The following is a 69458-nucleotide window of genomic DNA, read 5'->3' as shown; positions in this document are numbered from 1 at the left end:
GGGGGTGTGTTTCAGGACATGGATTAGATCAAATTTAACAGGGAGGGAGGATAATACATTTCCATGCACACAAACACATGCGCTTTGTTGGCAATATCCGTGCGATCACTTATCTATCGATGTTGAAAAGTGATGTAAAATGAAAATTTTTGTAATTAAAAAAATATTCCCGGAAAAAAATTCCCGATCGTAGATATAAATAAGTATAAATGTTTACATATCTACTGATGGCCAGTCCTCCACTACACCTTGGTCCCACATTCATTTCAAAGGAGCAAACCCTGTACCAAAATGGCGGCTCTAATGACTCATTCCTTCAAATAGACAACAGCGTAGGCAACATCTTATGTAAAAATCTATGGCAATTAGTGAGTTGCTCAGTTCACAGAAATGTTAAAGACCATTTTGAGGAATGTAAACAACAATGGTCGTAATGTATTTCCTGTTTTACATTTTTAATCGCCATAGCTTCTGAGCAGGGGCGTAGCAGACATTTTAAAAGTGGGGGGGACAGCTATATGAGATCATACGTTCATATAATTATTAATCACCTGTTTCTAAATGGTCTGTCTCTAAAAGTGAGGGGGACGGATCAGTTAAGGTGAGTGTTCATGACCACACTATAAGAAAGAGACTGGGCAAAAATGGTTTGCATGGCAGAGTTCCAAGACAAAAACATTTGCCTGGCAAAAAGAACATTTTGTTTCAGTTTTGCCAGAAAACATCTTAATGATACCCAAGGCTTTTGGGAAAATACTATGTGGACTTAACTTTTTTTAATGATCTAAAACATTAAGTGAAACAAACATTAAGTATATATATATATATATATATATATATATATATATATATATATATATATATATTATATATATATATATATATATACATATGATTATACACAGTTGAAGTCAGAATTATTAGCCCCCCCTTTGATTTTTATTTATTTTTTTTTTATATTTCCCAAATTATGTTTAACAGAGCAAGGAAATCACAGTATGTATGATAATATTTTTTCTTTTGGAGAAAGTCTTATTTGTTTTATTTCGGCTAGAACAAAAGCAGTTTTTTTTTTTTTGTTTTTTTTTTTTTTAAAGAGAGGTTTAATTTTAAACTAATTTTGAGAGGAGCATGTGCTCATGATTGACCCAGCTGGTCCACATTAGCTAATCATGATCCTCCAATCAAAGGATCCCAAGTCACTATATATATATCCTCATTTCCTCTCTACAACTATCTTTGTCTGAAAGAAAGCTTCTGGCTGCTAAAAAGCTTCAGCTCTATAAAGCTTTTACAGCATTGCACTTTTCAGCATATCAATATGGAAATAGCCAACAAACATCTACAACTGTAGCCTGAGCCCTGCTCTCCCTGAGACATCAGCCACTGCAATGAAGCCAAACTCTCACCGCTCTCTTAGCGGTCCACCTGTGGTAATGTGCATAGCATGCTTTAAGAGGAAGTCTTGCAAAACAACTACTCTCCAACAAAACTAAACATTTCGTATATCTTTAGAAAGCAAGACTCGCATAACTAAAATAATTGAAATCATTTTAAAGACACAAACACTATGGACTTAGCGTCCTCCGTTGACCTGTAAACAACCAGAGATTATAACAAACCAAATAAACCCACCTCTCAAGCTTCCTGCCCGTCCACAGGTCCCTAACATTTTAACAACCAGGATAATTTGACTGCAAAGATTAACGCAATCCAATCCGTAAAACATTAGTCCACGACATATTTATATGTTGACAAACATCTATGGATACACTGCTGTCATCCAAACTAGTCGTCGGACTGCGTTCAGTAAATAGCATCTTTCAGACATAAACACTTGTAATTTGTTCAACAAAATGGACGCCGACCTTTGCACTTTTGATGGACACTTCATTGAGCCAATAGCTGGAAGAAGTGTCACCATCCAAGAGCTCTCAAAACATAAGATGGTCCCGCCCTCTCTCCCGATGTTTATGAACAGACAGTTGCAAAGACTTTGTGAATGAATTGGGCCAGTTATGCTTCTGATTTTAATAATGTTAAGATTCCAAACTTAATGTTATTTAATCATGGATAAAAGTAAAGCCTGTAGCAAACATTCCATTGACAAAGTTTCTAATAAGTACGGTTCAAGTATAAATTAAATGTCAACATCGTTTTTGAAGTAAAAAATAATAATTAAATAAACAAATAAATAAACCCAGCCACTTTCGATAGCAATTTAACTTCTGAAAATTACCCAGCTAATGTAATTAATACACATCAAACATAGAAGTCCGATCGTAATATGCCACAGGGATTTAAACTTCTCACTTCACCTACTCCGTCTTAGAGGTATTTCCAGGACCACCAGCCAAGCCATGCTCCATATCTTTAGCTCTCCATCCCTCCACCATCCCATGGAGGGATTCTGTTCATACATGTAAATATTCCTCACCTCGCTAGAGAAATGCGTTCCCACCCTGACACTAGTTTTTCTGACTTTCTCATTTCAGGTTTAACCCACGGATTCCACCATTCAAGATTTCATGCATTTGTCCCATAAGCAGTGCAACTCGTAAATTCTCTGACAAATGAATTCTATTTAATAATTTCAGAATCCCCCATCTCATCCAACTTTTAGATGATATTCTAATCATCTCTCCCCTCACATCGCCTCCAGCCTAACACCTAGAGATCACCCAAAATGTTTTCGCCAATCTAGGTGTTCCTTTTGTAGATGGCTGGACCCAGTACATTTACCGAATTTCTAGGCATCAAACTCGAATTCGCATAAATTCCAAGCTTCACTTCTTAAAGAGAAAGTTGACTGAATTTCTCTTTCCTTTAAAATTCAAGAAAACAGACTTGAATAAAATGCATACTGTTATCTATTCTTGACCACCTAAATTTCACAATGCCAATTTACCTCAAACTTGCCTCCTTCAGCTCCCTACCACAGTCCACGATTTAGAAGACACAATTTCTCTCTCCAAACCCACCCGCAATGAACTCAGCTTATGGATTACTTTCGTTAAGCAATGGAATGGCTGTTCCTTCTTTTGCAGTGATTGTTTGCACCCCCATTAGATATTAGCCTATATACTGGTGCTGACCCATCAGTTGGGGTTAAAGGTTACTCAGAGGCCACTGGTTCGCCACCACATGGCCCCCTCAATCGATTTCCACTCCAGAAAACAATTGTTCATCAGCTTTCTTCAAACTGTACCCAAAAGTTGCTGCCGCCATACTATGGGGAGCCGAATGGTCCACCTCCAGCATTCTCATTCAATGTGATGAGGAAGACGCAGTATAATGCATAGACAAAGGTGTTACTACTCCCTAACCCTTAATGCTACTTTAAAGATGTCTTATTTGGACATCAGCCAAAAAACAATGTATCATATCTGCTGAACACTTACCAGGTTGTAAAAACCAAATCACTGACTCTCTTTCTCATTTTATTTTCAGAAATTCTGGTCATTGGCTTCAGAAGTGGATCCCAACCCAACGCCTGTCCCTCCCTTTCCAGAAGTGACATTACCTTAAGCCACCCCCTTTATAACCTCCACCAAACCCCATACCGCTTATCCTCCAAGTAGTAGCCCTCAGAACCCTTCCGTCACATATCACAGCATGGAACATATTCAAACTCAACCCCTCTCACTCCAACCCACTATAGCATATCTAATTTTGTTTGATGAGGAAAGAAAGGGTTTCCTCATCCTGCAAAGTAAGATAGATCAATTCGACAGAACATTTCATTTACATCTTCAACATCCCTGCCCTCACCCATGCCCTCCAAACCCTCCTACAAGCATACCTACACTTAAGGGGATCTCAAGAAACAACCCCCCTAGTCCCCCCCTTTTTTTACTGACGACGCTAATTGTCCAGTATCATGTCTCTGGTTCCAGAAACACAGTCCTCCGCCTCTCAGGATTCCTTCCTGAACCATTTTCCAGCCATTCATTCAGAATTGGCATGCCACCACAGCAGCCGTTAACAGGCTTTCCCAGCAACAGATCCAGACCCTCGGTCGTTGGTCCTCTAAAGCTTTTTAAATCCTACATTTGCCTCAGTCTTTTCATCTAAACAACCCCACTCGGTTCTATTAAACCTCTCAACCAATCTCGGCCACCCTTTTATACTCTTGCCAAAGCCATCTATCTGTCCATTTCTAGCAACCCCCCTCCACGGCTCAGACTCCCGCATGAGTAAATATGAGCTTCAGCTCTTGCAGAGCCTCACCTATCAACCTCACCTTTCTGTTCCCCCTGCCAGCATTGAGTGCTTCCACTGTTCCCTCCTAGCTCTTTACCCTTTGCCTTTGACTCTCATGTAACCTCCTTGCTCCATCAGCATCATCCTAAGCCCAGACTCCCACAGGGGTCAACACGAGCTTTGGCTCTCGCAAGAGCCTCACCTATCACCCTCACCTTTCCGTTCCCCCTGCCAACATTGAGTACTTCCACTGTTTTACTCCCAGCTCTTTACCCCTTGCCTTTTGACTCATCTAACCTCCTTGCTCCATCTTAGCATCACCCTAAGCTCAGACTTCTACAGGAGTCAACACGAGATTTGGCTCTGGGAAGAGTCTCACCTTTCACCCTCTCCTTTCTGTTCCCATTGTCAGCGTTAAGTGCTTCTGTTGTTCCTTCCAAGCTCTTTACCCCTTGCCTTTGACTCTCATTCAACCTCCTTGCTCCATCTAAGCATCACCCTAAGCTCAGACTCCCACAGGAGTCAACACGAGCTTCGGCTCTCGCAGGAGCCTCACCTATCACCCTCACCGTCCTGTTTCCACTGCCAGAATTGAGTGCTTCCGCTGAATCAGTTTAATTATTCTGTATAGTCATTCACCAGCTTTAGTCATTCATCTGCTGCTTTAATTCATTTATTCTGCATAGTAGTTTACTATTTTCTTGCATGTCTTGTATTGTATAATTTGCATAATTGTATAGTATATCTGTGTTCCAGCTACCTTCCTCTTTCTTTTCCCATTCCAGTGTGGAGTGCTTCCGCTGTACCAGTTTATTTGTTTTCCATATAGTCATTAAATATCTACATTGTGTTTATTCTGCATAGTAGTCCATTTAGTATTTTGTGTATAATATTGTGTATTTCTGCATAATCATGTTATTTCCAGCACCTTTTCCTTCGCCAGCATTGAGTGCTTTTGCTGTTTTCTCCCAGCCTTTTCTCCTTGCCTTTGACTCTCATCCAACGCCCTTCCTCCACCTTAGCATCACCCTAAGCTCTGACTCCTGCAGGAGTCAAAATGAGCTTTGTCTCTTGCAAGAGCCTCACCTATCGCCCTCACCTTCCTGCTTCCCCTGCCAGTGTCGAGAGCTTCCGCTGTACCAGTTTTATTTGTTTTCCATATAGTCATTAAACAAATGTCTACATTATGCGTTTATTCTGCATAGTAGTCCATTAGTATTTTGTGTATAATATTGTGCATTTCTGCATAATAATCACGTTACTTCCAGCACCTCTCACCTTTTCCCTTGCCAGAATTGAGTGCTTTGCTGTTTTCTCCCAGCCTTTACTCCTTGCCTTTGACTCTCATCCAACGTTCTTCCTCCACCTTAGCATCACCCTAAGCTCTGACTCCTGCAGGAGTCAATATGAGCTTTGGCTCTCGCAAGAGCCTCACCTATCGCCCTCACCTTCTTGCTTCCCCTGCCAATGTCGAGTGTTTCCTCTGCATCAGTTTATCTTTTCTGTATAGTTATTCACCAGTTTCGGCATTAACGTGTTTATTCTGCATAGTAGTTCATTAGCATTTCATGTTTATGATATTATGTATTTTGTTTACTAACCTTGTTACTTAACAGCTCTCTACTTTTCTTTCCCCTTATCAGCGCTGTGGGCTCCTGCTGCATTAGTATCTTTCTTTTTGTGTAGTTTGTATATTATATATAATTGTACAGCATATTAGTATTACTTACAGCTGGTTTTTCTGCTTTAGTGCATTTTATTATGCATAGTAGTTCACTAGTATGTTCCAGGTCTATATTTTATTGTTCGTATACTATAGCTGTGTTAATTCCAGCTGCCTTCCCCTTTCTTTTTCCATGCCAGTGTTGAGCTACCTGCTAGCATTGGATGCTTCTGCTGCATACTAGTCCTATATTCCATACAGTAATTTGTAAAGCATTTATGTTCCCTCCAGCTTCTCTCCCCTTTCTTTACCCCCAGCAGCGTCGAATGATTCCGCTACTAAATCACTTCCCTCTGCTTTAACAGCCAACTCCATGCCCTTCTCTATTACATCTCACAAACCTTCTCTTAAGCACTGACTCCCACAGAAGGCCCACTTAAGGCCCAACTCTCACACGGGTCTCTATCCTCACTCATAGCCACATTCGGACTCCCACAGGAGTCAAACTTAGCCTGCTGTGTTCATTTCATAGCCACCAAACCTACCCTGGCCTTCACACACTCCCTAGAACTCCCCCCACCTTCCCCCTCCCTCCCTTCACCTGTTCTTTACATTTTATTCAGCAGCCGGATATAGCACTTTTTCTTTGCACTTTGGGGAGTTTCCCTGTAAACACGTGGCTGCTGTCCCGAGCATTTATCATTTGCTTTTTAGGGAGTTTCAGATCGACCTGAGCTCAATATCCCCTCGCCCTGTGAAAGGAGGGAGCCCTGGGCTCGAGGATCCCTTGAGCTCAGGGCTCTCTCCCGGGACAGCACGCCAAACAAGCCATGTATAAATCGTGAGCGAAGGGTGAACTCTTGAAGTGAAGTTTAATTTTAAACTAATTTCGAGAGGAGCATGTGCTCATGATTGACCCAGCTGGTCCACATTAGCTGATCATGATCCTCCAATCAAAGGATCCCAAGTCACTATATATATCCTCATTTCCTCTCTACAGCTATCTTCGTCTGGAAGAAACCCCCCTCCTCCCCTTCTGCCACCTTTATCCAGAATGGGCGGCATGGTGGCCCAGTGACTAGCACTGTTTCCTCACAGCAAGAATACCAATGGTGTTGGGTCTTCACTGGGCCATCTGGTGTTTCTGTGCGGAGTTTGCATGTTCTCCCCGTGTCCGAGTGGGGTTCCCCGGTTTCCTCCCACCATCCAAATGTGCTCTATATTATAGATAAAATAAGCCTAAATCTTTTTTTCTAATGTCTTACTCTCAGGAAGTTCACCTTGGCCTCAGCAGAGGGGGAGTTTCAGATCGACCTGAGCTCAATCTCCCCTCGCCCTGTGAAAGGAGGGAGCCCTGGGCTCAAGGGTCCCATGAGCTCAGGGCTCTTTCCCAGGACAGCACGCCAAACAAGCTATGTATAAATCGTGAGCTAAGTGTGAACTCTTGAAACCATTTTAAGGTCAAAATTATTAGCTATAATATTTAAGCTATATTTTTTTCAGATAGTCTACAGAACAAACCATCATTATACAATAATTGCCTAATTACCCTAACCTACCTAGTTAAGCCTTTAAATGTAACTTTGTGTACGCTGTATAGAAGTGTCTTGAAAAATATCTAGTAAAATATTATTTACTGTCATTATGGCAAAGATAAAATAAATCAGTTATTATAAATGAGTTATTAAAACTATTGTGTTTAGAAAAGTGTTGAAAATAGGGGATAAAAATAAACAGGGGGGCTAATAAATCGGGGTGGGGGGGGGATGGGGGGGGGTGGGGGGGCTAATAATTCTGACTTCAATATATATATATATATATATATATATATATATATATATATATATATATATATATATATATATATATATATATACAGTGTACACTTTATTAGGTACACCTTACTTGCAGATTTGTTGGCTGCACATCCATGATGTAAATCTCATGATGCCCAAGGCTTTTGGGAAAATACTATGTGGACTAATAAAACAAAAGTTGAATCCAAAACTGCATGTCATTTTTGGTATTTCATTTTTAATTTCTCTGCAGTTTTGCTTTCATTCTGCCCTTAAGTAAAGCAACAGGCAATAGCTAAGGAGCTCTTCCTTCTTTGCAGCCGAATGGGCTCCCCCTTGGAGATCCTGATTGAGCAGGGATTTCCATGTGTTAATTTGATTTCTGTTTAGTTTGATTATGACTTTAGTCAGATTAAGGAAATCAAAAATCTGTTTACATTTCATCCAGGCACTAATAAGGTCTTGATCTTAACAATGTTAATGACACCTAGAAATGATCCTACCTGGTTGTTGAGCAAGTTGAGTTGGGCAACTATCATGTTCATCAACCTGGATGAAGACAGGAGGAACAGGTGTATCACATAAACCTACTGAGACGTTGGGTCCCACCACCGGAACAATTGGGCGCTTTTGCCAATGACAGAGAACCCATTATCCATGTTGGTGAGCAATTGTCCTCCTCCCAAAAGATGGAGCTCCAAACCTTGGTCATTCAGTTTAAGAATGTGTTGAGTTAACAGCCCGGGCAGACCTCTGTCATCCAACACGACTTCATAACACCTTCTGAAGTCATCGTTTGGCAGAGGCCCTATCGGGTTTCAGAAGCTTGCCAGCTGACTATACAGGAGAAAGTGGAGAAGATGCTGAAGTTAGCGGTAATACAACCATCCCATAGCCCAATGTTCAGCCCAGTTGTGATGGCACCAAAGCCGGATGGCACCCTCCACTTTTCCAATGACTTTCGGAAGCTCACTGAAACATCTAGCTTTGACGGATACCCAATGCCTCAGGTGGATGAGCTTCTGGACAGACTTGGTAGTGCCCGGTTCATCTCAATGCTAGATTTGACAAAAGGACATTGACAAGTCTCATCAACACCCAAAGCCAAGGAGAAAACCATTTTCACCACACCTGGGGGTCACTGGCACCACCGGGTCCTTCCCTTTAGCCTGCAAGGGGCTCCAGCCACATTACAATGGATGATGGACATATTCCTTAGGAAATATCAATCATATGCTTCTGCCTATCTGGATGATATTGTAATCCACTCGAAGTGTTGGGAGAAACATCTTACCTTTCTGTGGAGGGTGCTCCTGGAACTGCGGTGACTCACAGCCAACCCCTGGAAATGTCATCTTGGGCTCGCGGAGGCTAAGTACCTGGGATACCACATTGGACAGGGGCTGATCCAGCCACAACAGACCAAAGTTGAAGCTCTCCAGAAGACCCCCCGGCCCACCACTAAATCCCAGGTATGTGCCTTTCTGAGGGTGGTGGGTTACTATGGTTGTATTATCCCCAATTTCTTATTCATAGCCAGCCCACTGGCAGACCTGATGAGAAAGGGGCAGCCAGAGAAGATACCCTGGAACCCAGCAGCAGAACAGGTGTTCCAGAAGCTGAAGGAGGCCCTATCCTCTTCTCCAGTACTGCAGGCACCTGATTTCAGCTGCCCCTTCATCCTCCAGACCGATGCTTTCGACTTTGGACTGGGTGCAGTATTATTACAATTTCAAGAGGGAGTGGCGCAACCAGTGGTATACCTGAGTCAGAAGCTTCCTTTACAGAAACTAAGTAAGTGGCCGTCGAGAAGGAGACCCTGGCCATAAAGTGGGCAGTCCTGAAGCTGAAATACTCCTAGGTATGTCCTAGGATGGTCTTTCTCCCTGGTGATAGACCATGCACCTCTATAAAGGATGGCCTTAGCTAATAACAGCAATGTCTGCGTCGCCAGGGGGTTTCTAGTGCTCCAGGACTTCCACTTTCATGTCCAACATTGAGCCAGGGCCACCCACAGGAATGCCGATGGCCTGTCAGTGTTATGGTCTGGATGTCTGTCTGGATCCAGAGAGCTGTGAAGCATCATTGGACTGTTCACCACAGTCCATTTCTTAAAGAGCCCATATTATACATAAAATAGGGTCATATTTAGGTTGTAAGGGTCTCCAACAACAGTCTAATATGCATACAAGGTCAAACAACACTTTCATGGTCTTATAATCTGCATTTATTTTTACCTAATTATCCCAGCGACTCCCATATGAATCGTTCAGCGATTCATTTGTTCCCAAACCCCTCCTCAGCGCGAAGCTAATCTGCGCTGATTGGACCGATGACAGCCTGCTGCGATTGGTCAACACGGACAAGGCTTCAGCGCGAGGCAGAGTGAAATGCCCAGCTGCTAATCAACAATATAAAAGTAGTCACAGTGCACACATGCTTTATAGTGGATTTTGGCTGCCAGTGGGTGAATTTCAATACAGACGATGGACTAGAAAATACTGACGACTAACTATTTTATTGAGCAAAAAGTCCAAGAACTGGCGAGGAGATCTCCTAGCCCGTCGCTGTAATGAGGAGACTGACACGGAGGGATCCATTATGCAGTATTTATTTGTCACAGTCAAAACACAAACATCCAATACGCACTAAAGTGTGAACACACATCAACAGTAATCAATACTGATCTTGGGGCTGGCGGCTGACAGACACAGAGTGATTTACCAGGCACAGATCAGTGGCAGGCGGAGTGGTTCAGAATCCGTTAGACAGGCTTGGGTCGAGGGCAGGCAGCGTGGTTCAGAGTCCGTGTATAAAGCAAGGGTCGTGGGCAGGCAGAAGGCAACTCAGAGTCAGAAACAGTCCAGGGTTATTCTCAGAAGATCAGACAGGAAAGAACGCTCAGTAATGCTGGCCGGGGCTAAACAAGACTTCGCAATGAACTGGTGTTTGAGTGTGGCTTATATAGGAATCGTGGGTCGTTAACTAGATTCAGTTCAGGTGTGTGCACAATCAGTTTAGATGGATGATGTAATGCTTAAAAGTCCGGGGATGGTGACCTCTGCTGGCCAGTGAGGGGAATGACTGGGACCGAGTCGGTAACAGTCGCAGTCTACTTGCTCTTTACACACACACGCACGCACGCACGCACGCACACACACACACACAGGGCCGGCGCGTCCATAGAGGAGACCTAGAGCAGCAGAATAGAGAGGGGGCGGCGCTCAGTTATATCCGCGGCGCTCAGTTATATCACCAACCCCCCCCCCCCCCCCCCAATTCAACCGCGACACGCCCCGGTCCTCATTTTACTAACGGGTCCCTTTCTTTTTCACTATTGGGTTGAGGGCGGCGTGATGAGGAGACACACACACACACACACATTCCCTTCAGAGGAGACACACACACACACGACACGCATTACAATCTTGCCCGAGGACACGACACACACGCCTAGAGCACCAGTTCAGCTTGCTGGGTGCAATTTATACACCTCACCTCGAAAACTAAGTTGAACTATTTGAAATTTGACCGTTGCATGCGTGCAGCAACAGCTGTCGATCCGTAAACAAAGCGGCATGCGTCACATTTTCAACCTGGCTTTACACGCGATATGAGAATATAAAGAGTTAACCTGATACAGCACACGCGGTTACAAGTAACAAAACACAACTAAATACATAATTTGCAAGATAGAGTAAACGAGGCAATTTTAATCACACGTACTAACACTGGTGAAATGGGGGAAGAAACTGATCCATGATGCACTGATCCATGTTCTGACAGTCTTTACTGATCCTTCCTTCAAACCGATGAAGTCTTCTTTTTAAGCATGTAGTTTCCAGAAGCCCTCTGGGCTTTAATGCTGAGCTTTCATCTTTGGGTAGGCTTTCGATAGTATCCATCTGTACAGCGTGACTTCATTCGACCGGTGTCTGTGTGTGTGTGGGTGTTTGTGTGTGTGGGGCTTTTTTCTGTTAGTGGGCAGGGCCGCAGGTTTCAAATCTCCCGGGTTTGCGCGTGCAACTACTTGTGTTTCATAGCCGTGTCATCACGAAACACCTAATGACTCGTTATCAAGACGACTCGTTTGAAGCACTATGAGTCGACTCTTTTATAGATGAATCAATAGTTTTAAACACTGTACACTTACAGATTTAAGCCTTAGCTGGATATTTCACTTTACTTAGAGCTGTGTTACACACTATATGGAAGGGCATTTTCAAAAACCCATAATATGGGCTCTTTAACTGTATTGAAAATCTTTGGCATGTGCTGGAAAAGATTTTGATCATCAATTTATGATCTTTGTCAAAAACGAATGCAGCTCTACACAGGAATAGATGTGTGACATTGCAGAAGTACTGTATATTAAAACAATGCTATGTTGAATGCAGGCCATAATCAAAGCTAAAGGTGATACAAGGAAATACAACAGTGTATGACTTTTTATAGGGGCAGTGTAATAACAGTTGTTGTAAATAATTGAATTTTGTTCTTCATGTTGTACTTCTCAGTTCAAACTCAGTGTCTCCTGGACAGTCAAAGTTCTGCACAGTTTAGCTTTAACTCTTATTAAACACACCAGATCAAACTAATTGAGTCCTTAGGCTTTGAAACCGATAAGAAAATTGGCAGAGATCTTATTATATTTAGCAGTTCATTAGTACAACTAATGGTTGAATCACAGCAAGAGTGTGTTTTATTTTAAGACTGTAGGGGGCATCTGAGTTTATTTCTGCTGAATTGAATGGTGTTGTATGGGGTCACGTTGCACCCCTCTACCACCTTCTAAAATGCATACTCACTCATCAGGTTACACGGGTGCCCCCTAAGGGGTCCTGTCAAAAAACACTCCTGCTTGCTAGAAGGAATGAAAACAAGAAGAGGTGAAAGCCAAACGGAAATCCATTTGGGAGGGGTGTTGCAAGTTAGCAGATATGGTTAGATGGAGATGCATGTTGCTGCTAGTAATGGCTGATTGTGGGGATGTTGGTAATGTGAGATGAGGGGATCTGGAACTGCATTGTCTATTTAAAACAAAACACAAGTACACTTATTTGCACTCATCTGTTTCAGTCATTCTCTTAGCCAGATGCTAGCTTGAGTTTTCAATTGTTATTACTCATGTTACTCATCTGTTTGCAAAGCAACTGGGAATAAAAGGTGTGTTCAGTTCGCTAGGATCCTCAATCATCATCAAACGTGATCAAAAGTGAGTTTTACAAGTTTAAAATGTTTTAAAACAGAGCATGTGTGTAATGAATTACAGCGATTCACTTCAGATGCACTTCATCAGCACAGCCGTGTGTCAGAACAATTATAAAAGAAGACACTTCAATCGCGGTTTGTGGACGTTAAATCAGGTTTATTTTGTACATTATTATAAGAGATATCCCTACAGCAGTGGATATTACCAGTATCATGTCACATATGCGTGCAAAACGAGTGCAAAGCTTAACGCGCTGTCTCTCTCTCTCTCTCTCTCTCTCTCTGTGTGTGTGTGTGTGTGTCTGCGTGTCTGAGCTATGTGTGTGCGTGTATGTCTGCGCTACGTTTGTGTGTGTGTGTGTGTGTGTGTATATGTCTGTCTGCGCTATGTGTTTGTGTCCTTGCTGTGTGTGAACTTTGTAATGACATTGTGTGTGACTCGTTGCAAATCCACAAAAAATGCATCAAATACTGATTGTTAAAGTTCTTACTGTAGTATTTCACACACACGTTATGTGAGATCTGCTTCCTGAGGCAGCCGAGGGCAGCGATTGCTGACAGGCACGTGGGAACGGTGGGCGTGGAGAACTAGCCTTAAAGGGCCAGTACATAAAAACAGCAAAACCTTTTTTCCAGCTATAATATAGACACTTTAAACAGCTATAATAAATAATCTGATGGGTGTTTTGAGCTGAAACTTTACAGACACATTATGGGGACACAAAAGACTTATATTAAATATGAAAAAGGGGTAACCTATGTGCCCTTTAAGGGTTAATATGTTGTTACTAACTGAAGACATTTTCAAATATATAAAAAAATCCAAATATTTCCAGAACTGGAATAATTATTACATTAAAAATAAATTATATATTTGAATACCATAAATGATGTTGTTGTTTTTTTTCTTTCTTTTTGTAATCAGTTTGTCTATTTTTTCCCCCAAGTTTTCATTCTAAATTAGGCTATTTATTAGGTAGAGATGATCATAAATTATGATATATTAAACATAAAAATATGGTGGTACATATTTAGAGACAGTACTTTTTTGTTAGCATTAGGTCATTTGGTATTTGATACTTTTAAGGCATTTATTAGTAATAGTAATATAAATTTTAACATTTCCTGTAACAAGGTTGAATCTATTTATACTACTTAATAGATCCACACTAACATGAACCAACAAAGAACAGCTGTATTTGAAATAGTTATTATGAACAAAGATAAATGCATTGCTCATTGTAAAGTTTTTCATTCCTAATTGCTCATATATATGCCCATTGTAAAGCGTTAGCAATATTATAAAAAAAAAACATTATACAGTTACAGTAATACAACATTTGTGTCATTCATGTAGTTTTGTTTTTATGCTTGTGACTTTTGTCTAAATCAATTTAAAGAGCATTTTTAGATTACATTTTACAGATTTCCCATGGGCTTGGAAATCTTGGATAAAATCAGGGTATTTATAGCTATTATATAAAATTATATTTATTTAAATAAATACAAAATGATGATTTATAATTTTGAATATTTAATTAAAAAAAAACTCGCAAAAATGTTTACGGTTAACTTTAGCATTTTGATTTCCAAGCAGGTTGGGGTTAATTATAAAGTTAGGGTTATTAACTTATAAAACTAACAATTTCAGTTAAATTTAAAATATTTCATTGCTCTTTTTGAGGGCAACTTTTTAAAATATCTTTGTTTTACTGTAGGAAAAGTAATGTAAACTCATAGCTCAACATAATAGATTACTTTGACCTTTGTGCTGCTAATTTTATTAATTGCAGCTTCTCGTAATACCAAATTTGCAGAAAAAAAAAATATTAGAGAGAAACTATGGTTTCCATAGTAATGTTGTGTAAATATTATGATATTAGATTTTATGATGGGTCACAGTTGTCAAATGTTGACGAATTTAAAGTTTTGGGCTAGATCGTGAATTATCCTTTAAACCTCATATTGATTTTATAATTAAAAAGCCATATCGGTGCTTAGGTTCTCTTTATCTTTATTTTTATAAATTGTTTTTATTTCAAGTAGGAAAAAAAAAAGATTTCTCAATTAATTTTTCCTGTTATTGATAATGCTATTATTTTTAACAATACCTCTAATATTAATTTAAAACTCTGTACGTAGGTTTGTTTTAAGATGTCCGTATGGAACCCATCATTGCATATTACATAAATCTCTTGATTTGCTTCAACCTATGTTCCGTAGACAATATCACTAGTATTTGTTTCTTTTTAAATGTGTTTATTTTAGTTGCCCTTTTTATTTAAAGTTCCAATTTCAATTTAAGCAGTTTTTGTTCATATTCTCTTCGACATATGCAACAGAATAACTTTTTTGTTTCATTGATTACAACAGAAAGGGGCCATAGATCCTTTCAATACAAAGGTCTTTTTGACTGGAATAATCTCCCTTCTTTTAGATCAATAAAGTCATTTAGTATCTTCAGGCCTAATTTAGTTTCTTTTTTGGAAACAACTTAAGAATTTTGGTTCCAATTTAAATGCTCTTTATTTATGTGTATATCAAATTGTTTTTGATTATATGTTTCTGTTTGCTTATAGGTTTAGACTGTTGGGTTCAGATGAAGTGTCCTGCTTGTTTGCTTAGCTGTACTGTATGTTTGTTATGATCTGTTGTACTTTGTTTGATTTATGTATCTCTTAGAGACCCCCTTGAAAATGAGATGGTTCCTCTCAAGGGGCTCCCATTTAATACAATTCAGTAATATCTGATCCAGTGTGTTACAGGTAGGCCAGCACTTTGGCAGTTTGTGGACGGTTTGCATTAGTGTTCCAGTATATCTAATTGAAGAATCACACATCTCAGCATTTTTCTATCATATGTGTGTTGTGGGTACTGAAACAAGAGTGAGACAGCATGTGAATCTCACGCTTTGAGCGTGGTGGTTTGTGTAACAGAATAAATGGGTTACAAGTCGGCGAGTATGTGTTTCATATGCTGTAACACAGGAGTGAGACTGTTTGTTTATTTTTGGCTCAGTGCGAGCGTGTCGATGGCTGCCGATGCGTCGCAAAGGAAAGCTCTGAGATACCAGCAAACCCTGGTCAGTCACTGTCTTTCTGTGCCTCTTTCTCTCTTCTGCTGTTTTGTTGTCTTGTGCTGAGGCATTTCATTGTCTTGCTGTTGGCAGGTGGCTTGCTGAGGTGTATTATGGTCAGCCTGGTTTGTTCTAACCTAAATACACTTTCCTGCCCAAAACATGACTCTAAATATTGGTTCTTAAAGACTTTGACTTCACAAGCCTCAGCTTTAATTGATTTTCCATTCTATTCTTAGTGCTGACACACATAGCACACTGGGCTCTTCTAGCACAACTCATGAATAGGAATGAGAATTGTCATAACCTGTGTCAACACCCTGCTGATTAAAGACAATCTGCCTCGTAAACTTCCATTAGAGTCAGTTCTATGGATTTGCACTTAATCGAGTGTCTATTAGGAGAAAACCCTGTTTATAACCGTAGAACTATATTCTATTTTTTTCAGCTTTGTGCTTTTTAAATGCTTGTCAATTACTTTATGAATACTTTAGGCTACTGCCTGTTTGAACATTTTCTGTCCAGGTTGATCAGATTGGAAAGTGTTCTTGAGGATTATTTTTTAATTGTCAAAGACTTGCAGATGTGTAAAACAAACTTGTGCATATTCATGCGATCCTACGCAGTACATTCCAGCTGCTGCTTGCTAACAGAAACCTGAGCATGCAGGTTAAATATACACCTCGCCCTCTCTGTCAGGCTGCTCTCAATGGCTGCTGTATGGCCAAAAGCAATGTATGGTCAGCTATACAGGTACATTCAACATTTTTTTTAGAAAGCTTTTTAAGGAAGGCCTAAAGAATGTGTTAAAGTAAAAAAAGAATTATGTTAAACACTAAAGTTCAAGTGTCAAAAGAAAGCATGAGAGAAAGTGCTGTGCGAAAAGGTGAGATGAGGGGTGATAGAGAGTCAGTTCTTTCGCTGTCAGTTTTGCACTGTCACAAGTCACTAAGTTCCCACACACAATCTCCCATCAACTTTCCATTTCTCCACCTGTCTTCTCTCACTTAAGAGTTCCCACAGATTTTTTTTCTTTCCTGCCGCACAATACGGGACTGTTGCTAGGGCTGAGCTTTTTTAACCTCTGAACATGTTACAAATGCATTACTGCCCCTGCTATCCCCTTTCTGTCCATCTTACACTCTTGGGAAAAGAATCCAGTCAGGGAAAAATCTCATCAGTAGCTCTGTTCACACAGTTTATGTAAATGTTTTTTTTTTTTTTTTTTTTTTTTTTTTTTTTACAAAGGCAATGTATGTCAATGGTCAGATTTTGCTAACTTATAACTCAAGTAATGAAATTCTCCTGTGGAATAAAAATGAAGCATACTATGGAACAAATACTGTGGAAATAATTGGTTATGGGTTTCCAACATTCTTCAAAATATCTTATTTTGTGTTTTACAGAAGAAAGAAACTCATAAAGTTTAAAACAAGTAAAGGTTGAGTAAATTATGACTTTTTTTAATGAACTTTATATAAAACAGTGGGCTAATATATTTTAAGTGGTATTTACTGTAAGTTGTACATTTACACAGATGTTAGTATATTTTCCACATAAAATAAACACTTAAATGTTTATTTAAACATTACTTAAGTATACTTTATAAAATTGACTTAGAATAGTTTTTCTTGAGGTCTAACATTAACGAACAATACATTTTTAATTCATACTAAATTTAATCAGATACAAATTTAATTAATACGTTACAATACAGTTTTTTTTGTTAATAAATGATTTAGATTTGGTGTTTTTATTAATAGATTATTTAGATTAGATGTTAACTAATTGATTTAACTATTATTAAAAATTTTAAAGTGCAACTGGTGAAAAATATCCAGTTCCTTTGTTCTTTCACACAACTTTTAGATTTCCATATAAAATTTATATTTTCTTTTAAAATGTTTGCATTCTATTTCCAGAGAAACTTTGCATAGCTCACAAAAGCACCATGACAAAAGTTGGCACAAAAAGTTTTGAAAGTTATCAGAGTTCCTTAAGCTCTCACAAATGTTTCAAGAGTTCACACTTAGATATTGCTTAATTATGTTAGCAGGTTTGGCATGCTGTCCCTGGAGAGAACCCTGAGCTCTGAGATAATTGAGTCTAAGGCTCTTGCCTGGTCAATGAGCATGTAAGGGGGTATGAGATCAGGTAGTTCTCGAGAGCTCCCCCAATTTGTTCGGCCTATTCCTTGATTATCAGGGGCAGCAGCCCTAGAGGAATAGCCTGCCAACCACACCAGCGCATGCTCACGCGGTTAAGCTCAGTATTAAAGTATTCATAACTGTTACTATTGGTTTATTTAATTCACTTATGTTGCATGTCTTTGAACTGTGGGAAGAAACAGGAGTACCCGGGGGAAACCAACACGAGCACGGGGAGAACATGTAAACTCCGCACAGAAATGGCCCAGTAGAGACTCGAACCAGTGGCCTTCTTGCAGTGAGGTGACAGTGCTAACCACTGAGCCATCGTGTCGCCCAATGCTAGATTAATCTAGATAAGAGAGTGAAGTTAGACAGGATATTTATATTGAGTTTGGAATTATTCGATTGACTTGCTAATGATTATGGATCTGGGATCAGCCGCGATCAATCATATCAGGTGCTCCTCTTGAAATTAGTTTGTGAAACTTCACTTTGTGAGAGAATGCAGAAAGAGAAATATGAATTTTCTACCAATCTCTTTTTTTTCACTATATTCAGCCATTTCGGTCATGGCCAGGTTAGGAGTTTGCTTGGTGAAAAAAAAAATCTTCTGCTATGAGGTAAAAACCCAATGCTTGTGAATCCTCTGAGATGATTGGTGTATTCTTTTACAGCAGTGTTTGCTTATACTAATGTTGAACAGCACTATGTGTATTTTTAATGGTCATGGTTAAGTGATTTCACTTCCAGGTCATGCAGCTGCTGATGACTTGTTCTTTAGCACAGTTCCTTTCGGAGTCTGACTGCTGAATGACAGCAATGAACAGACTGAGAGTCAAATGGTCAGAGTGTAGGAAGTGTGCAGAGGATAAAAGGGTTGTTGCGTTTTCCTTAATTATTGGGCAGAAAAGCAAATAATAATGTTTTGATGATGAATTTGCATATTCCTCAGGACTACAGACTGCTGAATTAATGAAATTCAAACAAGTTTGTTTACCAGCTCATTTTCCTCAGTATCGCATTTTAAGTTTAAGAGGGTGTTTACACAACAATGTTTTCAGCTAAAGATGGAAATGTTTTATGTGCTTTGACATTCATTTGACAGCGGTGTTTTGGGGGCTTGAAAATTTATCTCAACTCTATGTAAGCTACAAAGATGCAATTTTGTAAAACAAGTGAAGTGACCAGCAAATGTATTACGTGTTTAGTTTACAGCCATGTGTGTGTTTGACATGACAGCATTAATGACAACAAAAATGACAGATTGCGTGAATGCATATGTGCGCAGACGTGTAATGTTTGTTCCCAAAGTGACAACCAGCTGCTGGTCTGAAATGCTTAATACAGCATGTTTAGTAGTTTCTTATTGGATCTGTGTGAACTGAGAGTGTTTTGACAATGCTGGTGTCTTTATAGGATTGTATAGTACCGCACGCATTATGATAAATCTAAAAAAAAAAATTGACTGTTTTTCTTTTCTTAAAATGGCTTAACTTGAAGAGCTGTAAAAAAAAATTGGAAAAATATATTTTGTTTAGGTACTTTATGATATGTTGCCAAATGGCAACATTGTCCAACAATAGATTTAACTTAGACATTTCAAATTTAAAACTTTCCTTATAATTAATAATTTTGTTGCTTGAAATGATTTAATTGGTGTTGCAGTATTATAAGCGTATAATTGACACTTTATACATACTTTCCAACAAGTCTTATTCCACCAGCTTTCATTTATTCCATTCTTTTTTGCTGAATATTAATAAAAACAAACTTAATATTGTATTATCATGCAACATACAGTAAATATAAATATTTTCTCCAGTAAATAATATAACAAATAAATAACAAGTCTAGCATATCCAGATGCATCAGAATAATGTAGCTACTAGCTAACAATATTTATATATTGTACCAGCCTGATCTCACCAGAAAATGTAAGTATTTTACGTTTTGTCAGTTTAGTGGCTAATTCGTACGAATTTGTATAAGTTCAGTCGTTGCCATTAATACTAGTTTTTATGCATAATGCAAATGTCATTAACATACAACGAATCAACATTATATTACTAGCTTTCATGTTGTTATTGTCACAACTTAAAAGTTCACAGCTGACCTTGCTAGCTAGCTAACCCATTGCAATATTGCACGTTCCATTTGGCAACACACACATTTGATCGATTTACAAAAAACTAATTTGATTTAAAAAAAATTAAGTTGTAAATATGTCATCATAACTTACTGGAGGTGACGTTTCAGATTTTTTTTGTTGATCTGACATAATTTGATCCTTTGTTTTTATTGACGTTTACATTTGCATTCAGCAACTACTCACAATAAACGCCAGTCTGTCTGAAATCGCGCTACAGTAAAACACAGTATGTCATGTGACTTAACCAAAGCACATCATTGGCTAAACTGAGGTCTTCTCTTTCCAACAACAACAACAAAAAATTTATGTTGGTCTTAAAGTAACAGTGGCAGTGGAAATGAACATAAGTATCATGTTGCCATATGGTGACACCGTGCACAATTAAGGGTTAAAGGTTAAAGGGTTAAAGCACAATTACACACTTTTTAAGAAAAACAGTATAGAGGTTAAAGATGTCACTGCACTGTAAAACCCAACAGTCAACTATATCAAATGAAATGAGTGTAGTTAACTCAAAATTTACTCAAAGTTAATTCTACTCATTTGAAAAGAGTTTTGAACTCAGGCAATGAGATAATTAAATACCTCATTACTTCAACTTAAATGGAGTAAGTTCCCAGTATTCATATATATATATATATATATATATATATATATATATATATATATATATATATATATATATATATATATATATATATAATATATTTTTTTTTTTTTTTAACTCAAATGGCTTGTAGCAATTAGTTTCCTCAAATGGTTTGTGTTGCTATAACCTATTGGGTTTTACAGTATTCAGTTGGTTTGAGTTCTCTTCATTTATTGGGTTTTACCATGCTCAAATTGCTTTGTTTTATCACCAGGATTAGTTTTTGAACTTAAATGGTTTGTTGCAACCGGTTTGCACAAATGGTTTGAGTTATCTTAATGTTTTGGGTTTTACAGTGTCCATCACATTTTTGATGTGATATCTATCAATATATTTGAAGGAATAGTTCACTCAAAAATATACATTCTGTCATTATCTGCTTACCCTTCATTTGTTCCAAACCTGTTTGAGATATTTTGAATGAAGCTAGAAACCTGTAACCATTGGATTCCATAATATATTCTTTTCCTATGGAAGTCAATGGATACAAGTTTTCAGCTTTATTTTAAAGTATCTTCTTCAGTGGATACTTCTTTAGTTTAGACATTCAGTTTGAAAACACCCAAAGGTACACTGAAAAAAATTATTCAAAGAAGATTTTTTGGATTTACATTTTTTTAAGTTAAGTGGTTGTAAACAATTTATTTGGGCCGAATTTAAACAAACAAATTAAGTTGAACATTACTATATTTAATTTGTTTGTTTAAATTTAACCCATATAAATTGTTTGCAACAACTTTGCAGAAATCATTTTTCTCAAATAATGTGTAAATGTTGATTTTTTCCATTTTTTTTCATCCCTTTAATATAGCTTTTACTGAAATCGACTTAAGCACAACTGCTCAATCAATGTCATAAAACAGAAAATGCCTCAATGTCCAGATACCTGTGAAGAATTTCAGCTGAGCACCAGACAGGATTAGGAAGGCACAGACTTGTGAATTAACAGTTGCTGACAGCCCACTGTCAACCACAGTTTGTAAATGAAGCACACTGCATTATGGGTAATGTGGTTTACTTGCGTTACCTAGTAGACACCCCCTAAGGCAGATACAGTTACTAATATCTTAATATTTAGTGAAGGTGAAGAGGAGGACAGGAGGAACGCAGGTAGAAGACGAATGTAAGAGGAAAACACAGGAAAATTAATGCAAGATGATAAGGGAACCCATCAACACGTTTGAGACGGTACTGAATTTCGATCAAGTTCTGGTGAGATTAAACATTAATTATTTTTCTTCACTTTTTTTCTCCTTAAATATATATATATGGAGGAATTTATGTTAATGATTTTTGTTACATCAGGTAAGCTAATTAACCAAGAAATTATTTGTTACTTTTAGTTAATGTTAAACCGTCAAAATATGTTGAAGGTAATTTGTTTATTCGGCACTGTAAAATGAATGTCAAAAAGCCAAGACAACAAATATGTTTGTTTCTTAAATTTTTTTTTTTTTAAATGTTAATAAGGCAATAAACTGTTTTAGGTTGAACAAAGTTTAACTTAATATTTTAGTCAGTTTGATTAATGTAATTTGAGATGGCTAAAAAGTTATTTTGAGTCTAGAAAACTAAAAAATGTAATGCGGCAAGACTTTTTTTAAACTTTTTTTTAACAAAAATAAAATATCAAGATTAAATAAAGTATGTCATTGTTCAATTTTTGCTGTTTTTATTTTCTAGTTTTGTTTTGTCTATTATTTTTTTATATTAATATAACATGTTATATATAATAAAATTATGGTAATATCATTAAGTATATAAGTGAGTTTGTATGTATATGTCTGTGTGTGTGTGGGTTTGTTTTAAAAGTGTAATAATTATTTAGAGAAAGATATGATCAGTCTGTCAGTGAATGGGTCAGATTTTTGATTATTGTATTTAGACATACACTGACCAGCATGTCTGTGTTTTTAATTAACTCTCAATGTCACTGTGTCCTCCATGCTTGTGTCTGTTAGCAACTTTTACTCTCTTTGCCCTGTCTGTCCTTCCATTCATCTTGCTTTCAGTTGTCTCTGGACCTTTTTGGCTGAAATACATAATTTTTATATCAAAATATTATTTTTATTTTAAAAGAATGAAATGTCCTGTAATTTATTTGCTTGATCATATGATTTCAGTTGTTTGAATCAGAGAAGCTTGCAAAGACTTTTAGGCCATGGTTATAAAGTTAAGTCTTCAGTGTAAATAAAGAATGAGGAAAACAACTGTTGGAAGGAGACACAGAATGTGTTGTCAGAACTGACTTTCTCACGCTGTCATCCTGAATCAGTGACTTTAGAAAATGAAAGAGGCAATAATATAAAGACAGCCTTGGTTCTTCTCTCTGTTTGAGTCTGTTTTGAATGACGATAGAAACTTATTTACCCATATTTTGTTGTTTTATTTTCATTAATGTTATTTAAAACATAAAAAAGTAGACATTTTACTTGCATTTGATTTGCATCAAATTAATATAAAACACTTTTGCAAATTCAATTTGACAGATTATTGTAAAGATAATATAACCCCAAATCAGAAAAAGTTGGGACAGTATGGAAAACACAAATAAAAAAAGAAAGTAGTGATCCACTTTGACTACAACAAACATTATTTAATGAAATTCTCATGATATACAGTACATATATACTGTATTGCTACACATTTTTAAAAGTTGGAACAGTAAAGCATTTTTGACTTTGTATTGTTGCCATTTCTTTTCACAACATTTAAAAGACGTTTAGGGACTGAAGACACGAAGTGATGAATTGTTTCAGGTGTAATTGTTTTTTCCCATTCCTCCTGCAAACATTTCTTTGGGTGGGGAACACTATGAGATCTTCGTTGTCACATTTTGTGCTTCAAAATGCCCCATACATTCTGTATTGGAGACAGGTAAGGACTGCAGGCAGGCCAGTCAAGTACCTGTATCCTCTTTCTCCACAGCCAGGACTTTGTAATGTGTGCAGAATGTGGTTTTGCAAAATCTCGTTGAAATATGCATGGGCATCCCTGGAAAAGAAGGCGGCATAATGTGTTCCAAAATCTCTATGTGTTTTTCAGCATTAATGCTGCCATCACAGAAGTGCCTTTGTCAAGGCTATGACACAACCCCATATCATAATGGACCCTAGCTTTTAGACTTGTTGCTGGTATCGGTCTGGAGGATTCTTTTTTATTAGTCCAGAGCCCACGGTGCCTATTTCGTTCAAAAAATACCTGAAATACTGATTCATCTGACCACAGTACGTTTCCACAGTATGATGGCCCATCCCAGATGCATTCGAGCCCAGAGGAGTTGATGGTGCTTCTGGACACTGTTAACATAGGGCTCCCTTTTGGCAAAGTACAGTTTTAACTGGCATTTGTGGATGTAACTACATATTGTGGTACTTGACAGTTGTTTAGCTTAGGTTTGAACCTTTGTCCATTACACATTGAATTTCCTCCAGACTCCTTGAATCTTTTAATTATGTTATGCACTGTTGAAGGTGAAATATCAAACTATCTTCCTATCTTTCTTTGAGGAACATTGTTTTTAAACATCTTAATAATTTTCTCATGTTGGCACCTGTTGACATCACCTGTTTCAAATCATATCATTTAACCATTTTCTTTTACGTGATTATGACCTCTAAACTGCTTCTGTCCCAACTTTTTTTAAATGTGTTGCAGGTTTGAATGACAGTAAAGGATGTAGATTTACAAATAAAATGCTGACCAGACAAAATATTAAATATTTTGTTTTCATACTGTCTGCAATCAAATACAAGTCAAAGTAAAATTGGAAATCACTACATTCTTTATATATATATATATATATATATATATATATATACACACACACACACACACACACACACACACACACACACACACACACACACACATATATATATATATATATATATATATATATATATATATATATATATATATATATATATATATATATATAATTTTTTTTTTTTTTTATTAGATTAGATTCAACTTTATTGTCATTACACATGTACAAGTACAAGGCAACGAAATGCAGTTTCGGTCTAACCAGCAGTGCAATAGCAGCAAGTGCAGGATACAGGTATAAGTTACAAAGTGCAGTTATAGAAAAACTATGGTAATATTTACAGATGGATGTACAATGAACATTATATACAGGTTGTATTAGCTATGAACAGATTTACAATAAATGAATATATGTACAGGATGCTATTAATAATCAGCAGTGTGCAGATAGATAAACATAATTACAAATGTCCATGTGCAGTGGGTATGTACAGTTCAAATAAGTGAATCAGTGCAATGAATATGTGCAAACTTTAAATGTGCAAATGTTAAATAGTGCAGTGATTGTGAGGAGTATAAGTTAGAGGAGTGTGGGGGTGTATTGGGGGGACAAAAGAGTCAGTGAGGGGCAGAGCTCAAAAGGGAGACAGCTCTGGGGAAAAATCTGTTCCTCAGTCTGCTGGTTTTTGTCCGGGGGAGCCTGAAGCGCCTGCCGGAAGGCAGGAGAGAAAACAGTCTGTGAGCAGGGTGAGAGGTGTCCTTAAGAATACTGCGTGCTCGGCGCAGACAGCATTTCTTCTGGATGTCCTCAATGGCTGGCAGTGTAGTCCCTGTGATGCGTTGGGCAGTTTTCACCTCCCGCTGCAGTGCCTTATGCTCAGCAACAGAGCAGCTTCCATACCAGACTGTGACGCAGTTGGTCAGGATGCTTTCTATTGTGCAGCGGTAGAAGTTCAACAAGACAGCTGATGAAAGCTGGTTCTTCTTAAGTTGCCTCAAGAAGAATAGGCGCTGGTGAGCCTTCTTGACCAGGCTGGAGGTGTTGGTGGTCCAGGAAAGGTATATATATATGTGTGTGTGTTTTTTCTGACTTGGGGTTTTATAAGCATGTATTGTTAATTACTTTTAAAATCAATTATATATTTATGTCTATAATAATTAAGTGCTTATTAATGATTACTACATCATTTTAACTTTTGTTTCAAATGCATGTTAGCAAATACACAAATATTTGGAGTCATGTGTGTATCAACCATTTCTTGTTTTTGAGCGGGCATGAGGGGCTGAATCTGATCCCTTCAGTCTCACCCCATGTGGGGTCTGTGCTGCTCAAGAATTTATGCAGGCATGTATTGAATGTAATGGAAGGAAGGTAAAGAATGTCTAGGTGGATCACTTCCTCCATTACTGGCCAATAACTTGGGTTGCATGGTTTACCCTGATGACTCCTCATTATTTTCGAATTTTGTTTGCTTTCTAACTCAAACAAAATTATGATTTCCTCCATTTAGTTTGCAGTGTCATCTTTACATGATTCAGTCAATTAAATCTAGCAGCACCTGACATTGTTTCAGTGCATGCTTATTTTAATTTGTTCTTTTTTATTTTGGTGCATTAGAAATTTTTAAATTGGTGTTACAGTATGTAGTTTAAGTGCTTTTTTTTGGAGTGAATCTTGTATCTGCTCATGTACTAGATGTACTGTATGATTGAGAGTATCTTGGGGGAGCTCTTTTTTCATACTGCCATGTTAAACAGCATGACTATTTCATGACTTATACAAATGACTCACCACCACACACACATATTGATGCACCCCACATTCCTGCATCCAAAAATCATTGCATAAGTACATGCATACAATCATGCTGAACTAATAGGCTATCCGAAATCTAAAAGTGTCAAAATAAAGACTTTTCGGTCAGGATTTCTGCCACTGAACTACAGCTAATATATATATATTATTTTTTCCTCAATTTCTGTTTAACAGAGTGAAAATTTTTTTCAACACATTTCTAAACATAATAGTTTTAATAACTAATTTCTAATAACTGACTTATTTTATCTTTGCCATGATGACAGTAAATAATATTTGATTAGATATTTTTCAAGACACTTCTATACAGCTTAAAGTGTCATTTAAAGGCTAAACTAGGTTAATTAGTTTAACTAGGTTAGGGGAATTAGGCAAGTCATTGTATAACGATGATTTGTTCTTTAGACTATCGAAAAAATATATAGCTTATAGGGGCTAATAATTTTCTCCCTAAAATGGTTTTTACAAAATTAAAAACGGCTTTTATTTTAGCTGAAATAAAACAAATAAGACTTTCTTGAGAAGAAAATATATTATCAGTCACATTGTTAAAATTTCTTTGCTCTGTTCAACATAATTTGGGATATATATATATATATATAGCCATCCTCCTAAGACCCAAAGACATTTTTTTTCTTTTTTTGCTGTTGTTATTGTGATGTCCTACATCCTTTGGGTTAAAAAAAAAAATTCTACAATTTAGAGTTTTTATGTTTTGTTTTTATTTTTAATTTTACAGCTTTACTGTAATAGACCACAGGATCATTTTAGTTCAAAACGACACCCAAACTCAGACAACAAAACTGTACAGGATATGGCTGTAAAAGGGATATTAATCCAACATCAATGTAAGAAAAACAAAACAAAAGCCATTTTTTCCTTTTGTATTGAAATTCCTGGAACAGTTTAGTCTGAACGAAACAAAAAAATAAATAAAACGAAGTGAAATTAATCCAAAACAAATGTAACATAAAAACGAAATAAAACTGATTGTCATTCTCTAATTTTCTCTAATTCTCGAATTGTTTGATTTTCAGACTCTAAGTCAGAGTCTCCCTCAACTATCTTATAACGAATCCTCTCTACTTCAGTTCTGCCTCCTACAACATGCAGTCATTAATTATATTAAGATGGTCCTGGTGTCCACTATAGTTGACATTTAAAAAAGGATGATATTTTGAAACACAAACAATTAAACAGCTTTGAAAGCTAAATGTATTGTTCCTGACACAAATATATATGTAATAATAATAGTAAAAAAACATTTAAAAAGCAAATTTTTACATAACTCTATCCTTCCTATAAAATGTGCTTGTTTGTATGCCAGCCATTTTGAATGCAGTGTAAGAAGTGGTTCCTAGTATGCCAGCTAATCAAATGACATATCACTAGAAAGCCCAGGATGTCCTCTGCACAGTACATGATAGAGTAGCTCAAAAAATTCTAAGAAAATTAATGAAAACACAAGGTCTACTGACACAAGCCAATAGGCGGGTCTCGGGGGGACTATTTTATAGCAGTCATTAAATGAGTAGTTCACCAAAAAAAAACATTTTTTACGCAACATATACTTACGAGTCACGGTGGTGCAGTAGGTACCATCAGGCCTCACAGAAAGAAGGTAGCAGGTCCAAGTCTCGGCTGGGTCAGTTGGCATTTTTTTGTGGAGTTTGCATGTTCTCCTCCCTTGTTCGCGTGGGTTTCCTCCAGGTGCTCGTTTCCACCACAATCCAAAAACATGTGGTATAGGTGAATTGGGTGAGCTAAACTTGTCTGTATTGTATGTGTGTGAATGCAAAAGTGCATGACTGTTTCTCTGTGATGAGTTGCAGCTGGATGAGTCTGCTGCTTGAAACATATGCTGCATAAGTTGGCGGTTCATTCCGTTGTGGCGACCCCAGATTAATAAAAGGACTAAGCCAAAAATGAATGAATGAATATACTCACATTAAAGTGATTCCAAACAGACTGACTTTTTTGAACACAAACAAAGGTATTTTGAAGAAACCTGAAAACTGGTAGCCACTGGCAACCGTAGTATGAAAATCCAAAATTGTGGAAGGACGCCAATAGGGTAATGTTAAAAATTGATTGTTAATCTATTTGATATGTACTTTTTTCATTTAAATTTTCAGATATGAAACTTTCCTCTGTGTGTCCTAAATGAAGCAAATATTTGAAAAGTGTTATAGCACATTTGGGAATGCCCTTTTTGAACAAAAAAATAAGCATTTTTTTCTCAGACAGTTGTGGTAAAATTAACACATTTAACACATTTAAAAAATAGCACATTTGCTAAAAATGAGCAAAGAAAGCTGGGAAAAAACATCTGTTTTTCATTATAAAAACAGATAAGCAGGTCGCACACCGGATGCGACACATGACATTTAGAAGTACCACAAGCCAGACACGCACATTCGCATGTTATTTAAAATGAAACTATTCTGATGGTGCTACAAAAATATGAACAGTTTTTTGAGTCATAGCTGGGCGCTGTGGATAGTCGCCAACTTGTGGCACAGGTGTGCATACCATGACAGAAATCTATGTATAGAATTCTAAAATGCATGGAGTGGCTCGTCGCCAAATGGCACATCCTGTGTGCAATCCCCTTTAGTTTCTATTTCAGAGCTCGCTACAGCAGAATGAACCACCAACTATTCCAGCAAATGCTTTACACAGTGAATGCCTCTCTAACCACAACCCAGTATTGGGAAACACCCATACACACTCATTCACACACACTGACACTACACACATTTTAGTTTATTGAATTTACGTATAGGGCTGTGGACTGTGGGGGAAACCGGAGCACATGGAGGAAACCCACACAAAGACAGGGAGAACATGCAAACTCCACATAGAAATACCAAATGGTCCAGCCAGCACTCAAACCAATGACCTTCTTGCTGTGAGGCGACAGTGCTAGCTACTGAGCCACAAGCTGCCAACAACTAAGATTTTATTATGAAATGTATTTCACATACATCATTCAAATACATGTTGGTCAAAATTGTAGGCATTGTTTTATTATATGCTTTTTGCAGTCTTTGTTTTCCCAGATAACTGCTCTACATTTTTTAATGCCGATAAGGTTTAAGGAAACCTGGAAAACGATTAGAGATCTTTTTTTCACTGTATGCTTCAGCATCTTTGATCTTGGTCATATTTGTTATGTTTGTCTGTGTATTTTATAGGATTTCATTAATTGTTTGTTTGTGTTAGTGACCAATATTTATTTATTGGATAAAAAGCAAGTGCTAATTAGATTATTGATTATTGGAGTTTTTGGGGGGAAGACAATAATAAGTTTCCTTATAGAAAACTGCATTCTGTCTTTTTCAGCTGTATGGAGAATATCGGGAGCAGCTGGGTAATATCGCCAAACGGGAGGCCACGCGTCTGTTGACTGAAAAGCAATCGAAAAGGCATGCCGAAAATTCCAAGGCAACCAGGAGAGGCCATGGCCGGACACATCACACCAGCTTGGATGCGGGGCCAATGACACCAGGCTTAAGCCCCTCCTCCTCTTTGATGAAGTCACACCCCTATTCCAAATGCCAGGGTGAGTGACTAAAAGAAACACATTTTGTCACTTCAATATTAAGTGCACACATCTAAAATGATGATAAAATGCAGTATTCAATGTGAGTAGCCATTTTAATGTGTTACAGACTGCCTAGCCCGTATCCAGAAGTATATTGTGACAAAGCTTGGGGAGGACTGGATATTCCTGGTTCTTTTGGGCCTCACTATGGCTTTGGTTAGTTGGAGCATGGATTATGCCAGTGCCAAGAGCATACAAGGTATAAACAGTTGGTTTGTATTAATAAGATGTTGCTGTACTGTTTAACTATTTGTTTACTCTTAAAAAGATAGTTCACCCCAAATTATTTATTTGCTGTTTATTTACTCATGCTCAGTCCATCCAAGATATAGGTTACTTTTTTCATCAATAGAATGCTATAAGTTATTTTTAAGCTGTGTTCTTTGGTGATTTGTACATATAATGCGAGTCAATAGCTACTGTACATCCCTTTTAGAGGAAAAAATGGATATCGAGGAACACACATGAATACACATGGCTATATGAACCACGAGTTGACATCTTAAGATGCATAGCATGTGGTCTGTGCAAGAAACAAAATATTATTTCAACATTTTATTTTGCAATCCATAGCCTTAGAGAAATGGGAAATTTCGGGTGAGAAGTGTCTACATCGGAGTTGCCCAACCATGTTCCTGGAGCTCTACATTATCCTAGTGTTTAGCTGCAACCTTGATTAAATTCACATGTCTTTAATTTCCAAGTGCTCCTTCAGATCCTGCTTAGTTGATGAGAGTTGGACTGAACTCTGCAGAATGTTACACCTCCAAGAACAGGGTTGAGAACCCCTGGTCAACATTCTAAAACACCATTTTAAAACAAGACTAGTCAGAGAGCAATTGTGAACTGCCCCACCTGTTTCGATCTGTCTATACTGAAACAAAGCATCAGTATTTTCAAACCCAAACAGGGTCTTCAGCATTCCATTTTTGTGGGTCAAAGAAGCCAGATTAGTGTGGACACCAGGTGTAACCAATTAAAAATTTAAACCAAAAATGCACATTTTGCATATGGTGCCTGTTGGATAGCAGATAGAGTCTTGCCACAGAAATTGAGGTCCTTGCTGTCACTGACTAAGAGCTGAGAGCTGCTAGGGGTTTTACCATGGGTTGTGTCATTTGCTGGATTGTTTTCAGACTTCACATAATGCCATGCCTTGGGTGCAGTCAGCTCCTGAATCTCCCTGATTTGTGTACCCACAAACACTTTATATCTGCATCTACAGTCGGATTGAATCCAGGACAAGACTGTCTTCGAGTCACTCCATAAAGTAACCTTTTGAATGTTCAGTGTCAGTACTTTTTTAGAAATCTTGCCAGTTGAGCTCCAAGAAGTGCTGCACAAAGTTCCAGCCTGGGTACAGATAACTGTCATTTTGGGGCCACTTGTGATCTGGCTAAGACAAATGCAACCTCAACTTGGCCTTGAAAATATGCTATTGAAACATATGCATGATTTGAAGCATCACAGAATATGTATATGTCTCTTATGTAGGACTCAGAATCTAGCTTTGTGCTGGTGTGGCACCGTGGTATAGCTGTCTTTTCTAGTTCCTTCTTCCGTTCTTGCCAGGCTTGCCAGTTCGGTTGGCAGCAATGGGTCATCCCACTTATGTTTTTTTTCCCCATAACCTTTGAACCAATACTTAAGCTTGTGTTGTGTAGGGGATTATATACCCTAGTGGGTCATACTGACTGGCTAAGTCTTGGTTGACTTACCTCATTGTAAGTATTTGTGGCTCCCTTACATGATTTTGTAACCAAGTGTGTCTGCTTGGCAAAGCCAATGTAGACCCAATGTGGATTCAGAAACATCCTACTGCTTTTCAGAAAGCCAAAGCAAATTTTTCGCAGATCTGTAGGAAGGAACACCAGAGGGCATGCTAAAACCCCACTGTCTTATTTTGAAAACCCCAGACGTAAGGATAGTCCGCTGCTTGTTCACCATTTTGGTTGCTTTAGCAGTTGACGTTACTAGAAATGTTTCTCTAAAGTTGCAAGTGTGTCTTCACCTGGAACAATGTTCTCCTGGACTTGTTTGAGCACAGCAAACGTTGTGAAGCAAGGACTACACATTGTCCTAAATGGCAGAACTTGCCTCTCATAGACACTGACTGAGCTATCACATTGCAAGTTTCTCCACAGAAATCAGAGAAGTGGTCTATCTTCTTCGAGCAGCCAAATCTGATGGATCATGCCTTTAATGTTGCTCATGATGGCAACAGAATGCTCTCTTAAGTGAAACAACACTCCTGACATGGTGGAAATAAGAGTAGGCCCAGACAGCAGGTACTGCTGAAGTTATGTCTGTGATATGGAGAGGAATAATTGTACACTACACAATGCTTGTCATTATGGTGTACCATATGGTGGGGTATGTACCAAGATTAATGCGTTTACCCAATTGCTTAAGGAGACAGCTTGATAACATAACCAGATTGCTCCAGCCTTTCAACTTCTTGGTTATACACCTTTGTCAGTTCTGAACTCTTGCAGAGACCCCTATCTAGCCCTCTGAGGTAGGGAATAACAAACTCTTTAGGCACTTTCAATTGAACCATATCTGGTTTTCTCAATCTGGGTGTGGCATATTGAAGAATTCTATTTACTTCAAGCCTTATTGTCTTAGTTTTTTATTTTTTTTTAGGGTTATAGATTCCTGATCTAAACACAAACGAGTGACAACTTTCTCACTGCGTATAGCAGCACATCAAGCTGCTAGAGTATTTCCACATTTGCAACAACTCTACCGAGGCTGGGGTCAGGGCTTTCTTCTTCTGGGATCTGGTGTTGGACTATGTTAGCTAGTCCTTGAAGTGTCTAAGCCTAATCTGGTTCTAATCGCAGTTGGCCCACTGGGTGGACCGAAGCATACTGCCTCCATAGGGGTGATCAAATTGTGATGATCAGAGCCTATTAGCAGCATTGGCTTGGTCTGTGAAAACCTATTTTTATGTTCTATACAATTGTCTATAGAATTTAATTCTAATGAAATTTAGTTCACATTCTCATTCACATACATACACTATGGACAATTTAGCTTACCCAATTCATCTACAGCATGTCTTTGGATTAGTGGGGGAAACTGGAGCACCTGAAGGAAACCCATGCGAACACGGGAGAACATGCAAACTCCACACAGAAATGCCAACTGACCCAGCCAGGACTCTAACCAGCGACCTTCTTGCTGTGAGGTCACAATGCTAAGCACTGAGCCACTGTGCTGTCCTGAAATTAATATATTTATGCAATAGATTTCTCAAATGATCTTAGCATATCACTTAAGTTGTGTCTTTACATTGATTTCCAGTTACATTTAGATTTCTTTTCTTTTATTTATTTAGAATAGAAGAATTGTATAATAGTAATATAATACTTTTATTTATAATAAATATTTTATAAAAAGTATTTAATAAAATAATATATTTATAATTTGTATATATTCATAAGTAAATAGGGGTGTGGCTTGGTGTAGGGGCGTGGCTTGTTGCATAAAAGCAGGGCAAAATTCTCATCCAAGCTAAAACCGAGTTTCACAGCCCTGTGTTTGGCATGCCATGCATCATGGCTTTGAGTTGCTTTAATTGAATGGTAGCAAAATAGTAAGCTTTAATATTTAAATACTATCCTTCCTGATGTCGCTCTGCTGGATTTTTGTTGTTGTTTTGAGGATGCTAAGGGGATCTTAACAGTTCAGAGGAGGTGCTAAAAACTATTTCAATTTAAAAAAAGAAATAAAAACCTAAGCTTCAGGCATTGATATAGCATGAACATTTAGCTAAGGGCATATTTCACATTTTTATAGCATCAGATTATTAAAGTACACAATCAGAGTATACTTCAATATCAGAGTTAACATAAGAGTTTTAAACTTCTCATAATTCTGCTGTTAATAGTAATATATTTTAATTGCAGTACCAGATAAGATGCTAAAACAGATTTTTTTTAATTTATGAACACACATAGAGAAGAGAGAAGTTTTTTTTTTTCAAATTATTTACAAATAAGATATTTTTCAAGGGTAGCTTCTCACCAGAAGCATACAGTAGTACAATTCTATTAACAAATGGCAAAGAAATTAAGATGCGCTTGAGCTATGGCCATTTCTGATTCCTATTTTATGAAGTTCTGCTTTTAAATGTTCTGTTACTCAATATATTCTGAGGCGTATTACTGTTTCAAAATTGTGTTAAGCACCAAAACTGATTTCAACACTGAAAGAATATATTTTAAATCATCATCAGTGAATCATTTTTGATGCATCATACTGTAGTCTGGCTGCTGTAAAATCTGCTTTACCATTTTAATAATTTTTTTATTGAAATGTCATTTATTTTATAACATTTATTTAATATGTTTAATTTCACATTGTTTTAAATTGCAATAATATTTTAGAATATTAAAGTTTTATTGTAGTTTGTATAAAATTAACATAGTCTGGGTGAGACTTACCTCATAATTTACAAATTTAGTGGATATTGTCTAATTTGTAAACAGAGGTTAATATATTAAATAAGATTGTTATGTACTGTTATTAGCTATTTCTATACCATATACAGTATTAAAAAAAGACTGCAATGATTAAACAGCAGTCAGAGAGGAAATTTATTTTTAAACTTTAGACTTTAAATGATGGGATTCTCTCAATAAAATGATGCCACATGTATTTAATATGTTTTCAAGGATTTTGTTATCATGACAGGCCAAATCAAAAGCCATCAATGGGCAACTCTGGCCCAAGGACCCTGGTTTGGATGTAATCTTATTTAGTGAGACTGGCAGTTCTGAGAAAATCTACTCTTAAGAACTGAAAGGAAGACATCAGCTTTGAGAGCCAATTACTGATACCGGAAAAAGAGAGAGCTGCATTTCTTAAGGATAATCCTCATGGCAATTGTAATGCCAAAGTGAAATGCCAAAAGTGTTATTAATGAATTCTCATTCTCATATTTTTGTACTGTGTGAATAAGTAAATGGTAATGGTAAATGTGACTTTAGGTGTTGTATGTTTTAGCAAACTTTTTCAATCTTAAATTTAACTAGCAGTAGAGCAGACTACATAAAACACTTATAAACACTTATAAATCAGTTGCCACTTTATATCTCTAAAAAATACTAATATGATATTTAAATTTTATGATTGAAGTTACACTTTATAGACACGCTGTAGTTTAATTTGTGAAAGCCAAAACAAAATAATTGAATGCATGAATGAAACGCAATGAATGAAAATTCCACTTGTTTCAAACCTGATTGAGATTTGGATAATTTTTTTACAGTCATTCCCATTTTCTCTATCACTCAGCATATAAATGGATGTATGGAGAGCTGAAGGGAAATGTGGCTCTGCAGTATCTGGCATGGGTCTCATATCCCATCATCCTTGTCGTTTTTGCATCCCTCTTCTGTCATTTGGTTGCTCCTCAAGCTATAGGTTTGTACATTTCATCATCTTATTCCTACATTATGTACCTTTTTTGTTCTGTTTGTCTGTCCCCTGTCACATTTATTTGCAATACTACATATTTGATCAATGTTCACCAGCTGCCCACATCACATTTTCCTACCATCCTTTCAAAATGTGGAACCTGACTTGTCTCCCTTGCTCTACCTTTCTCTCATTTATCAATGCCACAAATATTTTGTAGATTTTCCATTTGCCCTGCTTCAGACTAGGCAGATAGTACACACCAGCCTTCTTTCATCTTTTACAATCATTGTGACCAAATCTAACCAGTTAAAATTGTGTCTGTGTTGTATAGATTAATTTCATGCTTATTCTCTTCTCTCACATATTTTTTTGTATGTCCCTCAGGCTCTGGGATTCCTGAACTGAAGACCATACTCAGAGGTGTGGTGTTAAAAGAGTATTTGACACTCAAGGCATTCGTGGCTAAAGTCATAGGTCTTACGGCTGGTCTAGGCAGTGGCATGCCTATCGGAAAGGAGGTGGACCTCTTTTACTTTTTTATTTTACAAATACACACACACATTTGATTATTTTATTTGGAATGACTAATACTAATTAAAGCAACACAGCATCAAATAATCACAAATAACTATCTATCTATCTACAGTATCTATGCATAGTACAAAAGTAAAGCAAATCAAATATCATTCATTCATTTATTCATTTTCTTTTCAGCTTAGTCCCTTTATTAATCATATTTAGCTTAACTAATTCACCAATAGTACCCGGAGGAAACCCACGCTAACACAGGGAGAATGTGCAAATTCCACACAGAAATGTCAACAGACCCAGCCAAGGCTTGAACCAGCGACTTTCTTGCTGTGAGGTGACAGCGCTACCCACTATGCCACCGCGTTGCTGCATCAAATATTATAAATAATATTTATATTACAATAGTTATTCTGCTATTGTATTATATGCATTATTATGTATTATATAAATGATTATTATGCTATTGTATAATAATATACGATTATACAAGTAATTATTATAAATACACTATGACTAGCCGAGTTTTGAGATCTACTGTTCTGTGTAAAAGATTTTGGCCCAATAAGTAATACTTTTGTTTTGTCTGAATTTAAGAGAAGAAAATTGTTGGTCATCCAGTCTATAACATCTTTAATAAACACAGTTAGCTTAGACAGTTCAGATTTCTCATCAGATTTTGTTGAAATATGTATCTGAGTATCATCTGAATAGCAGTGAAAGCTGATCCCAGTGTCTTCTAATAATGTCTCCCAGGAGTAGCATGTTTATTGTAAACAGCAAAGGGCCTAAAATTGATCCTTGAGGAACCCCATACTTTACTGGCCTGACTTGTGCAAGCTGTCTATTAATATTTACAAATTGTTAACAGTCAGTTAAGTATGACTTAAACCATTGTAGAGCCTGTCCGTGGACACCTGTAAAATTTAAGCAATCTATGAGGATATCAGGGTCGATAGTGTCAAATGTAGCACTGAGATCAAGTAAAACTAGTAACAAGATGCAGCCTCAGTTTCTGTACTGTGATGAGGCCTGAAACTGAAAGACTTCAAAAACTATTGTTAATTTGTAGAAAGGCACATCATCGGGCAGAAACAACTTTTTCTAGTATTTTAGATGCAAATGGAAAATTTTAAATAGGACTATAATTAGCTGGTGTGATCCAGTTGTGATTTCCTAATAATAGGCCTAATAACAGCTAGCTTGAACGGGTTTGGAACATGACCTAAAGATAAAGAAGAGTTGATAACTTTAAGAAGAGGTTCTCCTACTATAGGTAGCAACTCAGTAATTCCAACTGTAGTTTTGTTGGAATTGGGTCTAACATACTTGTGGCTGGTTTAGACATATTTATATCTAAAATGTGTATTATATGTATTACCTAACTCTCCCTGTCCTATGATTTAGAAGCACTGTAGATTATTTTGATTTAGTGGAATGTTTAATGAATCTGAAGGCAGTGCAGAAAGTTTATCATTGACTTTCTGTCTGAAACATTCTATTTCGTCACAAAAAAAAAATCATGACGTCATCACTACTAATTTGCGGTGTTACATTTTGTTCCAAAAGACGACCAATTATTTGTTAATTTTGCAATGGCGTTAAATAAGAATCTAGGATTGCGCTGGCTATTATTTATCCATTTGCAGAGATGCTCAGTCCTGGAGGATTTAGAGCCTTCCTATAGCTGGACATACTATCTTTGTGCGTAATTCTAAATATCTCTATTTTAGTTTTTTCCACTTACGTTCAAGGGTACGAATTGCTGTTTTGAGATCGTGAGTATGATTGTTTACCATGGTGTAGTTTTATTCTCTCTAGCTTTTTTAATTTGATGGATGCCTCAGTATTTAGTATGTTAGTTGGAGATAGCATCCATACGTCTAGTTACTACATCAAGGTCACTTGCGTTTGTGGGTGCATTTAGAAATAAAGATAGATCAGTTAAGTTATTCGTAAATTTGTCTTTAGTGGAGGGGATGATAGTTATACCAGGGCAATTTATCTGCGCAGATCTGCTAATTTCAGGTAATTACAGCTTAAATAGTAAGAGGTAGTTATCTGTTATATCATCACTTTGTGGTATAATGTCTACATCAATGACCTCAATTCAATGAGACAAATTTAGATCTAATGTATGCTTTAAGTGATGGGCTGGACCAACAACATTTTGCTTTATCCCAAGTGATTGTAATAAATCTTTAAACGCGATGTATCATTAGTGTCATCTATGTAGATGTTGAAATCTCCTACAATTAGTATTTTTTTAGATTTAACTAGAAAGTGTCCGTGGGGTCTATATACAGTGATTAAAGCGAGAGAACAGAACAAAGCATTCTGGAAATGTGATCCGACAGGAGTTCAGTTCCAGCTCTACTGGGGTGCAGACCATTAGCACAGAAGAGCCTAGAAAGTTCAGAGAAAACATTCCAGCTATTAGCAAAATGTAACTTCTGTTCCGCAGTGGGAGGGGAACTTCAATGCTATGTGGAAAAACTTCCACTATGGGGATTTCACCAGAAAGCCAATCATCTGAAAGAGTAATAAAATGGGCCAATGAAATGTGGGTCAGTGTACACAGTGGCAGCAATTACAATAATTTGTATATAAAGATGCCAGCCACGCAAAGCTAAGTACTCTGTTCACTTTCAGAGCCTCAGGGTACTGAGAGAGTCTTCAGTTTCTCCAACATACTTCGAGAAAGAGAGAGAGAGAGAGAGAGAGAGAGAGAGAGAGAGAGTGAACGAGAAAGCTACCGGTGTTCGACAGGCTTTTTCCTCCCGATTGCAGAGTGTGTGACAACCCAGTGGCAGACGGTAGAGCTGGGTCCATTCTCCCATCCCTGGGTGTTCTCTGGTCCGGTTCTTCTAAAGTGATTTGTATAAGAGCAAGTTTCCTAAAAGAGCAATGCAGTTGTGCAGCGCGTGTTTTTCTGGACGTCGTTCTGACCATGTGTTTCTGGATGCGGTGGTTTCCTGTCCTCGGATGATGGGCACGAGCACTGTATTGCATGTCTGGGGGTCCAGCATGCTACTGCGGTGCTTGTGGGCAGTGCATGCCGTCACTGCAATGACATGTCTGTTGAACAACTAAGATAGTGGCTCACTCTTACAAAAGGGCGAACCCCCCTGTTGTCCCCCGCAAGTCTGTTGTCACTCTGGCAGATCTGAGGGTTCGCCCTCAGGCTCGCGGACCTCCTACTCCTTAGTGTGCTTTGGCCATGCTTTCCTGGGCTGCTTCAGCTGTGGGTCTGAAGATGGTATATCTCCCAGCCTCATTGCCACACAGATTTGATGGATGTTACGTGGAGGCTAAGAAGAAGGACAAGCCTTCTAAGCCTCCCGTCCCCTTCTTCCCAGAAGTGCACAGTGAGCTCACGCAGTCTTGGTGGGCACCTTTCTCTGCCCAATCTGCATGTGCTTCTGCTCTCACAACCCTGACAGTGGAGCAGGCAGGGGGCACGAGGCGATTCCCCAGATTGAGCATACCATTACGGTCAATCTATGCCCGGGTGGTGCCTCTTCCTGGTGCGATCAGCCCCGTCTCCCGTCCAAGGCGTGCAGGTTATGTGTATCCCTTGGGGCCAGAGCCTCCACTGCCGCAGGCCAGGCTGCTACTGCCCTACATGCAATGGCCATGTATCAGTGCTACCAAGCGCAGGCATTTGCCAAGCTGTACGAGGGTGGTTCTGAACCAGGCTTGATGGATAAGCTCCGCACCGCAAATGACTATGCTCTGCGTACTACCAAGTCGGCTGTGCATGCCCTGGGAAGGACGATGGCTAACACACTAGTGACTAAAACTGGCTGATATGCATGACATTCACAAGGTTCACTTTCTTAACGCACCCATATACCAGACTGGCCTGTTCAGCGACACCGTCGGTGAATTCACATAGGAATTCACTGCAGTGAAAGAGCAGTCGAGTGCGATGGGTGAAGTCATCTATTGGCAGGCTTGTAAGACCGCTCCCCCCACCGAACCATCCACCTCAGCTGCTCCTCGCTGAGGGCGCCTGCCTGCAGCTTCAAGATTCCACCAAATTCTCAATGAAAGAGCATTTTCCCCCTTCTCCAAATGTGCCTTCCAGCTCGCAGGATCAGTGCACCTCGCCAGTGGCTCTGAGTGTGTTAGAGAACAGTCTCCCTTCTCACACACTTCCAGTATCCTCTCAGGGCCCTGGGAGGATAGTGAGAGCAATCTCCTGCCTCCTGCTCTTCTGCGGGACCCCATCGCTCCCCGGCAGAGACCTCCCACTCCGTGCATCCCCACCGTTGGTGCGTCAACGATCGTGTCAATGATGCCACTTGCGCAAGCTTTGCCAGCCTGGTTAACGCTGCCCAGCCCGTTACAATGGTTCATTCGCACGATCAGACTCGTCTACGCAATTCAGTTCGCCAAATGGCCTCCCAAGTTCACAGCCGTGTATTTCACCAGGGTGAGCTCTGTGTCCACCCCTGACTTGCGTGAGATGATTCCTGTCCTGCTGGTGAAGGATGCAGCTGAGCCAATCTCTTCAGCACAGATGAGGAGCGGGTTTTACAGCCTATACTTCATCATGCCCAAAAGGAGCAGTGGGCGTCCTTAAGATTGGTTTGCAGCAACAGACCTGAAGGGCACGTACTTTCATGTCTACATTCTTCCACACCACTGCCAGTTTCTGCAGTTTGCACTCGAAGGTTGAGCTTGGCAGTACAAAGTTTTCCCCTTTGGGCTCTCTCTGTCTCCACTAGTTTTCACCAAGCTCGTGGAGGGTTTCCTAGCACCCCTTTGGCTCGCAGACATCCGCAAACTCAATTATCTCGACGACTGGCTGATTTTTAGCTCACTCGCGGGATTGATTGATTATGCACAGGGACAGGTTACTCCGACACCTCGACCTATTGGGGTTTCGAGTCATAATTTCAGTGAGACCACAGTTTTCCTTTCAAACTCTCTCAAAAAGGTCAGCATCAGCTCGGTGCGCTCTCAGGAAAAGCGTGCCGTCATGGTGATCAAGTCCAGCTCCAACCCAAGAAAACAGATGCTCTGCACAGGGGCCAGCCTGCTCTTTTCTTGACTTGGAGCTGGACTCGATCACCATGATGGCGCGCCTCCCCTGAGAGCGCGCCGAGCTGATGCTGACCTGTCTGAGAGAGTTTGACAGGAAAACTGTGGTCTCACTAAAATTATTTCTGAGGCTTCTGGGGCATATGGTATCCGCAGCTACTGTAATACCACTCGGGTTGCTCCACATGAGTCGGCTTCAGCATTGGCTTCATGATCAGGTCCCCAGACACACATGGCACGCAGGCATGCACCGGGCACTGTCACTCCGTGCCTTCAGCCCTTGGTCATACCTTGCATTTCTACAGGCCGGAGTGGCCCTAGAACAAGTGTCCTAACATGTTGTTGTCTCGATGGATGCGTCCAGCATGGACTGGGGGGTCATGTGTTACGGGTATGCAGTTGCGGGTCCGTGGAAAGGAACCTGGTTGCATTGGCATATCAATTGCCTGAATCTGTTGGCAGTGTATCTCGCTCTTTGCAGCTGATGCACTATTACAGCAGCTTCCACGCTCTGAAGAATAGAGGCTCCACCCTGAGTCTCTACAGCTGATATGGGCGCGCTTCAGATAAGCTCAGGTCGATCTGTTTGTTTCCTCAGAGAGCACCCATTGCCAGTGTTTTTTTTTTTCGTGACCGAAAAAATTTGGGCATGCGCAAATACGCATTTCACCCAGTGAGCCTACTCACACAGATACTGTGCAAAGTCAGGGAGGACGAGGATCAGGTCTTGCTAGTTGCACCCCTCTGGCCCAACCAGACCTGGATATCAGAACTCTCTCTCTGTCCTTGTGATGGCCCCTCCCTGGCAGATCCCCTTAAGAAAAGGACCTTCTTTCTCAGAAACAGGGCACCATCCGGCACCCACGCCCATATCTCTGGAGCCTCCACATGTGGTCCATAGATTGAGCAAGGAAGACTTAGGTGACCTACCGGCTGCAGTGGTTAACACCATCACTCAGGCTAGAGCACCATCTACGAGGCATGCCTACGCCCTAAAGTGGAGTCTTATTTACCGAATGGTGTGCTTCTCTCCGAGAAGACCCTCGGACTTGCCAGATATGCTGCTGGATATGGTGCTTTCTTTTCTTCAGGATAGGCTGGAGCGGAGGCTGTCACCCTCCACACTTAAGGTTTACTTTGCTGCCATTTCCATTCATCATGACGCGGTGGATGGTTGCACCGTGGGAAGGCATAATCTCATCATCCGGTTCCTTAGAGGCGCGAGGCAATTAAATTTACCCCGCCCCCCTCTCATGCCCTCTTGGTATCTCTCTCTAGTGCTTACGAGCCTACTCAGAGATCCGTTTGAACCGCTTGAACCACCCAGTACGCTTGAGATTTCTTTCCTTGAAGACAGCTCTGCTGTCGTGTTTCTCTCTAACACACAGATAAGTGCGCTTTTTTCACTCTGTACAGTTAAGTTCCCCATTTGGCAAACCCTACCGAGTTCCTCCGAGGCCCCCAGCACCTGACTCAGTGGAGGAGTCTGGCCCATTACGTTGTTGACATGCCTGCTCGGTCAGCCTGTGTTCTGAATATAAGTGCCTGTTATGCACAATCCCCACTTGCAATCCCATATGCTTCACTCAGCTACTTTGAACAGCAGGTGGCCTACTCAGCGTCCTCCCCATTCGGGACTATTATGCTTTCCCAACGTACTGTCGTATTAAAAAATTTCTTGAAGTTATCTAGGTGTACTTTTTATGATTCCCCAAAAATATAAATAAGTCTTCAAATGCTATGTTCCTTCACCACAGTTGGTTGCGCCTTAGCTGACAGCTGTAGTTCGGCTCTTCAGCTAGAAAGGGTACTTTTGCATTGCATGGCGGGCATCTTTAAACACAAAATGATTGTAATTTCTGCCAGCTGTGTATGCTGACGCCACCATTTCATTGGCCCGTTTTTTTGCTCTTTCAGATGATTGGCTTTCTGGCAAAATCCCCATAGTGGAAGTTTTTCCACATAGCATTTCCGTTCCCCCCTCAGGAAACAAGGGTTACATAGTAATCATTTTGTTATTCATACCATGTTAATAGCCATTCATTCTGAGCAAAAACTCTACTGAACCTTTCAAGTCCGCGATGTTGTATGAGTGCATACATTGTTACCTCTAGCGAAAGCAGCACAGATGTGTCAAACGATGGAATTGCCAACGATTGCGACGTCAGATTTCGTCTTGTGGAGAGGGGCAAAGTAGTTTTCTGCAGGGATCTTGAACACTAGAGGCGGTGGCATAGGAGAGACCCTGCCCCGAGTTCTGGCTCACATCAGCCGCAGCCGCACCCAGTCGCTGCGGTGACCCAGTGCTGGAGTGAATGACATAACTGGGCGTGATGCGTCCCCGGTGTGCTGGGCCAGGACATAGAAATAAACGGGGATGAGGTGGAAGGAGTGTTGAGATTGTACATCAGATGAGCGAACAGCAGCCCGGGAGATGTCAAGCAAGGCCCGTTGTACCCATAGCTGTGCTCGTTACATCTTGAGGTCATGGATCTGTGCTTTCACTGCCTCCAGCTCCAGCTTTAACCCCTCCACTAATGCTTCTCCTGAACTCAAAGATAGACACACAAGAGATATTGTACAGGGTGAATAACGTCACTTGAGCATGCACAACCTATGAGACAAATAAGACATTAGGCAGTATGTTTAGCAGTATGAATAGTTTTATCCTATAAATACATATTTCTGAATTAAAAACAACAAAAACAACAGAAAAAACAGTTATTAAAGAAGCTCAAACATCAAACAAAATCAACTAGTGACAGCTCAATCAATGACACCCCAATCAGATAGACAGACAGACAGACAGACAGACAGACAGACAGACAGACAGACAGATAGATAGATAGATAGATAGATAGATAGATAGATAGATAGATAGATAGATAGATAGATAGATAGATAGATAGATAGATAGATAGATAGATAGATAGATAGATAGATAGATAGATAGATAGATTATAATTCATAGAAGAGGTGGTTTATTATTATTTTTATCCTTTTTGGGAGACTGGACAGCTGAAGAGCTGTATTGTGTGTTTTATGTTCCATGTCTTAAGTTTTTATGGTATTGGTTACTTTTTTACTATATGTGATTCTTGTGTTGTATTATCCAATGAATGAGGACTCTTGACTGAAAAACAAATCTATTTCTGTTAAATCCTCAGGGTCCTTTTGTGCATATTGCCAGTATATGTGCAGCAGTGCTGAGCAGGGTCATGTCAATCTTCACCGGTGTGTATGAGGTAAAAATCCCTGTGAGCTTGTTTGGTGTGTGTAGCAGAAGTGTGTGAGTTACTCTTCAGAAGCTGTTGACCTTAATTACTGATCTTGGATAATGTTACCGCACATACATTCCCACTCCACACCATCAGGGGGTGTTTCATGCTTTTGAGAACTTTACTTGCAATAATATTAGGTTGCTTGCATGTACGCATGTGTGTAATGTTTAAGAACTTTAAGAAATTCTAAAGTAATACTAATTGCACATTCTTTTCCTTTCATTCCCTCTACTTGTCCCTGTCTCATTGTCTCTACCACCTCATTATTAATAGTGATGGGAATTTGGCATGTGTTTTGAATATGTGTCATGATGTTGTTTTAACAACCACCCCCCAAACAATCCCCCCCCCCCCAATTCACCCAGAATAGTGCCCATGTTCAGGAACTGCTGGTGTGTGCCTGTGCAGTAGGAGTGGCCACCTGTTTCGCTGCCCCAGTGGGAGGCAAGTCATGCCGACTTATACCAAGCATGCACTGCATTTTACTATGTTCATCTCTTTTTATTGCATTTATGCTCAGTTAATGTGTGTAAAGCTAGTATCTGAGTTTGCCATTTTAAATAAATCCAAACGATTGTTTATTCACCTAATCCTTTTGTTTTTCCATTTTCCCTTCTCTTTATTAATTATTCCCTTTATTTCTCCCTCCATTGGACTCTGCTTTTTCCCGATTTTTTTTCTGATCTTTTCTTCTATTTTATTTCCTCACATGCAATGTACCTGCTGACATTCTAATTGATTCTTCTCTTTACATTCCTTTGTCTTCCTCCCCTCAAACACACCCATTCTCCTGTTTGCTTTTACCTTAAACTCCCTCTTTCTCTCTCTTCTCTCTTGGTGTCAGTAGAACCCATATGGTTACTCAGATATACTGACAGTAGGATGTGCTGTTGGGGTGGGCTGCTGTTTTGGGACTCCCCTTGGAGGTAAAAAATCTCCCCTTCTTTCTCTTCCCATTGATTTTTTCTTCTGTCTCCTTCAGCTTGATGCCTGCCGAATAATTAACCTCATCAACACTTCACAGTTAAAAGCACCCATGTGTTATGAATTCATATGCTGTGCATGTTTTATGTATCTTAAACAGTGTGTATACTCAGAGGAGAGTGTGATAAAGAGCATGATAAAACATTTCAAGTACTTTAGAGAGTGCATGCTGATTTCTAAATATGAGTGTGTCAATGGAAATTATTTTGAGTTTGTATACGTCTCCAAAGGAAAAAGAAATAGTATGATCTTAGATTCCATAAAGAAAAATAAAAACATTGATACGTTTGTTTCTCCCAAAAAAGTATTTTCCCACTATGATGATAATATTAACTACTGTTTTTATTACTCACTTTTTTAGTTTCAGAAGTATTTTCCACTAGAGATTTTAGAATCTTCATTAAACATTTTAAAGGGCACCTATTTTACCCCTCTTTCAAGATTAAATATAAGTCTTTTGTGTCTCCAGAGTGGTTCTATAAAGTTTTTGCTCAAAATAGCCATCGTATTATTTAGAATAACTTTCTGAATATGGAAGATTTGATCTGTTAGAACACTGTAGCTGTTTTTGTTGCCTGTATCTTTAATGCAAATGAGCTGGTTCTTACCCATCATTCCCATGTGCGTGTCAGAGCCATAGAGATCTCTCTCTCTCTATTGCTCTGATGATTTAAAATAAATAAATAAATAAATAAATAAATAAATAAATAAATAAATAAATAAATAAATAGTGCATAACAAGAACAATAGCATACAAAAATTGAGGAATACAATACTTTTTTTTACATCAAAGGAACAAATCCATAAAGAATAAAAAAAAAAAAAAAAAATCAAATTACAGGGGATATATAAAAGACATTTGCATAAGAAAATGATTCTAAAATTGCATACATCCTAATAGCTTTTATGTTTTTAATGTCTTTTAGGGTTTCTATATAATGCTTAAAATCAATTTTAAACAAATAAATGTTGAGTTTATCACTGGACTATTTTTGTTTGTGTACATAATACTTCCCATATATAATCAGTAAATTAATAAACAAATTTTGCTCCAAAGATTTATTATTATTATTATTATTATTATTATTATTATTATTATTATTATTATTATTCAGCATTAAGGGTAACGCATTACAAGTAACGTGAGTTACATAATAATATTACTTTTCTAAGTAACAAATTAAGTAACGTATTGAAATTGAAAATAAGAAAATAAGTACATTAAAAATAAGTAATACTTTTTAAGTTACTATCTAAATACTTTTTTGATATATCTATATCTATCTATCTATCTATCTATCTATCTATCTATCTATCTATCTATCTATCTATCTATCTATCTATATAAGTATACTGTATATACACACATACATACAGTTGAAGTCAGAAATATTAGCCTCCCTTTAAATGTTTTTTTTTTTTTTTTTTTTAATAATTTCCAAATGATCTTTAACAAAGCAAGGAAATGTTCACAGTATGTCTGATATTTTTCTTTTGTAGAAAATATTTTTTGTTTTATTTTGGCTAGAATAAAAGCAGTTTTTAATAAAAAAAAAAAACATTTTAAGGTCAAAATTATTAGCCCCTTTAAGCTATATATATTTTTGATAGTCGACAGAACAAACCATCGTTACAATAACTTGCCTTATTACCCTAACCTGCCTAGTTAACCTAATTAACCTAGTTAAGCCTTTAAATTCAATTCATCTTTATTTGTATAGCGGTTTTACAATGTAGATTGTGTCAAAGCAGCTTAACATAGAAGATTAAAGTAAATTTAAACTGTGTCAGTCCAGTTTTCAGAGTTTACGTACAGTTTAGTTCAGTTTAGTGTGATTGAATTTTCACTGCTGAAACTCCAAACACAGAAGAGAAAATCCATCGATGCGCAGCTCCACAAGTCCCGAACCATGCAAATATCATGCTCTCCACTTTTCCATAACCACTGACGCAGCTGCTCAGGATACAGCCTTGTCCAGGATTATGGAAACCTCTGGAATAATAAAAACAGACTAATAGAAGCACAGATGCCGTTCAAGTTATGTCTTTTGGGAAGTGTTCCCGGCAAGTGTCCCCTGTCACTTTAAGCTGTATATAAGTATCTTGAAAAATAACTAGTCAAATATTATTTACTGTCATCATGGCAAAGATAAAATAAATCACTTATTAGAAGTGAGTCATAAAACTATTATGCTTAGAAAAATCTTCTCTCCGTTAAACGGAAATTCAGGAAAATAATGAACAGGGCGGCTAATAATTCAAGGCGGCTAATAATTCAGATTCCAACTGTATATACGCAGATGTATAGCTCTGGGGTCAGGAAGTTCTTCGATAACATTATTTAACATAAAAAAAATGTACGTGTTTTTTTAAAGATAAATATAGGTGTAGGTTATACAGCGTGTATTTATTTGCAGAGCTCCTCTATTAAACAAAGAAAGAAAAAAAAAACAAGTTCTTAAAGAGATCAAACCTCAGCCAGGTAGTGAAAAGTAACTTTAATGGTTCTTACCATTAAAAAGTAACTAAGTAACGCAACTATTTTTTTTTGAGGGGGGGGGGGGGGTAACTCAATATTGTAATACATTACTTTCAAAAGTAACTTTCCCCAAACCTGTTAGTATTATTATTATTATTATTATTATTATTATTATTATTATTATTATTATTATTATTATATGTCAAAAAAATATCTTTACAAGAAAAGTTAAATATAAGATATTCAACATCAAACCAAAAAACTGTTTTTTTTTTTTATCTTTCTTTAATTCACAAAAAGTGCATACAGATTCCATGTCTCTAAAAAGATTTTACCAACTTGTTTCACTGGAAAAATTAAATGAATTTGTTTATATGTCACTTCTTTAACTTTATTGGTAAGACAGTATTTACTAGGTCAATTCCAAACTTTTTTTCATTTAATCTGCTCAAATAAGGAATTCCAAAAAGGTTTGCATTTAGGCAACAATTTCGTTCAAAAAACCTTTTTTTTAAACTATTGCACTGATGTGTGTAGCCTTCATCTGCTGTGTCTCACGTAGATAAACAGCACAGTGAGAGACAAGAATGAAGCAAATCTCCCTTACTACAGTAAGAACATTCCCAAATGGTTATTTGACGTATTTGCTGTGGAGTTAATTCAAGCCTTTCTGCAACAATGAGTCACACACAATGTCGTTACAAAGTTTTCGCACATATACCCTGCTGTATAGATATCCGTTATGTTAATGTACAAAATAAACCTGATTTAAGTCCACAAACTGGGATTGAAGCATATTCTTTTATAATTATATTGACATGCGGCTCCAGGTGATAAATTACAAAGCAATTTTACAGACTTTTCTTTATTACAAACATCCACTGTTTTTTTTTTTTTTATTAAACTTATAAAACTCATTGTTGAGGTGCAGATGATCCCAGAGAGCTAAACAGATCTTTTAATCCCAGTTGCTTTGTGCAAGTCCTATCTTGTTGATATCATTATACGCATCATCATACGTATCATATGTGCCCTTTAAAACTTTAACTAAATGAGCCAGCTGTTTGAAAGTATTTGAAAATCTGACAAAAATGCAAATGTGACTGCTGTAATGAGAGAATGAAAGAAATACAATCCCATTAGACTTAAAGGTCTATTTCTTTAATGTAAGGTCTATTACTGTTAATGGTGGTTTGTTTGTGCATACTGTCATTCCAGTTTATTTATTAAGTATTTACTCTTGTTACCATTTTCCTATTTTCAACTGTGTTTTCTCTCTAATTTGCTTTCTAAGCGTTAACTTTCTGTTTTTAATCTTTTTTTATTCATGCTTTCTCTGTCTCTCAGGTGTGTTGTTCAGTATTGAGGTCACATCGACTTACTTCGCTGTGAGGAATTACTGGAGAGGATATTTTGCTGCAACATTCAGTGCCTTTATATTCCGAGTACTGTCAGTGTGGAACAAAGACTCTGGTGAGACACACATACGCACACGCAGGCAGATATAATAATGATTAATACATGAATTTCACAATATATGTCAAGCTGTCCACTGCTGACTGGTCTTTATAAATGAAACACATTTGATAGACCAAGTTGTTCCAAATATGCTGATGTAAAATCCTACAGCACTGGGTGTATTTTGTATATTTCAGACATACTGTCAGTCTGTATATTAGTTGTGGGAATTTTTAGTATCTCTTTTTGCAGGTTACATCATTAAAACAGTGGAGGAATGAGTCTTTTTATTTAGCAGTGAAACTCTACTGCTGTGTGTTCAGGGTTCCCATGGACTGTTTGATGTATGTAAAAGTTCAAAGAGGCAGTGTGCTGGGTGTGAGGGGTCCAGAGTGATTTTGGCAGCCAAAATCACTCTGGACCCCTCACACCCAGCACACTGCCTCTTTGAACTTTTACTTTCTGGTCGACGCTACAGAGCACTGCGCACCAGAACAGCCCGACACAGAAACAGTTTCTTCCCTCAGGCAATCCATCTCATGAACACTTGATGATAATAATTGTGGAACCAACATCACTACTGCTATACACTTTTATACACGTATACACTTATTTAACAACACACTTTACATGCCAATTTGCACATAACAGCTGCACATATAACATTGTATATAGTAATAAACACGTACATACACTTGTCAATTTGTATATTTGCATTCACTACTTACTTGTATTTTTTTTAAAGAGCCCATATTATACATGAAATAGGGTCATATTTAGGTTGTAAGGGTCTCCAACAACAGTCTAATATGCATGCAAGGTCAAAAAACACTTTGATGGTCTTATAATCTGCATTTATTTTTACCTAATTATCCCAGCGACTCCCATATGAATCGTACAGCGATTCATTTGTTCCCAAACCCCTCCTCAGCGCGAAGCTAATCTGCGCTGATTGGACCGATGACAGCCTGCTGCGATTGGTCGACACGGACAAGGCTTCAGCGCGAGAGTGAAATGCCCAGCTGCTAATCTACAATATAAAAGTAGTCACAGTGCATACACGCTTCATAGTGGATTTTGGCTGCCAGTGGGTGAATGTAAACACAGACGATGGACTAGAAAATACTGACGACTAACTATTTTATTGAGCAAAAAGTCCAAGAACTGGCGAGGAGGTCACAGTCTTCTTGCTCTTTTCACACACACACACACACACACACACACACACACACACACACACACACACACACACACACACACAGGGCCTGCGCGTCCATAGAGGACCGGCTGAATAGAGAGGGCGCGGCGCGGCGCTCAGTTATATCCGCGAATACCCGTGCGTTACACACACAAGGAGACACACACACACAGAGGGCCGGCGCGTCCATAGAGGAGCGGCAGAATAGAGAGGGCGCGGCGCGGCGCTCAGTTATATCCGCGAATACCTGTGCGTTACACACACGAGGAGACACAGACACACACACACACAGGGCCGGCGCGTCCATAGAGGAGCGGCGCTCAGTTATATCCGCGAATACCCGTGCGTTACACACACGAGGAGACAATAATATTGAGCTGAAATATTTTGAAACTTGAGCCGTTGCATGTGTGTAAACAGCTGACGATCCGTAATCAAAGCGGCACGCGTCGCGTTTTCAACGTGGCTTTACACGCGATATGAGAATATAAAGAGTTAACCTGATACAGCACACGCAGTTACAAGTAACAAAACACAACTAAATACATAATTTGCAAGCTAGAGTAAACGAGGCAATAATTTTAATCGCACTTACTTACACTTGTGAAATGGGGGTAGAAACTGATCCATGATGCATTGATCCATGTTCTGACAGTCTATACTGATCCTTCCTTTAACAAACTGAAGAAGTCTTCTTTGAAAGCATATAGTTTTCAGAAGCACTCAGAACTACTCAAGGCTGGGCTATATTGCTGATGTTTCATTTCATCTTTGATTAGACTGTCCATAATATCCATCTGCACAGCGTGACTTCATTCGACCGGTGTCTGTGTGTGTCTCTGTGTGTGTGTGAGACTTTTTTTTCTGTTAGTGGGCGGGGCCGCAGGTTTCAAATCTCCCGGGCTTGCGCGCCCAACTACTTGTGTTTCGTAGCTGCGTCATCGCGAAACACCTAATGACTCGTTATCAAGACGACTCGTTTGAAGCACTATGAGTCGACTCTTTTATAGATGAATCAATAGTTTTAAACACTGTACACTTACAGATTTAAGCCTTAGCTGGATATTTCACTTCACTTAGAGCTGTGTGACACACTACATGGAAGGGCATTTCAAAAACCCATAATATGGGCTCTTTAATATATTTATTATCTGTTTTTTGTCCTGTCTCTGTAATGCTGTTGCTCTGTCACGAAAACAAATTCCTCGTATGTGTGAACATACCTGGCAATAAAGCTCTTTCTGATTCTGATTCTGATATCACTGTCTTCATGTTAATTAGTCTTTCATTCAGTCTTCATGTTTGAAATATCATGTTTGAATGTGTAGAACAACAGTGCTTTAATATGCATCAACATGACTGATACATCTGTTTTTTCCCCCACAGTCACAATAACAGCACTGTTTCGTACAAATTTCCGTATGGATTTTCCCTTCGACCTGCAGGAGCTGCCAGCTTTTGCAATAATCGGGTGTGTAGATTAGTGTGTGCCGACATGCATGAAAATTTATTATGCATATTACACCCATGAACAAAAACTTATGTAGCATTGTTTTGTTCTGTAGTTGATATGTTTCTAAATTGTGTGTGTGTGTGTGTGTGTGTGTGTGTGTGTGTGTGTGTGTGTGTGTGTTTGCGTGCGTGTGTATGTGTGTGTGTGTGTGTGTAGGATCTCATGTGGGTTTCTAGGGGCGTTCTTTGTCTATCTGAACAGACAAGTTGTTCTGATCATGAGGAGGCCAACAGCTCTAACACGCTTTCTCACGAAACAGCAAGTCACCAATCACATAAACCTACATATATTGTATTATTAATAGTTTTAATTTTATTTAGTAATTCTGCAATTTTGCTTATATTCCAAATGGCATTAAAATTACATTTGTAACTTCACAAATCATGATAACTCACAGCAGTAATTTATTTTGCCTATGTGTGTTTGTTTGCTGTAGCCGTCTGATTTACCCTGGTGCCGTGACACTAATCATAGCTTCCTTCACATTTCCTCCTGGTTTTGGACAGTTCATGGCTGGAGAGGTGTGTATTCTCTTTCATGTGAAGTAAATCTAAAACAATATCTATAAAGAAAGTTTTAACAAGCATAACTAATTTAGAAGGCTTTTATTTTCTATAGAGTTTTATTTTTATTTTTATTTTGCAGGAGCCAGTTTTAAAAACATTTGAAAGGTACTGAATTATTTGGGTTTTAGGTGTACTCAATAAACCTTTCCAGTTTGTTCACCTAGTATTTTTTTTTCTACTGACGTTGAGTTTGTATACAATACTTTACTTTGAACTTGTATGTGTGTGTGTGTGTGTGTGTGTGTGTGTGTGTGTGTGTGTGTGTGTGTGTGTGTATAGCCACACTATACAGTATTTATGTGATCTCTTATTTAGTTCATGTCTACCACAAATTGTATTTGGTCCTCTGCAATGACTCAATCCATAAATAATAAGTGAAAAGTTTTTCAACTGTGAAAATGTCTGTTATTTAAAAAAAAAGAAAACTGTAAAAATGCTGCAATATTTTTTTTTTTACCTGGTTACAGTTTTTTACATATATAGTTGAGGGTAAAATTATTAGACCTCCTGTATTCTTTTACAAATATTTTTCAAATTATATTTCAAAGCAGGGAAATTCAGACATTTTCAAAAAAGGACAGAATTTGTCTTATTTGTCTTATTTGTTTTGTTTTGGCTGAAAAAAAGCAGCTTTAATTAATTTATATATTTCTTTAAAAGCATTTCAAGTTCAATATTATTAGCCCCATTAAGAAATATTGTTTTTCAATTTCAATTTGGTTTAATTAACCATAGTTAAGTTTTTAAATTGCACTTTAAGCTGAATATGAGTATCTTAAAGAATATCTAGTAAAATATTATGTTCTGTCATTATTGCATGATTTAACAGGACAGCTAATATGTTTGACTGACACAGTAGCAGTAGTCAATAATTAAAGTAAATCAAACCCTTTTGTCAAAGTTCTCTTACATTTTTAGATCAACTCCATTCTTGTTTTAGGATGATTTTATTTTCTTTGTTTTAATCAACTTCAAATGTTGATTACTGTATATGTAAATATTTAGGTGTGTGTCCTTATATGTACATTGTGTACGGAAAGTGTTCACACCCCCTTAAATCTTTCACTCTTTGTTATAGTGCAGCCATAAGATCATATTGCTAAAATCATTTAAGTTCCTTTTTTCCCTCATTAATGTACGAACAGCACCCATATTGACAGAAAATTTTTGCAGATTTATTAAGAAAGAAAACAAGAAAAACTGAAATACCACATGATCCTAAGTATTTAGACACTTTGCTTAGTATTTAGCAGAAGTACCCTTTTGATCTTTAACAGCCATGAGTCTTTTTGGAAAAGATGCAACAAATTCCCTCCATGACAGTTTTTTTTGTTATTTTGTTGACACTACTATGTTTTTTCTCATAGGTTATGTGCATACAGTTTAATATAACATCTAATGTTGATAATGTTTATTATAATGTTATTTTAGTGTCATGTGTTATGTTGGTGAGTAGTTATTTGAGTGCCTTCTACATATTAGTATGTTTTTCTTCTTGTGGAAAAGTTGTGATTTTCTCATCACCACCTGCTTTTTTGGTGTTATTTTCTGTGAATAACAAAGGTACAATGTAGATATTAATACTTTAGAAGGTTGGTATATTAACATAGATTAATGCAGTGCAATATGGTAGTTTACTGTAAATTTAGAAATATCAGTACCGTACATTAAACAGCACATTTGTGCTAATCATGGCTGCCACTTTTTTTACAGTATTTTTTTTTTACACAGCTGATGCCCAGAGAGTGCATTAATTCACTATTTGATAACTACACTTGGACAAAGATCTGGGGTTCACCAGTCCCTCCTGGATTAGGTCGATCTGCTGCCTGGCTTCACCCACAAGTCAGCGTCTTTGTCATCCTTCTCCTCTTCTTTGTCATGAAGGTGCTCATTTTTTACTACACACTATGAATAATTTATTAAGCATTAGCAAATAGTTAATTAATCATTTGTAATCACCTAAATAACCATTAGGCATTAACTCTACATTAATAGACATTAGTAAGCTGTTTATATAAAATTTGTAAGCACATGTATATACAGTACATTGTTAATGATTAATTTTTATTAGTAAATCATTGCATTATTTACAAAGCATACAGCATTTGTAGTTATTGTTATGAACTGCTTACTAATGTCTATTAATGTAGACTTAATGCTTTACAAATGTTAAAATAACTATTTGTTAATGCTTAACAAATGAGTCAGTGTACAGTTATTATAAAATGTAACTTTGCTTTTCCTGTCTTGTTCACACATAGTTCTGGATGTCTGCAGTCTCTACAACAATGCCAGTTCCTTCTGGAGCTTTCATGCCTGTTTTTATATTGGGTCAGTCATACCTTTTTTCCATTTCATTTTATTTTTTGAAAAGTAGGAATTAATTTTAATCACTATATTGGTCACAATTAATTGGCAACTTAGTATTCTTACAAGAAATCTCTTTAAAGGCTTAGTTAAATCCAAACTAAAATTATATTATTAAAGGGGTAGTTCACCTAAAAATGATAATTCTGTCATTATTTGCTCACCTTTTACTTGTCAAACCTGTTTGAGTTTTTTTATTCTGTTGAACACAAAGGGCCCTATCATTCTCCCGGCACAATAAGGTGCAAGACGTGTTTGCCGCAATGTGTTGCTATTTTCAGACCAGCAAACAGTAATTTTCCCATTTTGCGCCTTGTTGTTTAAATAACAAATCTATTTGCGCCACAAATCCATTTGCACACACTCATAGGTGTGTCGGTCTAGAAAAGAGGTGTGTTAAGGTGCATTGTTGGCACATTGCTATTTTGAGGAACTAAAATAGACTGCAATAGACCAGCTGAAAGCAGGTGTAAAGTCCAGCACAGAGTGCATTAGTTGTGTGCCTTAAACGCTTACAAACTGCTTAATACACACAGGATGTACAGCAATATGCAAATATCTTTACAAATAAAAAAATAAAGTAATAAAGTATTACAAAATTATTATTTTCTACATAAATATAAAAACCACTGGCTCCATGCCTTCTTCATCTCAGGGGCTTTTTTTCAGTTTATTCATGACAATTTGCTTTTGTATAATATTAGTAGTAGTAGTAGTATTTAATATATGCATATTTATATTTGTTTTTATTAAAAACAAGCTTTGATTGAACAAGCTTTGGAAACAAGATTTATCCACCTCTCAGGTTTTGGACCATATGGGGCATAGGACGTGTGTTTGGATATAACTTTTTTGACATCACTTTGTAAATATTGTTCATTTATTCATTTGCTGGAAATTTAAAACAGAATTTAGATATAGTTTTGAAACAAATCTTTGTGCTTAACAAACAAAATTGAATAAGTATAATTGAATAAGGCTAATGGGTGTCTTCAGCGGAATGCGTACAACACTGTTTCCTTATCCACGAAAAGAGAAAGATTCCGATTGGAGGAGGTTCGTTCTTTATCTTTTTATCTATTTATATTTTACCTTTTATGTGAAGCTGCTTTGACACAATCTACATTGTATAAGCGCTATACAAATAAAGGTGAATTGAATTGAATTGAATTGAATTATCCTCATGCTGCAGTCTGTTTAACTGTTTTCTCCCTAGTGAAGTGTTCAGTTTCTTTACTTACAAAGTCCACCATGTAATAGCAAATGTGCCATGGCGCGATGCAACTGACTCTTAAGGGAATGGGAGATGAGACTCTGATTGGTTTATGCTCAAAAACACACCCATAACTCATTAAGAGAGTAAGCACAATCCTGTTAGAACATGCTCCGTGGCACAAACCATATTTCCCTGTCCTTAAAATAGCAAAAGTAGATTCGGACATGCCCTTAATGCTTTTGCGCCAAGCGCTTTAGACTTTGCACCTAGATCATTAAATAAAGCCCATAGGAGCATATTTTGAAGAAAGCTGAATACCTTTATCTCACTTCACAATTTCTTGCGGTGTGGGAATACATTTCCAAATAGACACATTAGTCGTCGATAACTCTGGTGTAATTTGAACGGGTGGTCTTAATTCACTTCCGTTGACTTGTTTTCAAAATATCTTCTTTTCTAGTTCAAAATGTAATCATAGAAAACCTAAATAAATAAATAATAAAATTGACTTAAAATATGCACTGTTTATGTATTATTTAGTGGTTCTTAAACCATCATGCCAGAATGAGTGTACTTCAAGGTGACACCTGCCTCAAATTGTAAAACTGGCTTTTAGTTGGCTTAATTTTATTACACAAAATTATTGAAACCCATTTGAATGTGTTTTTGATGGCTTTTAAAAGGTACTCACATTATAAGTAATCTTTCCAAAAACAGATGATTATAAATAAAACGATAAAATAATTACATGACTGATAATTGATTGCAATAATATGATAAGATTTCTGAAACAAGCAGGAGCAGCATTCGGCCGTTTGGTGGGTGAGATCATGGCTACACTTTTCCCCAATGGAATTCTGTTTGATGGGATTGTCTATCAAATCCTTCCTGGAGGCTATGCAGTGATAGGTCTGCAAATATTCTACCTTCTAGCTAATCCTTTACACCATTCTTTGTTTTAATTTTTTTGTTTTAAAATGTTATTCTTTTTATTTGCTTTCTCTTCATTTTAACAACATTTAACCCACATTTGTTTGTGTAGGGGCAGCAGCCATGACAGGAGCAGTCACTCATACTGTTTCAACCGCAGTGATCTGTTTCGAGCTGACAGGCCAAAATCTCACACATCCTACCCATGATGGTTGCAGTGATTCTCGCCAACATGGTAGCCCAGGGTCTACAGCCTTCTCTTTATGACTCCATCATTCAGGTCAAAAAGCTGCCATATCTTCCAGAGCTCAGCATTGGTCACATCAGGTACCATTAGCAGAGATCTGGAAACTGACATATTAAGATATAATATTGGATCTGAATTAGTGATAGTGGCTTTCACCTTCTTTCTCTTCAATCTATATCATTTTCTTTGGGGTTTATTTGATGATTTTGCTCTTTGTGTAAAAAATGGTATGAACAGACACTAATAGCCTTTTTGATATTTCTCTCTTGTTTTTCTATGACAGTAAATATAATATCTTTGTGGAGGACATCATGGTGAAGAAAATAAAGTTTCTGTCACCTCAGTCCACTTATAGAGAGCTGAAAGATCTCCTGGAGTCCTCGTCTCTTAAAACCATCCCGCTCATTGATTCCAAAGGTCCAGTGTTGGAAACAATCCACTTTCAATTCACTTATTTCATATTGCAAAGTTTATTTTCTATTAATTTCAGACTAGAATGTGTTTCTATTCAGTATGATGAAACAAAACATTGCGTGAAAAAGTATGAAATTCAAACATACACATTTTTTTTTTGCATTCATTGATACATATTTTGGGACATTATATAATAAAATTAAAGTCACATTACTGTAATTAGTACAAAAAAAATCTAGTTACATAAGAACGTTTATTGTGTGTGAGATGTTTAATGATAGTAGTCAAAATGTACATACTGTAAGTTAATTCTACATTATTATCCATTAACTATATTGTAATTTGGAGACATAGTCACAATAATTAGTCAAATTTCAACATAAATTACAAACCGTGAGAAATACACTACCAGACAAAAAGGGTATCAAGTCTTTTGTGCTGCCATTACATTACAAACCACAGAAGAGGGCAAATTTTTCAGCAGGATAGCACGCCTTCTCATAATTCAGCCTCCACATCAAAGTTCCTGAAAGCAAAAAAGGTGAAGATGATTCAGGATTGGCCACCCAGTTACCAGACATAAACAATATAAAGCATGTCTGAGTAACACGGAGGAGAAGGCATTGAAGATGAATCCAAAGAATCTTCTATATATCTCAGGAGCGCTATATTTGTTAAGACCACCCATTCAAATTACACCAGAGTTAGTCTAATGCGTCTTATTCGGAAAGGTATTCCCGCACCGCAAGAAATTGTACAGCTGGAATGCAAGACTTCTACACTGAAACAGTCGAAGCAAATGTGTCGAGCTTCCAAATTTCTCCTCAGTGACACCTAGTGGTAATTTTTAAGTATTTGCTCTGGAACAGCTTCAGCAAAGAAACAGGCAAATTGAGTTAAGCAAATTGAGGTAACCGTTACAGGTTGTAAAGGCCCATCTATTTTTCCTAGGACGGAACTAACAGCATGGGTGAAGTTAAATGCCTGTAAGCCTTTTAGCACATGTGAAAAGAAATATTTTTATTCATTAAGATTTATTTTAAATCTTGTTTCCAACTCCGAATTTTAATCTGACTTCCAATTTATAATAATTTTAGATTTATCTAATTCAAGCTGATTACCTTATAGGTTGTGATTCGGTCTAATTTAGATTGATTAACCTAATAAATCCTTATTCTAAGTAATGGTTTCATCATTTACCCGAAGTCGCTTAGAGTCAGTATGCTGGCCAGTTACATCTGCCTCACGGACACATCCTCGCCAGGTCCGAGTCTTAGCCGATAAGCTAATTTCCTTTAAGTAATAATAGGCCCCATGCTTGCTCATACTTAAAGGAAGTTTGTTTTTAGCCCCCTAGATTAATTATACTAAGTCAGTGATTGTCAGAAATCATCAGGTCTCTAATGCTGTGCCCATGCTCCATCCATTGATCTGAATGTATGACAAATCCTGGTCGTAGGCTGCGGAAAACATCAGCCTAAACAATCTACTAGATTTAAAATGATTTCAGGAGATATTAGAGTTAAACAAGATTTTACAATTTATTTGTCAGGCAAAGATTTTCTATTCCAATTCACATAATTAAACAAAATAAGGTTCTCTTACAAGGTTCTTATAACGTGTTTGGTTGACATCCAAATGAACACTTTGTGAATAAATATGTCTTTTTTTTTGTCATAAAAAAAAGTAACAGTATTAAAATACATCAAGTCATAATTTCTGAGTCTATGTACAGCTTTTAACCAAACTTTAATTTTTCAGCACAGTTAGTCAAACAGGAGATTTGCCAGGCCTCGAAACATTTCTAAAAATGAAAGATGCTTTGAATTGCATTAGTCAGGTGACCCGGGTGGTTTCAAAACACTGTAGTCATGTGACCTGGGTATTTCGAATCTCCTTAGTCACATGACCTGTGTGTTTCGAATCAGGCTTCGGTGGCAGTGTTTGGAAAAAACTTGGACTTTGGGATATCGACCACTGTCAAAAACATTAGTTTCCACGTCAGCCATCCCTACTCAGAGGCTATTATGGTATTACTGTATGTGTTGTTAGCTGCTGATTCAGTACTGAGCTCTGCAACTATCATGTATGACAGAATGTGACCAACCACCCATCATGAATTACTGAAAATGCTTCTTAAAATGTCCTGGAACATAATTTTTTTTAAAAGAATGGGAAACCTGCTAATAGTGTTTATTTAATCTTTTGTCCTCTGACAAAAATTCAATTGCTGAAACAATATCAATTTCCTCCCCATGCACAGAAACGATGATTCTGTTGGGGTTCCATTGAAAGATGGTGAACTTCAGGCTGCCCTTGATTGGTGGCTGTCGGCTGAGAGGCGGGTTTATAACCGAGGTGGGGGATGGCCAGCCTAGTGTCTGAGGGCAGCTGGGAGTCCTTTATCTTTGGTGGATGAGGAGGTTGGAGAAGAGAATGGAGACAAGGTTAGTACATCTCTAAATGTATTCACACACACACACACACACACCACACACACACACACGCATCACACACACACACACCACACACACGCACACACACACACACACACACACGCACGCACACACACCACACACACACACACATCGTTGTTTGTAGACTTGTTCTCATTTTTTGTTTTGCTCAGGGGTTTATGTGAAATTCTATGATTTCACAGCATAAGCTAAGATCTATATGACAAATATATGTTCTCTACTGAGAATGAAGCAAATTATATACATCATTTTGTACTTCTCTCAGACTTTTATTGAAATTATTTACAGGGTAACCCGGGTCTCTGAAGAGTGTAATGGCCCACTAGGGTCATCTAAAACCACAGACATCTCCCACTAATCAACACGACATCTGGTGAGTTTATATGTACATTGGTACTTGGCACCAAGTTGTTAAAGGGCACCTATTATGAAAATCAACTCGTGGAAGCTGTTTGGACAGAACTGTCTGTAGGTACAGTGTGTCCACAGGCATATTGGAGTGAGTATAAACACAAGTCACTTTTTTAAAAATTTTCCTTTAAAATAGGATCCAAATCCCTCCTGTTTGAGGCCGACCGCAACGTGACGTAGGGAGTGCAGTGTTTCCCCTGCCACCGAATTGATTGACAGTTGTGTATTAACATGTCTCTATAGTAATATGTATAAACTATATCCACAGACAGGACTGTGATCGTCTGCACCTCAGTAATGAGTTTTACAAGTTTAAAATTTTTTTAAAAACAGTGCCATGTTTGTAATAAAGTCAGTAAAATCGAAAGGTAATTCATTACCACAGCCGCATGTCGGTACAATTATAAAAGATGAGAATTCAATCTCGGTTTGTGGGTAATAAATCAAGTTTATTTTGTACATTTAACATAACCAATATCTATACAGCAGTGTATGTTAACAAGTATCCTGTCACATTTGCCGTGCAAAATCAGTGCAAAGTTAAATGCATCAATGGAGATCAATAAAATTGGTGCCCTTTAAAGTTTCTAGATAATCTGCATCCAAATCTATAACAACTCAACATAGAATGTATTCACACAACCAGTTCTAGCTTATTCTTACCAGCCAAATGTTTACCATTAGAGGATTGAAATATTTTACTGGGTTGTTTAGGCTTATTTATTAGTACTTTCAATCTTAACAGGAGCCTTACAGACCATGAGGAGGACACTTCAACGTCTTTTCTCTTCATCTTCCTCATCAGGGCAGACTAAGCCAGAGGTGTGTGCTTTAACATTATTGTCACTTAAACATAGTAGAACAGCACAAATTAGAGATGTGTCATATTTTGAAGATAAGGGTGGCGTTAATATGAGAGAATGATTTTGAAGCAGTGAATTGGAATAAATAGGACTTCTGTTTGTCAAAATTGTATCTCTAATTTTATAGATAAGCACAGTGGTATATACTAATGTGGTGGAATTATTTTAATGCTATTGAGGTTTAATGGATTTAATTCGTCATACTAGGTTGTACACGCAGATAAAATGTTTTTTTTTTACATTTCTGTGTGGAGTTTGCATGTTCTCACTGTGTTCGTGTGGATTTCCTTCGGGTGCTCTGGTTTCCCCCACAGTCCAAAGGCATGCAATATAGGTGAATTGGATTATATTGAACTAAATTGGTTATATTGTATGAGGTGTGTTTAAATGAAATAGGTGTCCCCAGTTCTGGGTTGCCGCTGGAAGGGCTTCCACTGCATAAAACATATGCCAGAGTGGTTGGTGGTTCATTCCACTGTGGTGACTCCTGATAAGGGAGGACTAAGCTGAAAGAAAATTAATAAATGAATGTCCATTCGTCAAAATCAGGAAAGTCACTTCTATGGGTTAATTTTTAAGATATAAACTCACACTGTGAGATGCAGAGTTGTCATTGTGAGAAATAAAGATGCAGTTACTCAGTTCAATTCAATTCAAATTTATTTGTATAGCGCTTTTCACAGTCATTTTCTTTCCAAAGTTGGCCTGTTTTATTTCTCTTCAGGTCATTGGCTTTCTGGTGATATCCCCAAAGTTGAAATTTTCGACATATAATTTTCCTTTCCCCCTCAGGGAACGAGGGTTACATAGTAACCATTTCATTATGCAGTCAGATGAGTCCAGGTTCACCCTGTTCCAGAGTGATGAGTGCGTTGGAGTAAGACAATTGTTTAATGAAGGGATGCACCCACCATGCCTTGCCTAGCCTAGTGCCTAGCTACAGTACCATACCAGCTTGTTTTGGGCAGTTCTAAGATTTGGCTATGCTGAAGATGGTCAGGTCTAGATTGAACAACATTATGTGCCAAAAAAAATAGGTGAACTGACTACTTGAATATGCTGAATGGCCAGATCATTCCATCAATGAATTGTGAGAGTGACGAGACATTGGTTTTGCCTCCACCAACTCTCCCATGATCAATACAGGATCTAATTAATAATTTAATTCAATTATGGATGGGAATAACTGTTGTGACATTGCAGAAATATATCAAAACAATGTTACAGTGAATGACAAAAAAATAAGATGTTCTCACCACAGTAGACATTTTGCGCTTCATAATTTAAAAAATAAAAAATAAAGTGCACACACACAAAATAAAAACTATTAAAAACGGGATCATGTAATGTATCTGCCTAGCCAGTTACCTAGTTGCTTTAAATGATAGATATTTCATTTTAATTTTATCTCTTACCAGCAGAGAGGTGGCATTAAACATAATATATTTTTGGATTTGTTTTGGAGTTTCCACTGTGAATTATGGAATTATCCTTCTAAAATTCACATATTACTTCTGACTCTTTAACTCTGTGCTTTTCTCTTTGTAGAGTCCTGCAGCTCCACCTGTAGTTGATAACATGACTCCTGAAGAGGTAGAGTGATGAACTGATTTATTTCCACTGCAGTTCAGACAGACACACAGACATTAGCACATAAAACGTTTTGTTGTCAATCACTCGCAGTGACTTCATGACCCTGATTATGTTGTATTTGGGGTGTTCAGATCAAATGTCACAGACCCAGCAAGGCTTGAACCAGCGACTTTCTTGCTGTGAGGTGACAGCGCTACCCACTATGCCACCGCGTTGCTGCATCAAATATTATAAATAATATTTATATTACAATAGTTATTCTGCTATTGTATTATATGCATTATTATGTATTATATAATGATTATTATGCTATTGTATAATAATATACGATTATACAAGTAATTATTATAAATACACTATGACTAGCCGAGTTTTGAGATCTACTGTTCTGTGTAAAAGATTTTGGCCCAATAAGTAATACTTTTGTTTTGTCTGAATTTAAGAGAAGAAAATTGTTGGTCATCCAGTCTATAACATCTTTAATAAACACAGTTAGCTTAGACAGTTCAGATTTCTCATCAGATTTTGTTGAAATATGTATCTGAGTATCATCTGAATAGCAGTGAAAGCTGATCCCGTGTCTTCTAATAATGTCTCCCAGGAGTAGCATGTTTATTGTAAACAGCAAAGGGCCTAAAATTGATCCTTGAGGAACCCCATACTTTACTGGCCTGACTTGTGCAAGCTGTCTATTAATATTTACAAATTGTTAACAGTCAGTTAAGTATGACTTAAACCATTGTAGAGCCTGTCCGTGGACACCTGTAAAATTTAAGCAATCTATGAGGATATCAGGGTCGATAGTGTCAAATGTAGCACTGAGATCAAGTAAAACTAGTAACAAGATGCAGCCTCAGTTTCTGTACTGTGATGAGGCCTGAAACTGAAAGACTTCAAAAACTATTGTTAATTTGTAGAAAGGCACATCATCGGGCAGAAACAACTTTTTCTAGTATTTTAGATGCAAATGGAAAATTTTAAATAGGACTATAATTAGCTGGTGTGATCCAGTTGTGATTTCCTAATAATAGGCCTAATAACAGCTAGCTTGAACGGGTTTGGAACATGACCTAAAGATAAAGAAGAGTTGATAACTTTAAGAAGAGGTTCTCCTACTATAGGTAGCAACTCAGTAATTCCAACTGTAGTTTTGTTGGAATTGGGTCTAAATACCTTGTGGCTGGTTTAGACATATTTATATCTAAAATGTGTATTATATGTATTACCTAACTCTCCTGTCCTATGATTTAGAAGCACTGTAGATTATTTTGATTTAGTGGAATGTTTAATGAATCTGAAGGCAGTGCAGAAAGTTTATCATTGACTTTCTGTCTGAAACATTCTATTTCGTCACAAAAAAAAATCATGACGTCATCACTACTAATTTGCGGTGTTACATTTTGTTCCAAAGACGACCAATTATTTGTTAATTTTGCAATGGCGTTAAATAAGAATCTAGGATTGCGCTGGCTATTATTTATCCATTTGCAGAGATGCTCAGTCCTGGAGGATTTAGAGCCTTCCTATAGCTGGACATACTATCTTTGTGCGTAATTCTAAATATCTCTATTTTAGTTTTTTCCACTTACGTTCAAGGGTACGAATTGCTGTTTTGAGATCGTGAGTATGATTGTTTACCATGGTGTAGTTTTATTCTCTCTAGCTTTTTTAATTTGATGGATGCCTCAGTATTTAGTATGTTTTGGAGATAGCATCCATACGTCTAGTTACTACATCAAGGTCACTTGCGTTGTGGGTGCATTTAGAAATAAAGATAGATCAGTTAAGTTATTCGTAAATTTGTCTTTAGTGGAGGGGATGATAGTTATACCAGGGCAATTTATCTGCGCAGATCTGCTAATTTCAGGTAATTACAGCTTAAATAGTAAGAGGTAGTTATCTGTTATATCATCACTTTGTGGTATAATGTCTACATCAATGACCTCAATTCAATGAGACAAATTTAGATCTAATGTATGCTTTAAGTGATGGGCTGGACCAACAACATTTTGCTTTATCCCAAGTGATTGTAATAAATCTTTAAACGCGATGTATCATTAGTGTCATCTATGTAGATGTTGAAATCTCCTACAATTAGTATTTTTTTAGATTTAACTAGAAAGTGTCCGTGGGGTCTATATACAGTGATTAAAGCGAAATCTGGAAATGTGATCCGACAGGAGTTCAGTTCCAGCTCTACTGGGGTGCAGACCATTAGCACAGAAGAGCCTAGAAAGTTCAGAGAAAACATTCCAGCTATTAGCAAAATGTAACTTCTGTTCCGCAGTGGGAGGGGAACTTCAATGCTATGTGGAAAAACTTCCACTATGGGGATTTCACCAGAAAGCCAATCATCTGAAAGAGTAATAAATGGGCCAATGAAATGTGGGTCAGTGTACACAGTGGCAGCAATTACAATAATTTGTATATAAAGATGCCAGCCACGCAAAGCTAAGTACTCTGTTCACTTTCAGAGCCTCAGGGTACTGAGAGAGTCTTCAGTTTCTCCAACATACTTCGAGAAAGAGAGAGAGAGAGAGAGAGAGAGAGAGGAGAGAGAGTGAACGAGAAAGCTACCGGTGTTCGACAGGCTTTTTCCTCCCGATTGCAGAGTGTGTGACAACCCAGTGGACAGACGGTAGAGCTGGGTCCATTCTCCCATCCCTGGGTGTTCTCTGGTCCGGTTCTTCTAAGTGATTTGTATAAGAGCAAGTTTCCTAAAAGAGCAATGCAGTTGTGCAGCGCGTGTTTTTCTGGACGTCGTTCTGACCATGTGTTTCTGGATGCGGTGGTTTCCTGTCCTCGGATGATGGGCACGAGCACTGTATTGCATGTCTGGGGGTCCAGCATGCTACTGCGGTGCTTGTGGGCAGTGCATGCCGTCACTGCAATGGCATGTCTGTTGAACAACTAAGATAGTGGCTCACTCTTACAAAAGGGCGAACCCCCCTGTTGTCCCCGCAAGTCTGTTGTCACTCTGGCAGATCTGAGGGTTCGCCCTCAGGCTCGCGGACCTCCTACTCCTTAGTGTGCTTTGGCCATGGCTTTCCTGGGCTGCTTCAGCTGTGGGTCTGAAGATGGTATATCTCCCAGCCTCATTGCCACACAGATTTGATGGATGTTACGTGGAGGCTAAGAAGAAGGACAAGCCTCTAAGCCTCCCGTCCCCTTCTTCCAGAAGTGCACAGTGAGCTCACGCAGTCCTTGGTGGGCACCTTTCTCTGCCCAATCTGCATGTGCTTCTGCTCTCACAACCCTGACAGTGGAGCAGGCAGGGGGCACGAGGCGATTCCCCAGATTGAGCATACCATTACGGTCAATCTATGCCGGGTGGTGCCTCTTCCTGGTGCGATCAGCCCCGTCTCCCGTCCAAGGCGTGCAGGTTATGTGTATCCCTTGGGCCAGAGCCTCCACTGCCGCAGGCCAGGCTGCTACTTGCCCTACATGCAATGGCCATGTATCAGTGCTACCAAGCGCAGGCATTTGCCAAGCTGTACGAGGGTGGTTCTGAACCAGGCTTGATGGATAAGCTCCGCACCGCAAATGACTATGCTCTGCGTACTACCAAGTCGGCTGTGCATGCCCTGGGAAGGACGATGGCTAACACACTAGTGACTAAACTGGCTGATATGCATGACATTCACAAGGTTCACTTTCTTAACGCACCCAATATACCAGACTGGCCTGTTCAGCGAACACCGTCGGTGAATTCACATAGGAATTCACTGCAGTGAAAGAGCAGTCGAGTGCGATGGGTGAAGTCATCTATTGGCAGGCTTGTAAGACCGCTCCCCCCACCGAACCATCCACCTCAGCTGCTCCTCGCTGAGGGCGCCTGCCTGCAGCTTCAAGATTCCACCAAATTCTCAATGAAAGAGCATTTTCCCCCTTCTCCAATGTGCCTTCCAGCTCGCAGGATCAGTGCACCTCGCCAGTGGCTCTGAGTGTGTTAGAGAACAGTCTCCCTTCTCACACACTTCCAGTATCCTCTCAGGGGCCCCTGGGAGGATAGTGAGAGCAATCTCCTGCCTCCTGCTCTTCTGCGGGACCCCATCGCTCCCCGGCAGAGACCTCCCACTCCGTGCATCCCCCACCGTTGGTGCGTCAACGATCGTGTCAATGAGCCACTTGCGCAAGCTTTGCCAGCCTGGTTAACGCTGCCCAGCCCGTTACAATGGTTTCATTCGCACGATCAGACTCGTCTACGCAATTCAGTTCGCCAAATGGCCTACCAAGTTCACAGCCGTGTATTTCACCAGGGTGAGCTCTGGTGTCCACCCCTGACTTGCGTGAGATGATTCCTGTCCTGCTGGTGAAGGATGCAGCTGAGCCAATCTCTTCAGCACAGATGAGGAGGCGGGTTTTACAGCCTATACTTCATCATGCCCAAAAGGAGCAGTGGGCGTCCTTAAGATTGGTTTGCAGCAACAGACCTGAAGGGCACGTACTTTCATGTCTACATTCTTCCACACCACTGCAGTTTCTGCAGTTTGCACTCGAAGGTTGAGCTTGGCAGTACAAAGTTTTCCCCTTGGGCTCTCTCTGTCTCCACTAGTTTTCACCAAGCTCGTGGAGGGTTTCCTAGCACCCCTTTGGCTCGCAGACATCCGCAAACTCAATTATCTCGACGACTGGCTGATTTTTAGCTCACTCGCGGGATTGATTGATTATGCACAGGGACAGGTTACTCCGACACCTCGACCTATTGGGGTTTCGAGTCATAATTTCAGTGAGACCACAGTTTTCCTTTCAAACTCTCTCAAAAAGGTCAGCATCAGCTCGGTGCGCTCTCAGGAAAAGCGTGCCGTCATGGTGATCAAGTCCAGCTCCAACCCAAGAAACAGATGCTCTGCACAGGGGCCAGCCTGCTCTTTTCTTGACTTGGAGCTGGACTCGATCACCATGATGGCGCGCCTCCCCTGAGAGCGCGCCGAGCTGATGCTGACCTGTCTGAGAGAGTTTGACAGGAAAACTGTGGTCTCACTAAAATTATTTCTGAGGCTTCTGGGGCATATGGTATCCGCAGCTACTGTAATACCACTCGGGTTGCCTCCACATGAGTCGGCTTCAGCATTGGCTTCATGATCAGGTCCCCAGACACACATGGCACGCAGGCATGCACCGGGCACTGTCACTCCGTGCCTTCAGCCCTTGGTCATACCTTGCATTTCTACAGGCCGGAGTGGCCCTAGAACAAGTGTCCTAACATGTTGTTGTCTCGATGGATGCGTCCAGCATGGACTGGGGGGTCATGTGTTACGGGTATGCAGTTGCGGGTCCGTGGAAAGGAACCTGGTTGCATTGGCATATCAATTGCCTGAATCTGTTGGCAGTGTATCTCGCTCTTTGCAGCTGATGCACTATTACAGCAGCTTCCACGCTCTGAAGAATAGAGGCTCCACCCTGAGTCTCTACAGCTGATATGGGCGCGCTTCAGATAAGCTCAGGTCGATCTGTTTGTTTCCTCAGAGAGCACCCATTGCCAGTGTTTTTTTTTTCGTGACCGAAAAAATTTGGGCATGCGCAAATACGCATTTCACCCAGTGAGCCTACTCACACAGATACTGTGCAAAGTCAGGGAGGACGAGGATCAGGTCTTGCTAGTTGCACCCCTCTGGCCCAACCAGACCTGGATATCAGAACTCTCTCTCTGTCCTTGTGATGGCCCCTCCCTGGCAGATCCCCTTAAGAAAAGGACCTTCTTTCTCAGAAACAGGGCACCATCCGGCACCCACGCCATATCTCTGGAGCCTCCACATGTGGTCCATAGATTGAGCAAGGAAGACTTAGGTGACCTACCGGCTGCAGTGGTTAACACCATCACTCAGGCTAGAGCACCATCTACGAGGCATGCCTACGCCCTAAAGTGGAGTCTTATTTACCGAATGGTGTGCTTCTCTCCGAGAAGACCCTCGGACTTGCCAGATATGCTGCTGGATATGGTGCTTTCTTTTCTTCAGGATAGGCTGGAGCGGAGGCTGTCACCCTCCACACTTAAGGTTACTTTGCTGCCATTTCCATTCATCATGACGCGGTGGATGGTTGCACCGTGGGAAGGCATAATCTCATCATCCGGTTCCTTAGAGGCGCGAGGCAAATAAATTACCCCGCCCCCCTCTCATGCCCTCTTGGTATCTCTCTCTAGTGCTTACGAGCCTACTCAGAGATCCGTTTGAACCGCTTGAACCACCCAGTACGCTTGAGATTTCTTTCCTTGAAGACAGCTCTGCTGTCGTGTTCTCTCTAACACACAGATAAGTGCGCTTTTTTCACTCTGTACAGTTAAGTTCCCCATTTGGCAAACCCTACCGAGTTCCTCCGAGGCCCCCAGCACCTGACTCAGTGGAGGAGGTCTGGCCCATT

The 69458-nt window shown here is 38.5% G+C and overlaps 1 protein-coding gene across 1 annotated transcript; it reads left to right on the top strand.

Annotated features, from left to right (window-relative positions):
- Positions 1-15854: 15854 nt before the first annotated feature.
- LOC130243792 (chloride channel protein 1-like) lies at positions 15855-57832 on the top strand. The gene is given in 18 exon segments (XM_056476094.1): positions 15855-15955; positions 29827-30046; positions 30156-30287; positions 35393-35521; positions 35903-36036; positions 44263-44340; positions 45224-45302; positions 49187-49312; positions 51882-51966; positions 52165-52266; positions 52445-52529; positions 54306-54461; positions 54839-54908; positions 56959-57069; positions 57203-57276; positions 57278-57417; positions 57621-57754; positions 57828-57832. Coding segments are annotated over 18 exon segments (1911 nt in total). The 5' UTR covers positions 15855-15904.
- The last annotated feature ends 11626 nt before the right edge of the window (positions 57833-69458 follow it).

This window comes from Danio aesculapii, chromosome 16 (assembly GCF_903798145.1).
Source record: "Danio aesculapii chromosome 16, fDanAes4.1, whole genome shotgun sequence".
In the NCBI taxonomy this organism is placed as follows: domain Eukaryota; kingdom Metazoa; phylum Chordata; class Actinopteri; order Cypriniformes; family Danionidae; genus Danio; species Danio aesculapii.
Note: the sequence above shows the minus strand (reverse complement) of the source record. Positions and strands in the feature narration are given on the sequence as shown.